Below are 71,157 nucleotides of genomic sequence, written 5' to 3' on the forward strand. Positions count from 1 at the left end.
GAAGCTCCCAAAAGGGCAGCGGCGTGCCCACCTGCCGCCACCTCGGGCGGCCGCGAACCATTCAAATCGCCCTCGCCAAGAGGTACCCGGCGCTCGCGATTGGCTGAGCCGGACCAGCGCCCCTGGGCGGGGCCGGCCCCCTCGCAGCGGCCGCGGGTCCCGCCCCCACGCAGGGGCCGCGGGTCCCGCCCCGCTGGTGCGCATGCGCGCAGTCCCCAGAGGAAAGAGTCTGCGCACACCCCCGCCCGGCCTCCGACTCGCGCCGCGGCTCCCTCCCCTGTCCGCGGAGGCTTGTCGGCTCGGCGAGACAGCAAGAGCCGCGGCCGGCAGGGGGCTGTGCGGACCCAAGGCGGCTGCGGTGGCGCCGGCCTGTGGAAAATGCCACCAGGCGGCGCTTCGGTTCGTTGCTCGTGTGACGGCCGTTCCCCGCCCCCCCATCCCTGAACCCCTTGCGACCGCCGGGGAAGAACCGGCCCGCGCAGTGAGTACCGCACCGAGACGGTTCGGCGGGAACAAGGCCGACGGCCGGCTGTGCCGGTTGCGCCCCTGAGGTGAGTACGGGCTGCGGCGGCGGCGGCGGCGGCGGCGGCAGGGCGCGGGGCGCGTGAAGGACGGGGGTTGCGGCGGCTGCCACCCCGGGTCCCCGCGGCGGAGGGAGGCCGCGCGGGCCTCTGCGGGGCGGGGAGGGCCGGCGCCGTCAGTGTTTAGTCTCAGCTATTCTGATGTCTAGTTTTGTGCCCTTTGCTATGTCCAATCCTATATGAATTTCTGTTTTTATCTGATCGCATGGGACTAGCCCAGTGGTTCTCCAATTGGCTGGACATTCAAATTGCTTGGAAAACTTTTTAAAAACATAGGGGCCTGCAGCCTTCCCCAGACAAGTTAATTCAGAATTTCTGAAGGTGGGGCTGAGGCATTAGTATTTTCTTAAGCTCCCTGTGTGATTATTATGAGTCCAACAATCACTCCCAACTCTAATAAAACGTTCTGACATTTTATAAAACTTGCCGATTGAGAACCTCAGCATGTGTTTCAAATGAGTTCAGAGGAGAGAGTTTCCAGTGTTAGGTGTTGGTGTTTGTTCTATCAGTTGCATTCACAATGTAGGCTGACAAGGGGAAAAAAAAAAAACAACAACAACAAGAAAAAAAAATTCAAAAGGAAGGTAGACAGGCCGTGCAAAGGAGAGCTCAATCACAGAAGAGCTGTCTCCAGGAGACCAAAGTCATGCTCTTTAACATTCTAAGTGATTGGTTTGTGCAGTGAACCAAATCTGAGCAGTTCCAATGTTTGAAAATGTAATGACTTACATAGAAATACTAATATACCCTTCAAGGTCATGGAACAGTTCCTTGGCCTTAGGAAACGTGTAACTACTGTGAGCTCATGTAGGTCAATTTGATGGGCCTCTTATAACCTTAAGATTCATCTTGCTCCTTATCTTTCCTCTGCATTAAAATATGTTAATACCAGCTTTGGAATCAAATCAATTCTTTTCTTTTTAAATCTGCCTTTTTAAAAGTTCCTTTGTATTTGCAGAATTACCAAGGAGTTGTTAAAAATTACCGTATTTTCTACCTCTGAATGAAATTAAGCAAAGACCGAAGTACGAAAAGGTCATCGAAACAAGAGACTATAAAAGAAACCTGAGAATAGCGGTACACTGCTAATGATAGCCTAAAATTTAATTTAAAGTCAGTCCTGAAACTGTGTAATGGTTAAGGATTGAGTTTCTATCCTCATCCACATGTTTAAAGAATCTTCTGTATTGGCTATCTCTAACCAAATTAGTGGGAATGGGAGAGGGCGGGGAACAGCTCACTAAGAATCTACTCATCTATAGTCCTTTTATCTTTTCATTTAGAAGGGTAAGCTACTGAATGTCATATATATAATGCGGTACATAAAATGTGATAAATGCTGCACCTAACACACAAAGTCTACAATAGACCATAGATCTACAAAGGACTATGATCTATGGAGCAGAACTAGAAGAGTTAACATCAACCCAGTTCCTAGCAAACGTTGCTAACTTATGGCCATAGCTATCATTTCAGACCCAATACCCCCTTTATAAAAGCAAATATTCTGTAGACCCTCTTCCCTTCCAAGCGAGGCACTCTATCTTCAACTATAATTTTTAAGTAAATTTAAATCAGTTTAGAATAATGGAATATATGTTATTGTACATTCATAACTATACTATATTCCTATTCCTACACCCTGTTTTATTATAATAAGTAAGTTAGGATCAGGGAAAGCAATATGAGAAATTATCCCACACGGGAAGTTCAGGAAAAATGAAAGAGCAAGGCAGAGATGGACTCTCAGCTACTAGCAGGCCAGTGTTCTCTGTAGACGATCACAGACAAAGGGGGAAAAATACTCAACTGGAGTATGTATAACATGCTAAGATAAATTACAATCTGTCAATGTTGACCAAGAGTGAGGAAGTTTGATATTCCTGTGAATGAGCTATTTATAAACGTACTTATAAACCAATTCAGTGTGTTATGACACGAGTTAAGAGTGCCAATGAAGTGCCCTGGAAACATTTCATCCCAGAGCCAGCCACATGTCCAAAGATGCATTCAGTCTGTGGTGGGAAAGAAAAGTGGGCCGGGGGCTCCAGATGAGGGGAGCCGTGTAGCAACTTGGGGCAAGGACGCAGATGCCAAAGCTGGGCCTGTCCGACAGGGAGCTCAGGAGGGACTCAGCTGCTGCTTTGGGAGGTGGCAGGAGGTGGGGGGAGGGGATAGCCCGACCCTGGCTCCTGACGCACCCCTCCCCTCCCTTCCTACTTGGGTCCCACACAGCGCCCCTCACTGCATCCTGCCTTGGCCTACCTGTGCCCCACATACACCCCGATGCTTCCCTCCCCGTTGCCTGACCCCGAGCCTCCCTGCCTGCTTTCGACCATCCCCAGTACCCCCATCGTGCCGTGACCTACCTGCACCTGAGGCTCCATCCTGCTTCCCTGCTGGGGACTGGCCTTCTTGGACATGTGCGTCTCCTGGCAAGCTCTGGAGCCCTGAAATACCTGAAATAACCGTAAGTTCAGGAAAAGAATAAAACTCAATGATAAAGAAAATCTCTATCATTTTATTCATTGAATCATGTTGTTTATGTTTACATATAAAATATGCATATCTGTGTGCATATGCATGGCTATATTTTGGGGTTTTATGTAATAAAATTACATATTAACATTTTATTTCTTCAAAACATTGAAGCATTGTGGCAAAACGTTAGCATTTAAAAATCTTTCTTTTAAGAAATCAAATCATATACAAATGCTTGAAGTTTCTTTTTCACCTTTCCTTTATCCCATTCCCTTCTTTGCATCCAAAGAGGTAACCGTTATCCTGAAGTCAGTGTTGTTTTACTTTCCCAGTTGTTTTTTTTTTCACCAGTCCCGCGGCCTGGGGAGGGTGGGGCTCCGGCGAAAGGACGAGGGGCGGGTTCCCCTCCCGATCTCAGAGAAGCTCCCAAAATGGCAGCGGTGTGCCCACCTGCTGCCACCTCGTGTGGCCGCGAACCATTCAAATCGCTGGCGCCAAGAGGTACCCGGCGCTCGCGATTGGCTGAGCCGGACCAGCGCCCCTGGGCGGGGCCGGCCCCCTCCCAGCGGCCGCGTGTCCCGCCCCCACGCAGGGTCCCAGACTGGGACAAGAAGCCTGCCAAGGCCTCGAGCGGCGGGGCCAAGGGCCGGGGTGGGTGGCGTCTCTAATTCTAGTCCTCACACCCCTGCCTTTGTCCATGTGGAAGACCAAGCACCCGACAGGCGATGGGGCCTGCGGCCAGCTTCTCCCGCGCAGCCCTCACCCCTGCGTGCAGTCTCAGGACAGTGGGAGGAACTGAGAGCAAGTTAGGGTTGTCGGGCGCTGTTTCCCCAGAACCCGAGTGGAAGTGGTGGCTGGCAGCCTGTGGAGCTGTGGGCCCCCTGGGCGGACCCTGAGCATCGGACTCCCTCCGAGAGCATGCTCTGGCCCTGGCTGGGGGGCTGGCAGGTGCCCGGAAGTATGAAACTCCTCAGGGGCTTCCCGGGGGCTCTGGGCTCAGAAGAGGGTGGCCTGGCTTCCACTGCTGCTCGGAGCCGGCCCTCAGCCTGGGGAGGAAGTCACCAGCTCTCGGGGTTACGTCCCCAAAGTGCCTGGATCTGAGGGGTTAAACAGGCGAGAGAACAGCTCTGTCCAGCTTTTTATTCAAAATTCTTCTACTCAGTTAAGGAGATCATAAAAATGCTAAGCATGTCCCTTTCTTCCCAGGAGCTCAATGGACCGACCCATTGTGGTTTCATATGGGGAGCCCGTGGCCTGGGGGGCTGCCGAGGCCCTGAATTGGCCTTTGTGCCAGACTGAGCTCATGGCCGGGCTGCGCTGTGGCCAGATGCCCGGTCCAATCCCCTCCCTGCTCCGTTGGCAAGAGTCCCCGTGACCGTGGCCCTCATCCTGCCCACAGACTCTGCGGAGTGCTTGTCAAGGGCCCTGTTCTGGAACGTTCTCAGCAGACCCTCCTATGGGTCTGCGTGAGCTCAGCCTGTCATCCCAGGGCGGAGGGCTGGCCTGCCCCATTTTGGACTGGCACTCAGAAGAGGCAGGTGTGGCTGGCATTTGCCTGGCGGTTCCTGCCTGGGGGGGCCTGGGGAACAGTCCTGGGCAGAGGGCACCTCCTTGCTAGCCCTGCTGGGCACACAGAGGGTGGTGGAGTTACTGTGGTCGTCATTCTGAGCCACAAATTTAAGAACATTTCTTCTGGGCCGTCCCCCCACCTCAAAATAGCTGATATGCGGCCTGGGCATTGATTTTTTCCAGCTGAACCCCAGGAGCGGAGCTTCCTCTGTTTCCTGGGTGTTTTGTATGGACCCCTACTTGTTCTGTCGGGGGTGCCACTTCTCCCGAGGGAAGAAAGCCACCAGAGGTTCTGTTGTAACCTCTGGAATGTGCCTTTTCCTGGAAAGGCTGCAGTGAAATTTCAGGGAGGTGGAGGAGGGGAAAGGCCCCGGGGCTGTTTTCAGGCACAGCTGGTCACATGACTGTGGCACTTAGGGCCTTGGCATTTTTTAAAGGTGGACATAGAACTGGCGGGAGGTCAGGGCTCTCAGCCTCTGCTCCCCATCCTTAAACGCAGCAGCTGCAGGGAGACAGGTGGTGAGGGCGTGTCTTCTGCAGCCTGGCGGTGCCCTGGTGGGTGTGAGCTCCTGTCTGCTTCAGGAAACAGTGAGTCCAGCCCAGACCTCAGGCTGCCCTCCACATGTGGCCCCCGTGTCCCAGGCGGCCTGGCCTCTGGGGAAGGGGCTGGGAGCCGGGAGCCGCCCGGAGCAGCCCCAGCTGGCCATCTCTGCCCCCCACGAGTCTGGGCTGCTTGTCTCCACCCCCGTGGGGTGGAGTCACGACTTAGAAAGGCAGAGCTAGTGAGGTTGTCACAGTGGAAAAAAATACGACTTCTGTGAGTGAGATTCCCTTACTTAAAGAATAACAGTCATACACGTTCAGCCCCAGATCTGGAAAACAGCCTGTGACCCAGACCCTGCTCCGTCCGGTCCCCAGTGCAGGTGGGAGAGGCTGCCGGTCCCTCCGCCGTGTCAGGGTCACCCCAGGCCCGGTCCCTCCGCCCCTCCCCACATGCTGTGTGCAAGCCCCCACCTGGGGGCCCCGTCCCGCCCGCGGGGCTGGGGGCAGCCCCACGGAGAAGTGCAGAAGGAACCCCGTGTCTCGCCAGGCCAGGAGGTTGGGGCTGGAGTCGGTGCGTACGGGGCTGGGACAGGGCGTTTCCCAAGATGAGACAGGCTTCCTGCTCTCCCGGGTTTGTGTCCCGGGCCCTGACCCGCTGCAGACAGGGCTGCAGGCTCCACAGAAAGGCGGTGTTACAGCTGCCGTTCTGCACTGCATTATGCTTCAGATTGCTAGTTGTCTTTCTATAAAAGGTGCAGGTCTGTGAAGGAAGCTCTGGGCTCTGCTCCTCTCTGGGCACCATCAGGGTTGCCTGAGGTTACCACCGCCCTGACCCATCGCTCTTTCTTCCTGTGTCATCAGTGGAAGGCCTGCGAGAGCCAGGCTTCAACCCAGAGGCAAGGCAGGGAGGGATGTTCTTGTTAAGTGACAGTCAGCGCTCACCTGGGGCGGGTGGAGAGCGCGGGGCCAGGCTCAGCCCTTGGCCCTGACCAACAGGTGACCGCCACACCGAAAAGGGGCTCACAGCCCCACCTAGGTGGGAACCGCTGACCAGAGCAGCCACATCTTCCCCAACCACCGGATGGAGGGCCACCCGTGGCCACATCTTTACCGTTCCCTGGGGCAGAGAGGGAAATTTGTAGTAAACATGCAGTGACTTTGGGGTAACATGCGCAGACTTGGAAAGTGCGATCAGAAACTTCTTTCCTTCTGTTGAAAGTTGACAGTGTCCTTTCTAATATCGCAAGAAATGCCAGGCCGGGAGACGGCCCAGGTGGCCTCCCTTGGTGCTGGGCGCCACTGCTTGTGGGGACATGCGGTCTGGGCGTGTGTGCCTGTTTCCTGGTGGGGGTGTCACGGGGGCTTTGCAGGTGCTGTGGGGTTGACGGGGGTCATATGTGTACTATGTGTGTGTACATGAAAGCCGCACCTCTGTCTGGTGACCCTGCAGACCCCGGCCATCACCGGGTGTGGCCGTCGGAGAGGCAGGCCATGGTCCCCGCTGCGCACACACTCACACCTCTTTCCCTCCTGCAGCCATCGCCATGCTGAAGGACAAGGAGCCCAGGGCCTTCATCGTCAGGGACAGCCACTCCTTCCGGGGCGCCTACGGGCTGGCCATGAAGGTGGCCATGCCCCCGCCCTCCGTCCTGCAGCTGAACAAGAAAGGTGGGTCCCGGACGGCTCTGCTCAGCCCCACCTGCTGCTTAACCTTCCCGCCCATGCGGCCCTGGGGACAGGAACAGCCCTCACGGGTCTTCTCAGCATTTCCTGTCTCGGCTCTGTTTTAGGAAGTGCTGCCCAGCTCAAGAACGGAGGTTAATTGTCAGCTTTATTTTTCTGATTGCTCTGAGCAGGTGACCCAGCCCATGGGTCAGATGCCGGACACGGTGCCCACTCTCAGCCTGTCTGCCTCAGTCCCTCTGACTTCCGAGCGTAAACGTCTAATAAGTTCCCCTGTCTTCTCCCTGGCTCTCTGTCCAGTGCACACAAGCACACGTGTCCTCCCCTCTTACACCAGAGGCGGCTCACCACATGCCTGGCCTTCGTTCCTCCTCCCAGCCGAGCGTTCTGGTGGATTGAACGCGAGCCGGTGCGGGCCTGGTGTCACCAGGTCACCCCTCGGGGGAGAGGACGGAGCCTTCCGCCCTCCGGGCCAGGGCTTCGGCCGGTGCCGAGGGCCAGCGGGTACCACGTGGTTCACTCGGGCCTCTTGCTCTGTAACGGGCGCTCCATGGCTTGACATCGTCAGGCCCAGGGAAGTGCGTGGTGCCTGCGCACAAGGCGAGCGTTGTCCTGCACCTGGTGGGTGTGCAGTGGACCCAGGCCGCGGGACTGTGGGGAGCCCGCCATGCCCTTCCCTCCCCGGGCATCGTAACCCAGCACCACTGTTCCTTCGGGGCCCCAGGTCCCCCGGCTCCGCCCCGCGAGGCCCGTCCAGCTGGCCCCGTGTCCTGTTGGTGGCCCCCCGGGAGCCTGCAAGCCACCAGCTCCCGGGAACAGCAGACACGCTGTGCTCGGCCTGGCCTCTTCCCAAGAACCCTGGTTCTCTGCCGGGAGCAGTGCCTAGAAACCGAGCTCCAATCACCAGGTTGCCCTTCGCTTCTGACTCTTGGCTTCCCTCCAGACCAGAGCTGGGGAAGACACCATTTTTAAAAATTCCTGAACTAAAGCTGATGCCACCAGCTCGCATACAGGGTCACGAGGTCCTTCCTCGCCTTCTCCCTCGGGGACAGGCTTGGCTTCCAGCAAATCAGTTTACGTCCTCCCTTCTCTGACCCCTAACACTTACTCTCATTTTTCTTTTTCTGTCACCCTCCTCTTTGCCTTTTTTTTTCTTATCGTTATGCTGCAAACGCTAAAGAATGGGAGTTTTTTTTTACCTCTCTTTCCCCCTAAACAGAGATTGTGGATGTCAGCACGTCACATGGCTCTTCCGGGGGGCACCTGGGCTCGCCTGGGGGCAGCGGGCATCAGAATAAGCAGGTTCTGAAGCCCCGGTGTTTAAAAAAGGTGCCGCTGCCCGCTTCCCTCAGACTCATGCCCAGCACCCAGTCCTTGGGTGAACTCTTTGCTTAAAGCTTCCTGGTGGAAAAGCGCCTGGAGTGAGTTACACCCTGCGGAATGTGAGACTCGGTGGCCCAGGGGTTATCAGGACGCAGGTGGTGGATGTGTGCACAGCAGCGGGGAGGGGCTGGGAAGGGGTGAGCCCGGGGCCGTGGTTGGAAGTGAGGGAGGGAGATGCTGTGTGCACACCAGCCAGGAGAGGGGAGCCTGGGACGGGAAGGAAGGAAGGAAGGAGGGACCACCACACACTCACTCCTGAGTGGAAACCAGGGCTTCTGGAGCTCAGGAGCTGCGTCGGCTTGACTGGGGGATGCAGGCGCTGGGCTGCAGGGAAACCCGTGGCTGACAGTTACAGCAGGAGTCTGGAGGCAGGAGTCAGAGCCCCGCAGCTGCCCAGCTCCTCTGTCTCCGCTGAGGCTTTTAAAGCGAGGCCACCTTTACCCCTCCTGCGTGCATCGCCTTTCAGGGAACACAGACGGTGGTGTGTAACTGTCCCCTCCAGGTGTGCAACCCGCCCATCTCTCAGGCTGACCTGCCTCAGCCTTGAGGCAGAGGCCACAAATAGGGGCTCTTGCAGGGGCAGACATCGGGGCTCACCGGCTTCGCCCGGCCCCTGGATGTGGCATTTGGATTTCAGAGCCCAGGGACAGATCTGAGAGGAGAGCTGGCCAAACCCGGAAAGAGGCCCACGGGTCCCCATGCCCCACTGGTTTCCCGGGGAGTGGGCAGCCATGGCCGCACGGCTGGGTTCCCGCAGTCACTTCGTGCCCTGGAACCCTTCCTGCCGGCTACCTGTCCCGTGCAGTGCCGGCACTCAGATGGCTGATGCCGTCTCTGTGTGTAACATGCGTCACGGGAGCCAGCTGGTCCTGCGTCAGAAGCATGAGTGGTCATGCAGGCTCGTCCCCACGGAGGACCAGGAGCGCCGTGCTGGTCAGCGCAGGGCGGCGGCTCCTGTCCCTTCTGCTCATCTGTGCTTTCCCTCCCTGGACCACCTGCCGTTCCCTGGCGTTTCATGCTGTGCTTTCTCTCTGGGCTCGTGGGCCGGGTGAACGCAGGTGTGCGGGGGCCCGCCCTCCGGGGGCTCCTGCAGCTGGCTCGGGGCTCAGTTACCCAGGAGACTGGCACCACCCGGCTCTTTCCCGCAATGAGTTCTGGGGCATCATGCAGGGTCTGGGTCTCCCTGGCCTCCCGCTCAGGAGGGGAAGGAGCTGGAGTCCACATCACTGGCTCTTAGCTGCTTGTCCGGGTCCCTGGGGACGGTTCTGCAGGATGTTGCAAACGGTCCCCCGGGGACTCCCCAGCTCCAGGCATGGTCACTGGAGGCGTTCTGGCCGCCCATCCAGGCCATGACCCCCCCCAGCTCAGCTGCCTCCCGCGGGGCCGAGCTCTCCTTCCCATGTCCCCACCTTCCCAGGCGCTCGGTCTGTAAAACTTCTCTTCCTTTTGAATCTCTTGCCCCAGCTGGAGACTTGGCCAACGAACTGGTCCGGCATTTCTTGATCGAGTGCACCCCGAAGGGAGTGCAGTTGAAAGGATGCCCCAACGAGCCGTATTTCGGTGAGTGGCCGAGAGCCCGTGGTCGGCGTCCTGAACCCACAAGCCCGTTCATAGTGGGAGCTGCCTCGGATCCCGCAGGCGGTGTGGCCAGTCCTTTACAGATGGGCGGGGGGTGTCTCTGCCAAGAACCAGCCGCAGTCCCCTTCCCCCGACCCTTCCCCACCTGCCACGCTCCTCAGTTATTGAGGCTTTGCCCAGAGCCCCCCAGTAACAGAGCGTGCGCGCTGCTGAAGATAGAAGGGCCCCCTTTCAGAAGGTGCAGTGTGCTAATGCCTCTTTTGTCTTCGCCCATCCGCAGGGAGCCTGACGGACTTGGTGTGCCAGCATTCCATCACGCCCCTGGCTCTGCCCTGCAAACTGCTCATTCCAGACAGAGGTACGCTGCCGGCTGCCCCAGGGCCGCTCTGGTTGGCTGGGTGGGCTCGCCCGCCCGCACAGATGCAGTGAGAACTATCAGACCGGAAGTTCCTTCTGCTCCCACGCTGGGGGTCCGCCCTGAGTAGCCCACCCCAGTCACGTAAGAGGTGGTCCCTCTGCACACACAGCCCTCGGTCGTATCTTCACATCGTGGGCTTTGGGAACAGTTTCAGTGGAGCAGAGACCCGTGGCTCAAAATTACAACATGCCTGGACTCAGGGACCTTCAGGGCCATTTACGTGTGAGTTTTATAATTCTGCACGATCACCAGCTGTTGATATTGTTGGCCAGAGGTGTGGGAAGGGCTCGGCTCTTTCCCTTGGTGTCTGTCTGAAAACACCCACAACACAGATTTAACACAAAGTGGCGTCCACTTCCCCGGACAGCCTCGAGGTCACAAATTGCATCATGGTCCAGAAAGACGATTCGTTTAAAATACAGGCAAAGCTGACTTGCTTTCTAAGATGCAGTTGTTCGTCTCCATTCACCCAGAGACGAGGAGGGTGTTTCACTGGGCTGCACCTGCCCCGGACATGGTGACGGTTTCTCCAGGCTGGGCTGTTTTCGCCTGGGGAGACCCCTCTCTCCGCGAGCTCAGTCACGGGCTTCCCCGCTGTCACGAGGGTTCTTGCCGGCGAGCCGGACCCATGTCTGTGTTTTCTTGCTCCTCCCGGCAGATCCGTTGGAGGATATAACAGAAAGCTCTCCCCAGACCATGGCCAACTCCGCGACGGAGCTGCTGAAGCAGGGGGCAGGTGGGTCCCTGCTGCGTCCCCCAAACCTCCCGGTCCTGGGCACTGCCGGGCTCCTTTCCTCCCCGTGCATCCCGGGAGGTTTCCGTTGGGAAGCTGCACTGGGGCTGGGGGGCCCAGGGGTCGGGGCGGCAGGTCCAGGACTCCGCAGGCTGATCAGGACCAAATTCCGTGGAATCAAGGTCGAGTCCTGGGTTTTGTTCGGGGGGGTGTGGTGAGGCAGGGCGTGATGACCTGCCCCTCCAGCTGCAGGCGTGCAGATGTGCACGTGACCAGTGAGTCCACAGAGGGACTCACGCTGCCCCCAGCCCAGGCTGACCCCAGGCGGCGACTCCCCGGAGCACTGTGTTCTTAGTAACAGGCTTTATTTTTCAGCACAGGTTTAGGTTCACAGCAAACCTGGCAGGAAGGTACAGGGATTTCCCATGTGGCCCTGCCCCCACACGTGCACAGCCTTCATCCCAGTCCCTGAGCCTGCAGGGGCCCGTCATCGTCACCAGCGCCCACAGTTTACACGAGGGCTCCCTCTCGGCTGTGTAAGGACACGTGTCCAGCATTGCTGTCCCACAGAGCAGTGCCTCCGCGCTCCACCCACTCGCCCCCCTCCCTCACCCTGGCCACCCCTGGTCCTTGATGGCCCCGTGGTTTTGCCCTTTCCAGAGTGCCGCATAGTTGGAATCATACAGCACGTAGCTCTTTAGACTGGCTTTCTTCCCTGGGTCATATGCATTCAGGACCCCTCCATGTCCCTTCACGGCTCTGTGGCGTGGTTCTTTTTATCACCAAATGATATCCCATCGTCGGGACGGACCACAGTGTATTTGTCCATTCGCCCGCTGAAGGACATCTTGGTTGTGTCCACGTTTTGGCAGTTGCAAATAAAGCTGCTGTAAACAGCCACATTCAGGTTACGACGTGGACATAATTTTCATCTCCTTTGGGTAAAGACTGGGGAGCCCAAATGCTGGATCGTAGGGTAGGAGTGTGTTCATTCTGTAAGGAGGCACCAAACCGTCTTCCAAAGTGGCCACACCGTTTGCATCCCCACCGGCAGTGCTGAGTGTCCTGTGGCCCCACGTCCTCCCCAGCGTGTGGTGGCGTCTGTGTGCTGGGTCGTGGTCCCTCTTGTTGTTTTGATGGCATCTCGTTGTTTTAATTTCGCATTTCCCTGGCAACATTTGACATGAAGTGTCTTCTCAGGTGCTCATTTGCCATCTGTGTGTGTGTCTTCTTCGCTGAGATGGCTCCGAAGGCTGTTTGTCCATTTTTAAATAAGGTTGTTGTTTTCCTATTGTTGAGTTCCGAGGGCTCTTCGTATGTGCTGAATACAGTTCTCTGTGCGATTTGTCTTTTGCAAATACTTTCTCCCAGGCGGTGGCTGGTCTTCCCGTTCTCTTGACAGTGTCTCTCTTGGGGCAAAAAACGTTTTGTGGGAATGAAATCCATTTTTCAGTACTTCCCTCCATGGATCGTGGCTTTTGTACTGTATCTAAAAATCATCACCAAACCAAAGTCATCGAAATTTTCTCCTTTGTTGTCTTATAAGAGTTATAGTTTTGGGTTTTACACTTAGGTCTACGTTCTATTTTGAGTTAATTTCTGTGAAGGGTGGAAGGTCTGGGTCCAGATTCATGGTTTTGGACGTGGATGTCCGGTTGTTTGAGCCACATTTGCTGAAGAGACTGTCTTTGCTCCTCTGTCAGAGATTGGTTGGCAGTGCTTATGTAGGTCTGTTTCCGGGCTGACCGTCCTGCTCCATTGATCTGTCTGTCTGTTATTTCACGAACACCACACTGTCTTGATTGCTGTAGCTTTTGAGTAAATCCTGAAGGCGGGTAGTGTCAGTCCTCCAACCAAGGTCTTCCCCTTCAGTCCCGTGCTGGCTGCCCTGGGTCTCCTGTCTCTCCGTAGATACTTCAGAACCAGTCTGTTGACGCCCACAGAGTATTGGAATTTCAGTGACTCCACAGATCAGCTTGGGGAGAAACGACACTTTGACTCTGTTGAGTCTCCCTGTCCATGAACATGGGACATCTCTCCATTTATTTAGTTCTTTGATTCCATTAGTGGGACTTTAGCCATTTTCCTCATATAGGTCTTGTACCTATTTTAGCAGATTTACACCTACCTATTTCATTTTGAGCGAGGTGCTAATATACACGGCATTGTGGACTTTTTTTTAATTGAAGTATGCTCAGTTGCAGTGTGTCAATTTCCAGTGCACGGCATCACGTTTCAGTCATACACGTACATAAGTATATTTGTTGTCATGTTTTTGTGCATGATAGGTGTTTATAATTCCACATTCCACTGTCTTCTGCTGGTGTCCAGGAAAGGGACTGACTTGTGTGTGGTCACCTTGTACCATGTTGTGTGTGGTCACCTGCAGCCTTGTGCAGTAGCTCACTCTTCTCAGGCCAGGTCACTCCTGCAGCATTGGGTGCCCAGCTAGTGACCCCAGCTTGAGAGGGTTGTGGATGAGCCAGAGACCACAGGGCTGTTGCGGGTCTGCGGCTCTGAGGGACGGACACGGCTGGAGAGGACTAGGGGCCCCATGACCTGAGATCCCCGGTTGGAGGCCTTTCCCACAAGGTGGACATTGACTCTCAGAAGTGCTGGTGAGGGAATCCCTGTGTCTGTGGGAGGCTGGACTAGGCTGCCCCCGTTCTCCACCTTTCTCTGCCTGTGGAGTTCTTCGTAGCTATGACTCCGGAAACAAAGGAATATGCAGGAAACAGGCATTTTCTTGTTGCTTCCTCTGCCCAATGTGCATCATTCTTCTGTGCCGGTTTTCTCAGCAACGCTGCTCAAGTAAAACCTCTCTGTTTTCAAAGGAGACTTTTAGTGCTGGACTCTCTGTAGACCATCCTTAAAGGATACGCTCTCCGTGGCCAGAACAAAGGTGACAGGAGTTTGCCCAAAATAGCGAACACGCTAGAACCGAGACCCCGAAAGGCAGCAGGGGTCTGTGTCAGTCCCAGTTCCGATCCAGGCCTGCCGCCCCCGCAGGACCCTTGGCCTGCAGACGTCAACATTATCGTGATAATCTCTCCCCAAGTCAGTAGCCACAAAGGCCAGATGAGCAGGTGCCGAAAAGTCCCTCAGGGACCAAAACATGGTCACATGAACCACCGTGCCCCTGCCGCTCTGCTTTTGTGTAAAAAGGCTTCTCCTGGCCCAAGAGGAATGGCCATCCTCTCTGCAGGGCCCAGTTGAAAGGGCCAGTCCTGGGTGACAGCCCGTGGCAGCTTGGAAGCTGCGTCCCCACGGCAGAGGCCATGAGCTCGCCGCCTGCGCCTTGTTGCCGGGGGTCATCCCCACCCAGGTGCCAGGGCAAATTACGCAGCAGGTGGACAGTCGTCCGGGTCTCCTTGGCCCCAGACAGGGTGACTCTCACACTGGCCTTGGGGCAGGTGTGTCTCTGGGTCGCCACTGTCCACGCCGGTGGAATTAGGAGCAAAGGGCGTTGGCCTCGGCCGCACCTCACCCGGGCCGCGGGGATGTGCGGTTCACATGCCTCCCCTCCGTGTCTTCCAGCCTGCAACGTGTGGTACCTGAACTCCGTGGAGGTGGAGTCCCTCACCGGACACCAGGCCATTCAGAAGGCCCTGAGCATCACCCTGGTCCAGGAGCCGCCCCCCTTGTGCACGGTCCTGCACTTCAAGGTGTCGGCCCAGGGCATCATGCTGACGGACAACCAGAGGAAGTGCGTGTGCAGGGCGGCAGGGGCGGGCGTGGAAGGTGTCATTTTTGCAAATGCAAACATCTTTCAAGTCGTTTCTGAGAAAGACTCAGACTGTGATAGGAGCCACTCCCCTGCCCTTCAGTGTCACTGCTCCTGGCTGGAGGTCATCCCGTCCAGGCGAGCCTGTGATCTTTACGTCCACGTAACATCAGTGATTATGTAATAACATAGTAACACAAGGATGCTTGATGCTAACAGAAAGCATTCATTTCCTAGACGTGAGAGCGCGTCAGTACCGTCTGAACGCCCAGACGGCAGGCACCACCTCCGCCCCCGGGGCTTCCCTCTGAGCAGGGCTTCCGGCGGGACACCAGGGAGGGACACCGGGGAGCCTGGCCCGAGTGTGGGGGCGCGGACAGAATGGCGGCAGACGCGTTCCTCCCCTGGGCGGGGCCTCGGACCAGGGTCAGAGGCATTTCAGAGGAAGTTGCTCTTTGTTATGCAGATGGCCTTGCTGACCAGGGGGCCATGCCATCAGCCCTAAAGGTGGTGGCAGGAGCTTCATGGGGCAGTGGTGGGTTGGGGGGGGCCGGCAAGGAGCACGGCTTCTTTCTTCAGAGCATCTCTGTTGCTCCCAGCTGCGTGCTCTTCCTGTGTCTCTGGCTTCCCTGTGTCCTGATAAATCTGCGGGGGCAGGCTGCGTCCACTGCACTCAGAGTCCTTCCTGTGGCTAGAGACGGGACTGAACTCACTGGCTGATATGGGCAGAGGGCCTGGGTCCCCGGTGACAGCCAGCCTCGGGGTCCCCAGATGCCTGGGCTCCGCCTGTGCCCTCCCTGACGCTGGCCCCTCCTCTCTTGCCTTCTCCTATGAGAGCACAGCCGCCAGCCTCTGGGGACACCACCATGCTGGACTGTGTCATGGAGCCTCATGACCCCAGGCCCATAGGAGCAGGGCAGGCTGTCAGGGAAATGGGGACCTGGGACCATGGACAGAGGGGTCCCCTGGGGAAACGGGCAGCCAGGACTGAGGACAGAGAGAGGGGTCCCCTGGGGGCTCCCCCGCAGCTGTGCGGGGCCCCTGTTAGCAGCACGTCCCTGGGATTTCCTGAGCACAGCCCTCGACAGTTTGGCCCCTGTCCTGGGGCTGCGGCTGGCTCTTCACATGCTGTTTCACAGGCCAGCATCCAGATTGGAGACCGGGGTGTTCCCCAGGGGTGAGGGCAGGAAGTCGGGCGTCACTCCCTGTGACCTGTCCCCCACACGCTCTGCAAAGAGCCCCTCACCCAGGCCCTGCCCACTTTCCTAGAGCGCCAGCTTCAGGTCTGCTCACTTCCAGTGGGTGAAAACGCAGAATACGCTTCTGCCCCGAATCTCCTCGTGGGGGCCCCAGTGCCTCACTGTCCCCGGGACACCCAGTGACGGGCTCGCCCGCCTGTCCCCCACAGGCTCTTCTTCCAAAGGCACTACCCCGTGAGCAGCGTGATCTTCTGCGTGCTGGACCCCCAGGACAGGAAGTAAGGAGTGTGTGTGTGCCAGCCCCGTGCCGCACCCGCCGGGCCAGGGGCCTGAACCTCACTCTCCCTTGCTCTCTGACTTGCCAGGTGGATCACAGATGGCCCCTCCTCAAGGTATGTCGCCAGCGGTCTCCACAGCCTCTTAGTGGATGGTTGCCTCTGAAGCTGAATTCTTTCCCAGATGCCCAAAGAGGAAATGACCCCATAACGCCAACGGGTTGGGGTCTGGCTTTAAACAGAAATGAAAGTGTTCGTAGACAGAAAGTGTCCACAAAGGGTTACCTTTTCTGCTTGCTCTTTGAGCAGTATGTACGTCCAGCCCATAAGATACAGTACAGAGAGCATGGGGCGGTTGGCACAGCATTTCCAGCCTGGCCGTGGGGCCTTGGACCCTCCAGAGCCGTCTGCATCATTCCCCCAAACATGACTGCCACGGCGTCCAACCTCGGGGGTCCCCTTCCAGGATTCCGATTTCACACTCCTCATTTGTCTGGGCATCTGATAAAGTGCCGGGCAGGTGGGGCGTGACCCCCCAGCTCTGGCCAACAGGGTGGATGGCACTCCCCGCTGCGTGGACGGGGCCGCCCCAAGGGGGCCACTTGGCACCATCGGCCAGTCCCTCCCTTGGCATGGAAGCCACTCGGCTTATACAAAAAGATTCCCCATTTCCCTGAGAAGGAGGAGAAGGACTTTTGCCAAGGATTTGGATTCAGATAATGGTAGTTACTGTGTTAAGTCAGGGCTTGAGAAACCCTGTTCAGATAAAGGCTTCAATTCTAAGGAAAATAGTTCGACCGTGCCGTTCTCTCAGTGTCCTCTCCTGTGTGTAGCCTGTAACTCAGGAGCACGCGGCCTGAGAAGGGGGCCCTGCTGTGTTTTCACCCCCCATCCGCTGGCCCGGGTGTGGGAGGAGTGTGGGCATCGGGCAGAGCCCACCGGCATCCACACCATCTCAGGACCAGAGCTGGGATGTTGTCACTCACGAGGTCTGTGAGGAGAGACCAGGTGGCCCCTTAGGAAGAGCCAGGTCCTCCCCTCCAAGACTCAGGTGAGGCGCTCAGGAGCCGTGCAGCGTCTGGAGGGCTCTGGCCAGGCCTGGGGTAGCCGCTGCAGTGCAAGTCCAAACCCTGTCCCTCGGGCTCCTCCCCTGTGACACCTGGGCTCAGCCCCACCCCCACAGGGTCTGGGAGGTGGAGGGAGGCGGGGCAGGTGGCTGGCGGGCTGGCGCCTGGGATGATGCAGTGGCCGGGAGGGGGAGCAGAGGCTGGCACCCGATGGGACGAGGCCCGCTGCTCGCTGACCCGCGTTCCTTTTGCAGGGTCTTCGGTTTCATGGCCTGGAAGCAGGGCAGCACCACGGACAACGTGTGCCACCTGTTCGCGGAGCATGACCCTTAGCAGCCCGCCAGCGCCATCGTCAACTTCGTGTCCAAGATCATGATCGGCTCCCCGAGGAAGATCTGAGCCTCGCACCGGAAGACCCCAGAGGGGCCGGCTGTGCCCCCGACCTCCCCAGCCCAGGAGGGAAGGGGCCCCTCCAACTTACACACCAGAACGAGCCACCCCACGGCCCAGTGGCCTTCCCGGAAAGACACGTTTCTGCCACCCAGGGCCCCAGCGGAGGAAGACGGGCGCCGGATGGGCTCCCAAAATTGCGTTCTTACATCTACGAGGGGAGGGGAGCCCAGCCCACTTGGCAGTGGCCCGAGTGGCCGCTGTGCCTCGGGGTAGCCGTCTCGGGGGGCTTCTGTCCAGCGGACACCCTGATGCCTCTGTCCTCTGGCGATCACCACGGAGAGGCTGATTGGTGGGCCTGAAAAGGGGTGCATGCCTAATGGAGGTTCGTGCAGGTCAGGCCCTCCGGATCACTGGGGCGTGAACAAGGGGTCGGCATGATGGGCGGCGAGGCCAGGAGGTCCCTGGGTCCCCGTGGAGGGACTGCCTCTGCCTCCGCTCGCCCAGCTCTGAATGGCACGCTGGGCCATGAGGGGAACACCGTTTCCATAAAAGTTACGTTTTACTTCTGCCAAATTATTTATGGGAACAGTTTGCCAGTGCTGTGCAGTACTGGGGTCCAGTTACTGCCGCCTCCCCAGCTGGGTTCTCGGCGGAGCGTCTGCCCCGGGGCGGGTCACCGAGATTTGGAGGCTGTGGGTCCCCACTGGCGATGCTGTGGGCCGTGGCTGCTGCCCGCAGCCTTTCCGAATTCCTGACCACCCGCGCGTCCTTTCTGGGGAGGACGGTTCCAAGGGGTGGGACGCGCTTAGTTGTAGCCTCAGTCCCCACGCCGCACCGTCGTCTTGGGGTGGAGACTGCCCTGAGGACACTGCCCCGGGGACCTCTCGGTTGTCTTGTCCATGCCTGTTGGCTCCTGCCCGGGTCCTGCGTTCCGGCAGGAGGATGAGACCGGACGAGTCTCGGTCCTTCCAGGGAGCTCTGACTCAGCTCTGCTGCGTGTCCGCGGCCCAGATCAGGTGCGCTGTCTGCGCGGATGTGCGCACTGCAGTGCCGTGGTCCGTCCGCCCATCGGGTGGTGGTCCAAGGTCCCGCGGATGCCACGGAGCGAGAGACGGAGCTGGGCACCACCGTCTCCTTCCCCGTCACCTGGGCGCTCGCCCCCAGGCTCTCCCTCAAACAAGGGCCTCCCGGGCGCCTCCACATCCCCAGTCAAGCACCAGCCCTCAGGTCACCAGGAATCACCGCAGCCAGCGGTCACCGCACAGGGCTTTGGAAATGTGCTTTGTGGACTGTTTCAAAGTGGGCAGAGACAGACTCGGCCGCGGCAGAGGTGGGATGGGCCGAACCGCAGTGGGCATCGAGCGTGTGCGCCTGCACGCGTGGGTGTGCGTGCCTGTGTGACTGTGTGCGCGCGAGTGTGTGAGAGCAGGCACTGAGTCCACTGTGTAGCTCCTATTAATGCACCAAACGCAAGTGCCTCATTTCTGTGCCAAATGTTTGCCTTGGTCTTCGTGGACCACCTTCCCTGCCACGTGGCTGCGTGGCCGGTAAGAAGATTGTACCGGCATCTTCGGAGGCCCGACGCCTTGGTCCTCAGCAGTGGCCTGTCTGGCATTTCCGTTTTCCATTCTCAGCAGGAATTCAGCCCAGGGGGCAGCAGTGTGCGCTGCCCCCAAGACCTGCCCCCCTCCCGAGATGCTCGAGCCCAAAGTCTGACCTAAGGGCCCCAGGCAGGTGCCTCGTCCTTCTGACAAAGCAGGAGCGGGGAGGATTGAGAAGCACGAACCCCGAGTCAGAGAGAGCTGGGCCTCCCTGGCCGAGCTTGTCCAGAGCATGCAAGCCACAGCATTTGCTTTATAGACTGACCAGCCGCTGAGACGCGTGCTCTCAGCACCCAAGGGTGTCGGAACGCTCCCCGCCAGCAAACGGCTCCCTCGGAGGTGACGGACCGAAGGGAGCCAATCCCTGGTTCCCGAGGAGCTGGTACGACAGTGTTACATATGCAGCCGCGAACTCTGCGCTCAGGCCTCGGGGAGCCCCACCCCGGGGCCCACGGGGAGGGAACGGCCCCCAGCATCCAGCCTCCAGGTGCCGGCGGGCACAGGGGCACTGTCCTGGGGCGCGCACAAGGCCCGCGCCCCGCAAGTGTCATAGCCAGGGTCCCTTAACCCACCCATTGACCTGTGCTGTGTCCCTCCAATGTTAACCTGTAATCTCCTTGAGTCACACCGCACCTGAGGGCCCCCCACCCGCGCATCCTCTGTGTCTGACCTCACCGCGCCCCCTTATCTGCCCTGCCAAGTAGTGGGTGTTTCTACTTCCGCCTTGTAAAGAGTGTACCCAGTATGTAAATGAACGTTCCACGATAACCCTCTGTATAGCGCTCTGCTCTGCTCTTTAAATATCGCTTCTATTCAGAGTGTGATAAAGTTATAAACTTGGTAAGCCTCGGGGAGGCAGGTGCTTGTTTGTGCTGTCGGATGGAAGCTTCCGGAAGGGTGTCTTGGGGTGTGGACGTGTGTGTGCACGCCTGGGTGTGCCTGCGTGTGTGTTTATTTGGGAGTTTTATTTGGGACTGTTTATGGGTCAGTAAATTCAGTTATACATTCGTGTGTGTTTTGCCTCCAGGATTATAGTCTGAGATTTCTGCCCAGCGACTTCAGAAAATTGTATTTGTAGGTTTTAAGTAGTGAATGATAGTAACTGGTTTTGATCATGGGTTCTGCTATGTTTTAGGGTTTTTTTTTTTCTTTTCTTTTCTTTTCTTTTCTTTTCTTTTTTTTTTTTTTTTTTTTTTTGCTGCTACATTTTTCATGTTGGTATAAAGCTCGCTGTTCCAATGGCTGTGGGAGAAAGGTCCCTGCTTAGACCAGTGTCTGATGGGACTTCCCAGATGTCTGCTGAGTTTGTTGGTGACCCAGAATAGGAAAAGCCTGGTGGGTTCACCTAATCTTTCAACGGATGCTGGTGACAGTCTCAGCCAGCTCTCCTGGGTTAGCAAGGTTCACCCCACAGCGAGGCGGGGGCCCACTGTGCTGGCTTTCTGCCCGCTGGGGTCTGGAGCCGTCCTGAGCTTGACCTGCCTCCCCTGTTTGGTGAGGGCACGGGACCCTGCTGCCTGCCCTCCCTCTGTGTTCTGGAGCCTGGAGCTGCTCTGTCCCCGCAGGAGGCCAGGTGACCCCTGGGTGTGCCTGGACCTGGTCTGTGAGGGTGGGCAGTCACTGGGTGGCCCAGGCCCACCTGCCTCTCCTGGTGCAAGCTCTACCACGGAGTGGGCGCCGTCCTCACCAGGTTCGGGCTGGGGGTGACCCTTCATATGGCTTAGAGCGGGCTGCTTCTGCTCCCACTCAGGAGAGAAACTGCCTGGCCCATGGCAGCCGTGGACAGATGGCAGCTGACCCCACCCGCAAACCTCAGGTCTCCACCCACACTGCATGACTGTGCTGGCATGGCCCTCTGGGCGCAGGCTCCGAGGACACTGTACTGGGGAGGGTGCCCTGCAGTGGTCCCCATGTCAATGCCAAGCATGGAAGGGAGGGCAGGTGGGGAAGGGGGGCTGAGTCTTGTCCACAGGAGGGTTCCACTGGGTCCTGGACCCTGGACCAGTGTCACAGCAGGGCTCTGGGCCTACTGTCTTTATGGGCACACTTTCAAGGACACAGTCTGGATTTGTCACAGTGGCTCCAGGCTGCACAGAGGACCATCGGAGACCCAGTGACCACGAGGCCTTGTGGAAGGACCCCTGCCTCGTGCCAGAGTGTCATGCTCCCTGTTCATCACTGAGCCATCCACCCGTGATGCCCCCGGCCCCGCCCACTCGGGTCTGGATCTCTCAGGGACGGCCGGTCGCTGGCGGGTAAACGTTGGGTTGGACCCTTTATCATGTTTTTTTGTCTGCTAGAGGTTTGTGTGTGGTCTCGTGTCCTGGGATGAGGGGCCCATGGACCTGGGGGTCACATTTCAGAGCAGGGGCGATGGAGCTGGGCTCAGAGCTGAACCGAAGTGTCCAGGTGGACCTGGGCTTCAAGGAAGGGACATTTCATGACGTATCTGAACACACTGGAGCCTCAGGGCTATTGAACAGATAACAAGAAAAATGATTCAAGAGCAAATGTCTTTAAAGTTCCCCAGGAATCAGAGGCCACGGTCCCAGCCTGGGCAGGGGCAGCAGTTCAGGTGGGGTGGACTGTCCCTTGTGGGGATTCTGCCAACTGACCGAGCCCCTGCAGCTTGTCCCCAAGGACCTAAGACACCAGGGTGGTGCTGGGGACTGCCACTCTCTCCCCTACCGAGACCCTGTCTGCCTCTCAGGCAGCCCCACAGGGGCCAGTGGGAGACACAGCCCCAAACTGTGGAAAGACCAGGGCAGCCGACCCGTGTGGGAGCACAGCCCACGGCTGCCTGGATCCTGGGGCTACACCTGCCCAGGGCAAGCCCTGTGGACACCTGACACTTAACTGGGACCCAGAGTCTTCTAACACAACAGCCAGATCCCCAGGATACAACAGAAAAGGACCTGCTGAACCAGGAGTCAGGGAGTTCACAGCCCAAATGAGAAAAGACGGGAGCTGAGGAAGCGGGTGCTGGGATTGCGTGGCCAGGGAGGGGGGCGTTTAAAGCAACCGCAGAATCCATGCTTTAGTGAGCAAGTCTGAATGGAAAAGCAAAAACAGAACCCCAGCACAGTCACGAAGTCACGGAAAAACCGAAGTACGGAACTAAAATGCAGAAAACAAACTAAAAACCCACTGGGAACTCCGTAGCAGAGTGGAGATGCCGGATGAACAAATCCGTGACCTTGAGGACCGATGGATAAAATCCCTGATCTGAACAACAGAGGCTTAAAAAAAAGTGAGGGGACCTGGGGACAATCATGTGAGTCACTGAGTTCCAGGAGGTGGGGAGAAGGGAGGGTTGAGGAGTATCTGAAGAAATGGCCCCAAACTCTCCAAATTCAGCCAAAGACACAAACCTGTAGATTCAAGGAGCTGAGTGAACCCCAAACAGGGGAAACCTCAAAATCCATGCAAGATTCACCGGAATCAAACTTCTGACAAGTAGAGATGAAGGAAGAATCTGGGAAGTAGCCAGAAAGAAGCGATGGTTTCCATGCACTGAGTGAAGGTGGGTTTCTCACATCAAAGCACAGAGGCCAGAAGGAAATGACACATTTTTCGAGGCTGAAAGTAAAAGAAATGCCAGCTGTGAGGTCTCTGTCCAGTGAAACCGCCGTCAGGAATGAAGGGGCCATAAGGGGCCATTCTCAGGTGAAGGGAACCTGCAAGAATCGTCTTCAGCTGGCCTGCTCTTAACAATCTGCCTAAAAGACGTTCTTCAAGCAGAAATGAAACGGTGACGGGGAAACCTGGAGGGTCAGGAAGGAAGGAGGAAGGAGGGGGTACAGTGGACGCTGCTTTTCCTGGCGGGGATTACAAATAAGGCATGGCTGGCGATGGCAGCAAGAATTCCAGCTCCAGCCAGCACTCAAGCCTGGGACGTCTCAAAGTGAAGGAGGCAAAGGGACCTCAGTGGAGGTGGCACCTCCACACGTCAGCCCCAGTGCTGAAACCTGCTGACAAGGACAAATGGCATTTGTGTATGTTGTGAAATTCCACTAAATGATTGAATTAGCAATTCATCCCAGCTGGCCGTTCCAGGGCCTGTGTCCTCCCGGTGGCCCTGAGAAGCCGTCCCTGTGCACTGCCCCCCAGGGAGCCATCTCCTGTGAATTGGTCCCCTCCCCCTGCACTGTGACCTCCAATGGGACAGGAAGGCTGTGGCGGAACTGATGCCCGGGTCTCCCAGGACTTGTGCGGGAGGCGGTGGGTGAGCGCTCGCGGGCAGCCCCGCCCCCTGGTGGTCAGTGTGGCTTCACCGCAGCAGGCGGAACGCCGCGGACCCGGCGGAGCGGGAAATAGAGACAGCTGCCTTCATGCTGGAGCGTGGATGCTGCAGCCCAGCTGCGTTCACCTGCAAATCTCGGCTCGCGGGCGTAGTCACCCTGTGCCTTTGACAAGCTACGCGACCAGGCCAGTCTTCTCCTTTATCAGATGGGAACACTGCTTATGTGCTGTATCTTGAGGTCCTCTGTGCTCCCAGGAGCAGGCCGTGTGCGGGGCAGACACCGTATCCTCCTGGCTCTGCGGGAGCAGCCTCTGCCCCAGGAGAGGACTGTGCCCCAGGCTCAGAGGGCTGCTGCCCCGCCCGTATTTCTACCCCCTTGGCCACCAGTGGGCTCAGTCTGCTCTGCAGGGTACCCGTGAATGTGCTGTGCACAAATGTGTATGTGTGCGTGTGTGTGTGTGTGCATCTGAGGCCTTGCACCCTCAAACCCCTGCTGGGTAGTGACTATGTGGGTCCCCAGCGACAGGCACCACGAAGTGTAAGGGCCTCCTGCTCCTCAGCGGCCCGCAGGCTCACCAGGGACCCCAGGGGTTCCCTGCTACTGGGCTGGGGTTTGGCGGGGTGTCAGGAAGGTTCGCAGAGCCCGCACCTCGCAACGACCAGGGGGCTGCAAGGTGAAGCCACATTAGCTTCGCCTTAGAGAAAGTGGGCAGTGCCTTTGCAGAAGCGGGTTGGAAACTGCAAACTCACATCAGCTCCTGGGGTAGGCACGCTGCTGCCCTGCCCGCGGGCCCGTTCCTGTGATGCCGTCGCCAAGTGGGAGCGAAAGATCGTGGAAGGAAGGCTTGAGGGAGGAACACAAAATGGGAACTGTGGTTGTGCCAGAGTGGATTTCCTTTTTTCTCCCTTTTTTCGTAATTTTCAGAATTGGCCATGATGCTAAGATCTTTTATATGAAGGGAAATGTCTGCTGGTAGGTGCCTCGCGGCCGGGTCTGTGCAGGGACCGGGTGGCCAGCAGGGGGAGCGCGCCATCCGGGACTCGTAAGGGGCGGAGGAGGTGGGGGGAGGGAATCTCTGCGCAGGAGGCGGGGCCGGGGGCGGGGGTGAATGCGGGGAGGGGCGGGGGTCCTCAGACAGCCAGGAGGGGTGACCGTGGGGTGGGCGGGGTCTGCACAGGAGGCGGGGCCTAGAGGCAAGGGCAAGGGGGACACAGCGGAGAGGGGCGGGGTCCCGGCGCAGGAAGTGGGGCCTGGAGAGGGAGTCTGCGTGTTGGACACGGGGGTCGGTGGGGGAAAACCGCGGGGAGGGCGGGGGTCTGCAGACCGCCCTTGGGGCCTGGGGGCGGGGGTCTGTGCGTGGGATACGAGTCAGGCGCGGAGGAAGCCGCCCGGCCCTGCAGGGTCTGTTGGCCCGGGCCAGGGGCTCCCGCAGGGTCCCCAGGGCTGGGGAGGTGGGATGCGCTGGGGAGGGAGAGGTGTGTATCCGGGATAGAGGGGGCCCCAGGGGCTAGCCCGAACCCCGCGGGAACCCACCCGAGGCGGGGAGGGGGCAGGGTCCTCCGGGGGGGCGTCCTCGGGCCGGACACGTGGCAGTGCTTTGCATGACCGCCCGGTAAGGATACCACCCCGCGCGGTCCTGGGGGGCGCGGACCCCTCCTGCCGGGCTCCTCCCCAGCGCTGGGAAGAAGAGGGACCGGGGTTTAAGAAGAGAACTGTGAGGGAGCGCCCTGAGCGCGGGGGCCGCGTGGCTGTGACGCTGTAGGGCGCTCGCTGCGCCGGGAGACTTCCTCTTTGGCGGAGGTCGTTTGTTGGGACCCACAGCTGAGCTTTCTGGGCACAGAGGCCGGATGCGGGTTGAATGTCAAACAACCAGCAGACTTCCTGGCATTTCTGAGCATCGGGATGGAGGGGAAAAAGGAGGGGAGGGGGGAGGGGGAGGGCCCACCTGCCCTTTCAGAGCATCCAGGGTCGCAGGTTCCAGATGTCCTGAGACAGTGGCCTTTTCCACGCTAAGGACGGGCCACCATGGATTTGCAAGTTTTGTATCAGGCACCACCAAGTCCCCGAAAGGTTGAAACAAGCAGCCTTCCCACGGGTCTCAGAGCTGCGAGTCTGCGATCAGGGTGTCGGCAGGGCTGGTTTCTCCCCAGGCTTCCTCCCGAGGCTTGCGGAGGGCTGCCCTCTCTGTATGCATCTCTGCTGTCGCCCTTCTTATAAGGGTGCCAGCCCCACCCGTGCGATCTCACGTAACCTTAATCACCTCCTTAGAGGCCCTGTATCCAAGTACAGTCCCACTGGGGGCTCGGATTTCTCCCTATGAATTTAGGGGGCATCCAGCAGTGGGGTGCCTGCTGACCTGAGAAAAGCCCAGTGTCCTTGCAGTGGGAGGGAGGGGCTTCCGAGTGGAAGGAAGCTGGAGAGGTGGGACAGCCCAGAGCCCACCTGCAGAGCATGGGGACTCCCCAGGGCGTGGTACCCAATGGCTGGTAACCATCAGCCGGGGGCCCCAGGGTCTCTCTGGGGCCAGAGCACCGTGTGCACCTGCCAGGCAACGGCCAGAGGCAGCCTGTGCTGTGTCTTCACGTGGCTGCAGGAACCACCTCCTCACCATTGTCAACTGGAGCAGGGACCGTGGTTCCCCAGCAGCTTTTCAAGGACTTTGCCCAATGTCCTGAGGCCTTGTGGGAAACCAGGCCTCTCCTCCCTTCCTTTTTTGTAAACAAAGAAATTGCCAGCATGGAAACTGCATCTCCCTTGTTCTTCCTTCAAAGGGCGATGATAACCTGGGTCATCCATCATTTTTATTTCTGAAGGATGGACGTGCCTGCTCCACTGGCCCTGGAACTTTCCTCCCCCTCAGCCGTTGGCTCTGGCCTCTCCCGATGTTTATTTCAACCTCACGATTAAAGAAAAATGTTAAGTGTGCAACAGCTCTTTTCCAAATGCTGGAAAGATCTGGAACCAGGCAGTCCCTTGGGAGAAGCTTCAAAAAGGGGAAAAAAAAACCCACGTTTACAAATAACACACTTGGAAATAACAGATCATCTCGGTTTGGGACACATGCAACTTTCCTAGACTTTTTTTTTTTTTTTTAACGAGGATCTTCTGAAAATCAACAGAAAGAGGTCAACCGTAATAACAATTTCAGAATAACCATTAGAAACCAAACAAAGAAAAACATCTGGAGATGATAAATAGGAAGCTGTGACAATCTGTATAAGGGTCATTTCCTAAAAGTGACTGAGCAGGTACAGAAGTGCAACCGCAGAGCTCTCCCGTGTCCTCACAGGTGCCCAATTAACAGAATTTTAGTGCAGGATTTTAGAGGGAGATTTGTTGCCTGTTATGGCTGCATCGTTTCATTAAACTGCGACAGCCCAGGAAGACCGGGTGTTCTAGCCTTGCTGATAGGGAAGTGCAGGAATTCCCCCGAATTGCAGGGGTGGTGGGTCTGAGACGGGAAGGGGGCAGGGCACAGCTATTCAAGGACCGCTACTGCAATTAACGTCAAACTGATGGAAGATTCAACCCCCAGGAGGCATTGGGGCTCAAGGTGGTGGGAGATTTGCCCTCTAGGAGACCTTGAGCTTCATTATACGCCCACTGTAATATATCAGCATGGTGAATAACACGCCCACAGGCACCATGGAGGACCCGAGGCTATCCACAGAAGGTCAAAGTGTGGGAAAAGGCCGACTTCCTGGGAATCCCAGCCCCTGCCCCAAGCTAGTTACACTGGTCCTTCTACTTCTTTGCATATGAAGCCACCAAGCCCATAAAAATGGGCAACACTGCCCCTCACGGCCTCTGTCTCTGTTTGGAGACGGCCGGCACTCTGTCTATGGAGTGTGCACCTACTTTTACTCTAACCTGAGCCCCCAACCCCCACACCTCATGGCCTTTCTCTTGCCTTTCGATGTATCTCTCTGAATAAATCTACCTTTACTCAATGGTGGCTCACTCCTGAGTTCTTTCCTGCACGAAGCCAAGGACCCACACTTGGCGGGGCATGTCCCAGGGGCTCCACCGAGACCAGGGACATGGCCCCCCTCACACCCCACGTCTGTTTTTCCTGCATCAGGTCCACAGCTCTTTGGAATCCGTCTCTCTTGGCTGCCAAGCAGGTGTCTCCCAGCTGTGCTGCTCTGGCGGGCCAGGCCCTACCAAGCAGGTCACATGCTGAGGGGGTACCTTTGGGCTCTGTGACTCATGAAAGGGGGCACTTGGGGGCTGGTGACGCTCCTCCCTGGGGACCTGGGAGGCGGGCTGTTGTGACGGGGAACATGTAAATGAGACACAGGCAAGGAGGCTGAGCCGTTTCCCACAGTCCACCACGCATCCCTCTGTCTCTTCTATCCCAGGGTATTAGCTTTTCCAGGGGAGAGGGCAAAGGAGCGGTAACTCAACCCTTCACCATCAAAGTGCCCACATGCACGTCCCCAGCCCAGCTGGGAAAGACTGCTCAGATGCCTTCAGTCTGACAAACCCAAGACAGACCCTGGTGGCCCTGTAACCAGAGCACCCCTCCGGAATTGCTGTGGGCGGGACGGCCCTCACGTGGTCAGACACCAGCATCCCCGTGGCAGCTCACTCAGGTCTCCTCCAAGCGGCCACTCCCTTGGGGAAACCTGTGTCTCAAGAAATGGCTTCGTGCTGATGGCTGTCGTGGAACCAAAGGGTGTGAGGTGCCGGGGGCAGAGCAGAGGACGCCAGGGATAGCGTGTCCTTAGGGTGTCCCCAGGTCCGTCAGCAGATGGGGGAAGGAGGGGTGGTGGGGGCACGGGGCCCTGAGCGATTTTCATTTCAGCGCTCAAGGAATGTGACCTCACAGGGTTGGGGATTTGGAGAAACACAATAACTGACGCCGGGGGGTTAGAAATAAGAAAGAAAGACGGACATCTTATCTTCTGTGTGCACAATTCTGACTCAGAAGCCTCAGCCTCATTGCGCCCCAGGGGACAATTTTTTGTGGGGAGAGAGCAGCCCTTGTAATCAAAGCCAATGGCATCAGAGCTGCAGCAAAAGCACAGGGCAGAGCACAGAAAGCTGTCTGCAACACGTCCCAGCGGGAGCTCTCCCGGGCTCCCCCCTCCGGCCTGCGGTTTTGCCCTCTTGCACCATCTGTCTCTCCGAGGCCTCTGCACCTCTCCCCAGCAACACTTACAGGCCGTTCGATCTTAGCAGCAGCCACTTTGCTTGGCCACAAATATACCTCGATGCTTTCAGAGTCCCATGAGAAAAGTGGCTGACCTGGGGGTTCCAGGGATGACTCACCCTGGGGTGTGGATAAGCACCGAGGACCAGTGAAATCACAGGGGTTGAGGAGAGCCACGGGGTGGGGGAGAAGAGGGAGGGACGGGAATGGAAGACAATGCCCACTGGTCCAGAAATACAAAACTTCTGAAAGTATGCATTAATAATGAACTTAAAATTTTTTTTTTAACTTTGGTTTTTAAATTTTTTTGAGGGGGTTGTTTTTGAGGGAGAAGTAATTAAGTTTATTTCTTTATTTTAATAGAGGCAGGGGGGATTGACCCAGGACCTCATGCATGCTAGGCCTGTGCCCAACCCACCTCGAATTTCTGAAATGCCAGCATATCTCCTGGTCTCCTTAGAAAAGGCTGGAAGGGGTGACTTCCCAAACACCATGAACAGGAACGTCTCGGGATCGTCTGCTGGGGGTGACGCGTCCCTCACCCGCCCACGGAACCTGACGCCGGGCTTGGAGACTGCTGCGAATTTAGCCCTGTGCTCACAGAATTGCCATCAGACAGAGTCCGCAGAGCGTGTCCTCCGTGACCTTGCCTTTGGCAGTTGTTCTGGGCAGAGTCTTGTCCACCCCTCCTCCAAGTTCATACGTCCAAGTCGTAACCTCCTGGACCTCAGCATGTGACTGTATTTGGAGGCAGGATCCTTAAAGAGGTAACTAAGGGGAAGTGGACCCTGAATCCCACGGGACTGGTGTCCTTGTAAGCACAGGAGCTCAGGATAGAAGGAGACCCTGTGAGGACGCGGGGAGGAGTCGGCATCTGCAGCCAAGGAGAGAGGCCGCGGGAGACACCGGCCCTGCCATGCCAGCACCTCTCGGACTGCAGCCTCCCAGGCACTAAGGCACACAGCCCTCTGTGGCGTTTCTTACAGCAGCCCAGCAAACTCACACAGCAACATAAGGTTGTTAAGAGCCCTTGGCAAGAGGTCTGCTTTTGAAAGCGAGTGCCCCTAAAACCCAGTCCCTCTGCCGAGTCTATGATTAAGCCCTCTGCCCAAACCTCACACCCTTTCTTTCCCTGAACCCATTCCCCAAAAGACTGAGGGGTATCAAAGAAAAGGGCGTGGAAACTACATACAGGGCCCTGGGACCCTGCCCTTTGATGTGAGAGGCTTCTGCTTCAGTTTTCCAGGCCCCCCCTGAGTCTCAAAAGGCTGCTCAGCAGTGAATGACTAGGAAGCGAGAAGATGCAGAAACAAGGACTATTTGTTGGGAAGGAAACTGGTAACAATCCAGACTATAAACTGGCCACACAGCCGAGTCACCAAACTCCCAGTTCCCTGAAGATACAGATAAAGGTCTGGCCCACAGCCCCAAGGTGTTTTTGCAGGAAACAGACCCCCGACCAGAGGAAAACTGCTGGCAACAGGCACGTGCAGCCCGGACCACCTGAGGCCAGAAGGCTGGCTGGTGATGCTTGAGACTGGACCTCGGTGCCAACCTGAGAACTGCGCCCAAGATGATCACGCCCCCTCGGGCCCTCCTAACCCCTTCCCTGAACCCCGTCGGGAAGTCGGGGTGCCCCTCCCCGCTGGGCGTCTGCGGCACACGCTGCCTTTTCCTGCACCACAACCCGGGTCAGGAGACAGGCTTCCCTGCGCGCAGGCATGGTGATGCTTGGATGGGGCTGGGGGTGATGAGAGGTCACGGGGAATCAAGGGGATTCCTCGCCTCGTGGCTGTTTATACAGGTTGGAAGAGGAGGGAGGGGACCTAATCCTGGAGCTTGGCCCCACCTGCTCTCTCTCTCTTTCACCAAATAGGATATTCTTGGTACGTCTTTTGTACCCTCAGCTCCTCGTGAGGGGCCCAGTCTAGGTCCTGACCAGGCGTCTTGACGGTTCCAGGAAGTGGCCTCGATGTCGGTCCAGGGGCCTCTGTGTCTGGTGCTCACAGGCTCAGCAAGCTCTTCAGGGCTGGGGAGGGCCTCGGGTCAATCACGTCTGCACGAGTCCTGGGGTCATCGTGGCCACAGCCTCACTCGCCCAGTTGCCCGCCCAGGACTGGATGAGAGGACACATCTCGCGGTGAGGCCGCCCCCAGGAACCTCCTGCAGGCTCCCCGCCTCCCCTGTGGGGCCTGCCACGCCCTGCCCCCCACCCCGGGCCATGAACATGGATGGATGGGAGTTCAGGTCTCAGCTCCTTCCTCGGGGACTCAGACCAGAGGACACCCGTGTCAGCAAGAATGCAATCTTGCTGGTTCAGGATCCCCTCTGCGTGGCCAAGATCTGGAACGTTCTGGAAAAAAGATGCCCATGCTGAGGGCTCTGGAAGGGCCAACACGAGAGGGGCCGAGTGGGGCAGGTAACTTGCAGGAGACGGTGGGGCAGGCAGGACTTTCAAGCAGGGACCTCGGATCCAAAGGGCTCAGGGTTTCTGGGCAGGCACGTTATCCAGGCAAGTGCTGTGGAGGTGCTGGTGCAGGAACAGCCGAGTTTGGCATCCTCCCGGAACCCCCCTGAGAAACGCTGCCTCAGCCAGGCCACCTCCATCGTGGTCTCTTAGCCGGCGGGTTTCAAAGCTACGCTTTGCCTATTCCCAGGGGATGTAAATCTGTGACTTTAGAAGAGCACAAAGTATAAAAGACAGAGCAAATTTAAGGTGAAAAAACATAGAAAACACAAAGGCACCTCCTGCCACCGCTCGCACCCTGCCGAGGGTCCGAGTGGAGACCCAGCTGCACGGGAAAGAGGCGGACGGCTGGCCTGTGAGAATAAAGGGAAGAAATAAATGCTAAGAGAGGAACGAAAGCATTGTTGAAGTGAGAAGGCTTTAAAAATTGAGTCCCTGAAAAGAAGACTAAAACACACGATAAAAAGGAAGAAGTGTTTGAACAACAAATTAAAATAAGAATCAGCTATGCAAACAGGTCCACAGAAGAAGGAAATAGCGAAACAGAAAATGGGCCCAGGAAGACATCATGAAGGGGAACATCGACCAGGAGGCTGCGGAGAAGGGAAGACCCCCATGGGGGCTTGAAAAGGAGCTAAATGGGCAGAAAACAAGTATGAACAGAGGCGGGTGAACACGGACAGACCACGGGTCTGCGACTCTCTTCTTTCACAGTCAAAGAAAAACGGGGCAAAGAGGAAACCCAGCAGACTTGAAGGTTGGGACGGTGGGTGGTGGGAAGGCAGAAGGAGAGCCCTGAAAACCAGCATGAGCAGAGGCGTGGGATCTCCAGGACAAGGCAGGGTCACGAGGGCGTCAGCGTTTTGCAAACAGAGTAAATATATCCTCCAAGATCAGGAAACAAAAACAAACAAATTGGAAGGAAAAAAACCCCCCAGAGTTGAAAGCCAGCAAGTGTGGGTGGTGGGGCTGTCCTGGGCTTGTCCCTGAGCGGGGACGGCAGGGCGTGGGGCTCGGAGCAGGGCTGGACCTGCTGAACGAGGCTTGCCCGGGGCTCTCCTGGCCCCTGACACTCGGTGAGTGCCGGTGCTTGTCGGGGAGGGACATCTAGAGCAGAGGAACACTTTCCACCGTGTTGCTCTGTCCTCCGAGTCTGGGAGCAGTGACGGTGACGTCTCCGCATCAGCCTGCCCAGGCCGGCGGGCTCAGTTACTGGCTCAGGCTCCCGTCTAGGTGTTGCTGGAAAGGGCTTTCTCCACGTGATAGACATCGCCAATCAACTGAAGTTGACATAAAACAAATGACCCTTCGTAATGCGGGGGGCGGGGAGTGCTTCATCCATTCAGTTTGACAGGCAACAAGGAGAGGTGCACCCAGTGAAACTGAGGCAGCAGAGGGCGCCCCCAGAACAGGCTGAAGAGGACACGGGAGGAAACCCACAAGCTTTCCTGGGCAGCCACCGTCCCCCTCTGCCGCCCTCACTGTGGCTGCCCCGCCCCCGCTCCTTTCACCGCCCACTGAATGCAGCCGCACCCGCCTCCAGGGAGACAGCCAACAAGGAGATGTGCACCCAGTGAACCTCCAGTAGCAGATGGCGCCCTCAGGGAAGGCTGAGGGGAACAGGGCAAGAAATCCAAAGGCTTTCCTCGGCAGCCACCGCACCCCGCTTCCCCCCTCTATAGAGCCGCCCAGCCCCTGCCCCTTCCACTGCCTCCAGGGCGCACCGACTCCGCCTCTCAGGAGGAAGCCAACAATGAGATGTGCACCCAGGGATTCTGGTGTACCACAGGGTGTCCCCAGAGTAGGCTGAGGGAGACACGGGAGGAAATCCACTTGCTTGCCTGCGCAGACACCCCGCCCCCCACGGTACCGCCCTCTCTACAGCCGCCCCACCCACTCACTCGTCCCCGCCCCCTGGGGATACCTCGCTAGCATCCCGGTAGCCGGCCTACACCGGGAAGTGCACCCAGTGAACCTGGGGTAGCATAGGGCGCCCGCAGAGCAGGCTGAGGGTGACACTGGAGGAAATCCAAAGCTTAACTGCGCCGCCCCCGCCCCGCTACCGCACTCTCTGTAGCCGCCCAGCCCCCGTGCCATACACGGACCCTTGAGCACACCGAGCCCTCTTCCAGGGAGCCAGCCAACAAGGAGATATTCACCAAATGAACCTGGGGTAGCAGTGGGAGCCCCAAAGTAGGCTGAGTTGGACAAGGGAAGAAATCATCAGGGTTGCCTGGCCAGCCCCCATCCTTCGGTGCTGCCCTGTCTGCAAGCGCCACGCCCCCTCCCCAGACCCCGCCCCCTGGCAATACCGCGCCGGAATCCTGGGAGCCTGCTACACGGGGAAGTGTAGCATGTGAACCTGCAGAAGCAGGGGGCACCCGCAGATCAGGCTGAGGGGGACAAGTCTGGAAACACCCAGGCTTCCGTGCACAGCCCCCATCCATCCCTGCTGCCCTGTCTTCTACCGCCCCGACCCCTTCCCTGACCCCGCCATTGGACATACTGCACCAGCATCCCGGGAACCAGCCAACACGGGGAAGTTCACCCAGTGAATCTGGGGTAGCAGAGGGCACCTCCAGAGCAGGCTGAGGGAGAAACGGCAGGAATCCGAATCTTACTTGCGCTGACCCCGCCCCTCGCTGCCGCACTCTCTGCAGCCGCCCCTCCCCAGCCCCATAGAGGGACACCTGAGTGCACCGCGCCTGCCTCCAGGGAGCCAGCCAACAACGAGATGTGCACTCAGTGCACCTCAGGCAGCAGAGGGCGCCCTCAGAGCAGGCTGAAGGGGACACGGGAGGAAACCCAAAAGCTTTCCTGGGCAGCCTTCGCCCCCAGCTGGCGCCCTCTCTGTAACAGCCCCGTCCAAAGCATTTCACCGCCCTCTGAGCGCAGCCAACCCTCCTGCCGGGAGTCAGCCAACAAGGAGATATTCAGAAAATGAACCTGGGGTAGCACTGGGCGCCCCAGAGCAGGCTGAGTTGGACATTGAAAGAAATCATCACGGTTGCCTGGGAAGCCCCCATCCTTCGGAGCTGCCCTGTCTGCATCCGCCCTGCCCCCTCCCGCGAACCCGCCCCCTGGGCGAACCGCGCTGGCATCCAGATAGCCAGCCAATACGGGGAATTGTATCCAGTGATCCTGGGGCAGCAGTGGGCGCCCCCACAGCAGGCTGAGGGGAACAGCGTAACAAATATACAGGCTTCCGTTTGCATACCCCATCATTCGCTGATGCCATGTGTGCAAGCGCCACGCCCCCTCCCTGGACCCCGCCCCCTGGCAATACCGCGCCGGAATCCCGGGAGCCGGATACACGGGGAAGTGTAGCATGTGAACCTGCAGAAGCAGGGGGCACCCGCAGATCAGGCTGAGGGGGACAAGTCTGGAAATACCCAGGCTTCTGTGGGCAGCCCCCACCCATCCCTGCTGCCCTGTCTTCTGCCGCCCCGCCCCCTTCCGCGACCCCGCCCATTGGCCATACTGCGCCGGCATCCCGGGAGCCAGCCAACACGAGGAAGTTCACCCAGTGAATCTGTGGTAGCAGAGGTCACCACTAGAGCAGGTTGAGGGAGACACGGAAGAAATCCGAATCTTACCTGCGCTGACCCCGCCCCTCGCTGCCGCACTCTCTGCAGCCACCCCTCCCCCGCCCCATAGACGGACACCTGAGTGCACCGCACCTTCCTCCAGGGAGCCAGCGAATAAGGATATGTGCAGAGAACCTCAGGCAGCAGAGGGCGCCCTCAGAGCAGGCTGAAGGGGACACGGGAGGAAACCCAAAGACTTTCCTGGGCAGCCTTCGCCCCCAGCTGGCGCCCTCTCAGTAACAGCCCTGTCCAAAGCATTTCACCGCCCCCTGAGCGCAGCCGACCCTCCTGCCGGGAGCCAGCCAACAAGGAAATGTTCACAAAACGAACCTGTGGTAGCACTGGGCGCCCTAGAGCAGGCTGAGTAGGACAAGTGAAGAAACCATCAGGGTTGCCTGGGAAGCCCCTATCCTTCTGTGCTACCCTGTCTGCATCCGCCCTGCCCCCTCCCAAGAACCCGCCCCCTGGGCAAACCGTGCCAGCATGCTGGTAGCCAGCCAATACCGGGAAGTGTACACAGTGAACCTGGGGTAGCAGTGGGAGCCCCTACAGTATGCTGAGGGGGACAGTGGAAGAAATATACAGGCTTCCGTTGGCATCCCCCATCCTTCGCTGATGCCATGTCTGCAAGCGCCACGCCCCCTCACCGGACCCCGCCCCCTGGCAATACCGCGCCGGAATCCTGGGAGCCAGATACACGGGGAAGTGTAGCACGTGAACCTGCGGTAGCATGGGGCACCCGTATAGCAGGCTGAGGGGGACACGTTTGGAAATACCCGGGTTTCCGTGGGCAGCCCCCATCCATCCCTGCTGCCATGTCTACTGCTGCCTTGCCCTCTTCCCCGACCCCGCCCATTGGCCATACTGCGCCAGCATCCCAGGAGCCAGCCAACACGGGGAACTTCACCCAGTGAATCTGGGGTAGCAGAGCGCGCCTCCAGAGCAGGCTGAGGGAGACACGGCAGGAATCCGAATCTCACCTGCGCTGACCCCGCCCCTCGCTGCCGCACTCTCTGCAGCCGCCCCTCCCCAGCCCCATAGAGGGACACCTGAGTGCACCGCGCCTGCCTCCAGGGAGCCAGCTCACAAGGAGTTGTGCACCCAGTGAAGCTCAGGCAGCCGAGGGCGCCCTCAGAGCAGGCTGAAGGGGACACGGGAGAAAACCCAAAGGCTTTCCTGGGCAGCCTTCGCCCCCAGCTGTCGCCCTCTCTGTAACAGCCCCGTCCAAAGAATTTCACCGCCCCCTCAGCGCAGCCGACCCTCCTGCCGGAATCCAGCCAACAAGAGATATTCACAAACTGAAGTTGGGATAGCACTGGGTGCCCCATTGCAGACTGAGTTGCACAAGGGAAGAAACCATCAGGGTTGCCTGGGAAGCCCCCATCCTTCGGAGCTGCCCTGTCTGCTTCCGCCCTGCCCCATCCCGCGAACCCGTCCCCTTGGGCGAACCGCGCTTGTATCCTGGAAGCCAGCCAATACGGGGAATTGTACCCAGTGTACCTGGGGTAGCACTGGGCACCCCCACAGCAGGCTTAGGAGGATAGTGAAAGAAATATACAGGCTTCAGTATGCATCCCCCATCCTTCGCTAATGCCCTGTCTGCAACTTCCACGCCCTCTCCCCGGACCCCGCCCCCTGGCAATACCGCGCCGGAATCCCGGGTTCCGGCTACACGGGGAAGTGTACCACGTGAATCTGCGGTAGCAGAGGGCACCCGCAGAGCAGGCTGAGGGGGACAAGTTTGGAAATACGCAGGCTTCCGTGGGCAGCCCCCATTCATCCCTGCTGCCCTGTCTTCTGCCGCCCCGCCCCCTTCCCCGACCCGGCCCATGGGCCATACTGCTCCAGCATCCCGGGATCCAGCCAACACGGGGAAGTTCACCCAGTGAATCTGGCGTAGCAGAGGGCGCCTCCAGAGCAGGCTGACGGAGACACAGGGGGAATCCGAATCTTACTTGCGCTGAACCTGCCCATCGCTGCCGCCCTCTCTGCAGCCGCCCCTCCCCCACCCCATAGACGGACACAAGAGCGCACCCCGCCTGCCTCCAGGGAGCCAGCCAAATAGGAGATGTGCACCCAGTGAACCTTAGGTAGCAGAGAGTGCCCTCAGAGCAGGCTGAAGGGGACACGGGAGGAAACCCAAAGGCTTTCCTGGTTAGTCTTCGCCCCCAGCTGGGGCCGTCTCTGTAACAGCCCCGTCCAAAGCATGTCACCGCCCTCTGAGCGCAGCCGACCCTCCTGCCCGGAGCCAGCTAACAAGGAGATATTCACCAAATGAACCTGGGGTAGCACTGGACGTCCCAGAGCAGGCTGAGTTGGTCAAGGGAAGAAACCATCAGGGTTGCCTAGGAAGCCCCCATGCTTCGGTGCTGCCCTGTCTGCATCCGCCCTGCCCCCTCCCGCGTACCCGCCCCCTGGGCGAATCACGCTAGCATCCTGGTTACAGGTCATTATGGGGAATTGTACCCAGTGAATCGGGGGTAGCAGAGGGCGCCCGCAAAGCAGGCTGAGGGGGACAGTGGAAGAAATATACAGGCTTCCGATTGCATCCCCCATCCTTCGCTGATGCCCTGTCTGCAACCGCCCCGCGCCCTCCCCGGACCCCGCCCCCTGGCAATAAGGCGCCGTAATCCCAGGAGCCGGCTACACGGGGAAGTGTAGCACGTGAACCTGCGGTAGCAGAGGGCACCCGGAGAGCAGGCTGAGGGGGACAAATTTGTAAATACGCAGGATTCCGTGGGCAGCCCCCATCCATCCCTGCTGCCATGTCTACTGCCGCCTTGCCCCCTTCCCCGACCCCGCCCATTGGCCATACTGCACCAGCATCCCGGGAGCCAGCCAACACGGGGAACTTCACCCAGTGAATCTGGTGTAGCAGAGCGCGCCTCCAGAGCAGGCTGAGGGAGACACGGCAGGAATCCGAATCTTACCTGCGCTGACCCCGCCCCTCGCTGCCGCACTCTCTGCAGCCTCCCCGCCCTCGCTAGCGCCACCGCCCTTCAGGGCACAGCGCCCGCCTAGAGGGAGCCAGCCAGCACTTGGATGTGCAGCCAGTGAACCTGGGGTATCAGACGCAGACCCCAGGTCAGGCCAAGGGTGACATGGGAGCAAAGATTCAGGTTTAGTGGTTAGCCCCGCCTTTCCACTGCAGCCCCTGATGGAACCTCGGCAGCCTCCCATGACTTGGCTGACAAGGAGACTTCAATCCCGCAAACCCGGGGTTGCAGAGGCCGTCCCAAGGGCAGGAGAGGGGGAGATCGGAGGAAAATTGCCAACTCGCCAGTGCAGCCCCCTTAGCTGCAGTGCCTCCGCACCCTCCACCGCTATCCTCTTTGACTGAGAGCACCACGCCCGCTCCCAAGAGCAGGCTGATTAAAGGGTTTGAGTCTGGCGAACGTGGGTGAGCGGAGGTCGCCCCCAGGCCAGTCCGTTGAGGACATGGGAGAAAAACCTCTGGCTCTCAAGGGGCACCCCAGTCCCCTCACGCTGTCCCTGACACCGTCCCCTGGCGGCACTCCGCCTCTATTGTGTCTGTCTGTCTGTCTGCCTGCTTGCCTGACAGTCTATCTATCTATTATAGGAGGGGAGAGGATAGTCTTTGTCTGCGTGTTTCTGTGTGTCTATCTAATGGACGAGGAGGAGGCTAGAATGTCGGTCTATCTCTCTGCCTACCTATATCTCTGTCAATCTATCTATGCAAAGAAGGAGGCAGAGGAGGCAAGTGTGTTTCTCTATCTGCATAATTGAGGAGGAGAAGGAGGGTAGTGTGTGTGTGTGTGTATGTATGTGTGTGTGTGTGTGTGTGTGTGTGTCTGTCCATGACTATACTTTCTATCTAATGGAGGAGGAGGTGGAGGAAGCTAGCGTGACTTTCTGTCTGTCTGTCTGCAGATGCATCTAATGAAGTAGGAGGACGCTAGTGAGTTCGTCTGTCTGTCTATTGGAGGAGTTGAGTGTGTCTGTCTCTCAGTCTGTCTAATTGTTTCTTTATCTACTAGAGGAGGAGGCTAGTGTGCCTATCTATTTAAGCTATTGTAGTAGGAGGTGGAGGGTAGTCTGTCTGTCGCTATTATCTATCTACCTATCTACCTACCTATCAAGTGGAGGCATACGAGCAGGGTAGTGTGTCTTTTCATCTATCTGTGTGTTGGAGGAGGAAGTTAGCGTGTCTATCTACTTACCTACCTTATTGAGGAGGAACAGGAGGCTGGTGTGTGTGTGTATCTGTCTGACAATCTATCTAATGGAGGAGGAGATCAGTGTGTCGATCTACCTACCTAATTGAGGAGTAGAAAGAGGCTTCTCTGTGTGAGTGTGTGTGTGTGTGTTTGTGTGTGTGAGTCTGTCTTTCTATCTATGTATGGGTGTACCTACATAATATAGGAGGGCGAGGAGTTTAGTATAACTATTTGTTAATAAACGAATGAAGAGACTAGTGTGTCTGCCTCTCTATTTATATGTGTGTCTCTCTGTGTATTGGAGGAAGCCTCCCAGGACTCGACTGACCTGAAGGGATGTCAAATGCCACCCTGAAGCAGTAGAAGGACCCCAGAGAGCAGGCTGAGGGGGACTCGGGAGGAAATCCTCAGGTTTTCCTGGGAGGCCCAGTCCTTCGCTGCTGCCCGGTCTGCAGCTGTCCTGCCCCCTGGGCATAGCACGCCATCATCCCTGGAGCAGGCAACCACAGGGAAGGGCACCCAGTGAACCTGGGGTAGCAGATGGCGCCCGCAGAGAAGGCTGAGGGGAACAGGGGAAGAAATTCAAAGTCTTTCCTGGGCAGCCACCGCACCCCGCTGCCACCCTCCGTGTAGCCGTCCAGCCCCTGCCCCTTCCACTGCCTCGAGGGCGCACCGAGCCCACCTCTAGGGAGGAAGACAACAAGGAGATGTGCACCCAGTGAATCTGGTGTAGCAGAGGGCGTCCCCAGAGAAGGCTGAGGGGGACATGGGAGGAAATCCACAGGCTTGCCTGCGCAGACCTCCCCCCCACCGCCCTCTCTGCAACCGCCCCACCCACTCCCCCGCTCCCTGGGCATAACTCGCTAGCATCCTGGGAGACTGCCAACATCGGGAAGTGCACCCAGTGAACCTGGGGTAGCAGAGGGCGCCGCCAGACCAGGCTGAGGGTGACAGTGGAGGAAATCCAAAGCTTACCTGTGCAGCCTCCGTCCCCCGCTGCCGCACTCTCTATAGCCGCCCCGCCCCCGCGCCATAGAAGGACCCTGAGCGCACCGCGCCTTCCTCTGGGGAGCCAGCCATCAAGGAGATGTGCACCCACTGAACCTCAGGCTGCATATGGCGCCCACAGAGCAGGCTGAAGGGGAAACGGGAGGAAACCCACAGGCTTTCCTGGGCAGCCTTGGCCCCCAGCTGGCGCCCTCTCTCTAACAGCCCCTTCCCAAGCATTTCACCGCCCACTGAGCGCAACCGCACCCGCTTACAGGGAGCCAGCCAACAAGGAGATGTTCACCAAGTGAACCTGGGGTAGCAGTGGGCGCCCCAGAGCAGGCTGACGTGCACAAGGCTAGAAACCCACAGTCATGCCTGGGCTGCCCCTATCCATCGCTGCTGCCCTGTCTGCAGACGCCCCGCCCCCTCCCCCGACCCCGCCCCCTGGCCTTACCGCGCCAGTATCCTAGGAGCCAGCCAACACGGGGAATTGCACCCAGTGAAGCTGGGGTAGCAGAGGGCGCCCCCGGAACAGGCTGAGGGGGACAGTGGAAGAAATGCACAGGCTTCCGTGGGCAGCCCCCATCCTTTGCTGCTGCCCTGTCTGCAGACGCCCCGCCCCCTCCCCGACCCCGCCCCCTGTGAATACCACGCCGGCATCTCAGGAGCCGGCCAACACGGTGAAGGGCACCCCGTGAACCTGGGGTAGAAGAGGGCGCCCATGGAGCAGACTGAGGGGAACACAGGAGGAATCCAAAGCTTACCTGCGCAGCCCCCCCCTCGCTGCCTCATTCTCTGCAGACACCCCGCCTCCGCCCCACAGAAGGACCCCTGAGCGCACCGTGCCCGCCTCCAGGGAGCCAGAAAATAAGGTGATGTGCACCCACTGAACTTCAGGCAGCAGAGGGCGCTCTCAGTGCAGGTTGAAGGGGACACGGGAGGAAACCCACAGGATTCCCTGGGCAGTCCCGCCCCCCGATGCCGCACTCTCTGCAGCCTCCCCGCCTTCGCTAACGCCACCACCCTTGAGGGCACAGCGCCCGCCTAGAGGGAGCCAGCCAGCACTTGGATGTGCAGAAGGTGAACCTGGGGTATCAAACGCAGAACCCAGGTCAGGCCAAGGGGGACATGGGAGCAAAGATTCAGGTTTAGTGGGGAGCCCCGCCTTTCCACTGCAGCCCCTGACAGAAACTCTGAACCACGAAACCATCACGACACTCTTACTCTCTATGCTTATTCCTGAAAAAGTGAGCTCTCTACTGGAGTAAAGATGGTTCCCGTCAGAGATGTATGGCTCCCTGTCCCAAGGTCCAGAAGAAGAGAAAAGGAAAGATTCCTGGTTCCGACGGTTCCATTTTGTCACCTTAGAGATCTAGTTCTCCGTGTGGCTGTGGTGGAATCTGCAATATCTTGCCTCAGAGTTCCCTTTTTTTGGCTTACTAGGGGAGCCGCATTAGCTGAGGTCGCCGCGCTCTGGCTCTTGTCAGGATCCCGGTGCTGAGGCAGCCCCTTCCCCCCACCCCCACTCCTTGTTATTTTGATCGTGCAAACTGGGTGCCAGCTGCGTGAACCGTGCACCTGGCGGCCAGGATTGCCCCGCCCCCACGCGATGTGTCCCCAGTCCCTCGGCGTCCCTCACTGCTACCAGCTAGCTCCAGGAAGGGTGCGAGCTGGCTTCCACTGCCGTCCTTCCTCCTTCCTGTCCAGGCGGGCCCTCCTTTGACGCTAGTGGGCCCGAAACCTTCTCTCCTGCGCTGCATACAATGAAGAAATTCCTCAGCGTTTCCAGCCGCTAGAGGGCGCTCTTCTCCTCTCTTTGGTCCCCTTCAGCGCTTACAGTGGAAATGTAGGAGGTGGGAAGGGCTTGGGGGTTCTCCGTATCTAGGGGCTCCGGATCCAGCAGATTCAACTAACTGTGGGTTGAAAATAATCGGGAAAAAAACAAAAAGTTTCAGAAAGCGACACTTGAATTTGCCACACACCGGCAACTGCTTACATAGCATTCACGTTGCCTTCCATACCACGCGTCATCTAGAGATGACTTAAAATACACAGGAGGACACAGCGAAAGAGAATGTGACAATCAACGTATGCGTATGTTCATTTAGAACTGAAAAATTGTGCCCTACATTGGAATTCGACACAACATTGTGAAATGACTATCACTTGGAGAAAAAAAAAATGTTTGTATGTAAAAAGTAAAGTACACGGGAGGATGCTTGTAATTCCACATAAGTCCTATGTCATTGTATACAAGAGGCGTCAGCATCATGGATGTTGGAATCCGTGGGGAGTCCTGGAACCAGTGCCCCATGGTTACCAAGGGATGGCTGGAAGCCCAGGCTCCTTATCCTAGCCTGTCATGTCCCCACGTGGTCTGAATCCTGCCTGAACCACACTCCCCTGGTCACTCTCCTCCAGCCCTGCCTCCAGACTGCCCTCTTCGTCTGGAACAGCCCAAGCTCACTGCACTTCACGTCTGAACTCTAGAAATACCAGTTACTTTCTGAGCACGGCTCTGTTTCAAAAACACGGGCTGCATTGCCACTAGAGAAGGCAGGATGGAGGTTCCTTAAAAAACTAAAAATAGACTTACCTTATGATCCAGCCTTCCCATGCCTGGGGATACGTCAGGAGAAAACTCTAATTCAAAAATTCACATGCACCTCAATGCTCACAGCAGCCCTATTTGTAATAGCCAGGACATGGAACCAACACAAACGTCCATCGCCTGGTGACTTGAGAAAGAAGCAGTGGTTATTTATAAAGCGGAATACTATACAGCCATGAAATCGATAAAACGATGCCATTTGCAGCAACACGGATGGACACAGAGCTAGTCATTCTGAGTGAAGTAAGCCAGAAGAGAGAAAAATGCTATATGATACCACTTCCATGCAGAATCTAAAAAAAAAAAAAAGGCACAAATGAACTTAACGACAAAAGAGGAAGAGACCCACAGACATAGAGAAAAAAACTTATGGTTACCCGGGAGGGAAGGGGGTGGGAAGGGGTAAATCTGGGAATTGGAAAAATACCCCTCTTGGGGAGGGATGGAAATGGTAGCTATCATGAGTGTGGTGATGGTTTTCTGGGTGTAGACATCTATGGAAATTCACCAAATACTACATGAGAGAAGTGTCTAATTTACGGAACAGAAATCGTACCACAATAAAAGTGTTAAAAAAAAAAAAAGAGATGGGCTGCGTTGTGTCCTCTGTTTGCATGTGTCTTCAGGGAGGCCTCAAGGGGGCGGTGCTGGCCTTCCTGCCAACAGGATGACATGAAGCCCGAACAACCCATCGATGGGAAGAAGAAAAGAGCCACGGTCACATGTGGACCCCAAACTTAGACAGGGTGCACGGGTGATATTTGTCGACAATCCAGCGAGGTTCCGGAAAGAGCTAGAGGCCGGGGCAGCAAACCGGGAGTGGCACTAAGGAGCATCGTGGCGCAGAGGCTGGACTGGGGGCCCGCAGGCTCCTCCCAGGAGGAGCTTCAGGGTTTGGGAGGTGGCTAACGTGCCTGCTTCGTGTCACCAGCAAGTGAAGCCACCTGTGGAAAATCAGCTGGAATCCTGAGCCAGGTCAGTCCTGGGTGATGCGGTAAAGGCTCCTAGCAGAGGGAGCGCCAGACGGTCAGTGAACCAAGCAACAGGCTGCTGAGATTCCGGCCTGTGTTTATCGTGCTTTCCGTGTCTCACTGCATTTCAGTGTCACCCGGAGGAATTGGGGCGGTGTTTGGAGGCTGATGGCCTCTCGGTTCCTCATCAGCCTCCAAGCCCCCAAGCCCTCTCTGGGCAGATCTCGGGCGAGCGCCTTCCCTTGTTCAAACAAAAGCCTTCCCACCCTCGCCTGTGGTGAGCTTTTGTTTGTTTAATTGATGGGAATGAGGATACCTTACAGCCCCCTCAGGCCCTTCCTTAGGGCTTCTGCCCTTACACCCCGGCAAGGGCCCCCCACCCCCACCCCACAGCTGCCCTGGGTCCTGCACTACACAGGGTCCCTCTGGCCCTGACGCTCCCTCTGGACAAGCCCTACACGGGGTGGAGTCCGCCAGGCCAAGGGGACACGCCAATTGGCTCACTCCGGGCTCTGGAATCCCAGGACCCCGAATGCCCAGCCCCAGCAGCCCCTGACCCACTTCTGGTGTCCGCACCGGCTCTCCCCGGAGTTGAGCTTCCCAGGACTCACAGAGAGGCCAACGGGCAGCTGTAGGCATGGAGGGTATGGACAGAGCCTGGATGTGAGGTCCGAGTGTCCCCCTGTGCACATCCAAGGCCCCTTGGGGCAAGGGATGGACCCAGCATTGGGAAGAAAAGGGTCAGGCTAGTGGTCCGAGACTGGGAATCGGCTCTCCCCACACTGTCACTTTCTTGGCGGGACTCCCCTGAGTCTGGGAATTGTAAAGTTGAGCCTGGCCTTCCCCCTTCTAATAAATGTGTATTTGTAAAGGCAGGAGTTTAGAACCTACTGCACTTAAAATGTTTACATATATTAAGGATGGGAACTCCCAGGGATGCTCTGGCCCTGCACTTCCAAAGGTCCAGAGCAGTTATGTTTGCTCTGTTGAGACTGCAAGAGGAAAAGACCACCTCCAGAGAGGAGGGGCTCCTGATTCACGCCCCGAAGGGAGGAGCTTCTGAGCGGATGAAACAATGGACACTGAGACCCTCGAGTGCATGTTGGTTTCGAATGACGTCAAAGGTGTGTGTGACGTGTGTGTGTGTGTGTGTGTGCACACGCGTGCCCCTGGGGACGTGTGTGGTACGTGAGAGTGACTTCACGTGTGTGTGCGCGCCTGAGGACGTGTGTGGTTGTGTGTATGTTGTGGGTGTGTGTGGGGTGCATGAGTCCAAGTGTGTGTGAGCGTGGGGATGTATGTGGAGCAGAGTCAGTGTGTCCGCACGTGCGCTTGTGTGTACGTTCATGCGTTCGTTTTAAGAATAGTAGAAGTTGTCCTTTAGAAGGCTAAAGTAGTAAAAGTTGTATTGTGTCCCTCACTGTACAATTCAAAATGAAAATAATCTTCAACCACCAAGAGGTACCCGGCGCTCGCGATTGGCTGAGCCGGACCAGCGCCCCTGGGCGAGGCCAGCCCACACGCAGCGGACGCGGGTCCCGCCCACACGTAGCGGCCGCGGGTCCCGCCCGGCTGGTGCGCATGCGCGCAGTCCCAAGAGGACAGAGTCTGCGCACACCCCCAACCGGCCTCCGTCTCACGCCGCGGCTCACTCCCGTGTCCGCGGAGGCTTGTCGGCTCGGAGAGACAGCAAGAGCTGCGGCCGGCAGGGGGCTGTGCGGACCCCAGGCGGCTGCGGTGGCGCCGGCCTGTGGAAAATGCCACCAGGCGGCGCTTCGGTTCGTTGCTCAAGTGACGGCCGTTCCCCACCCCCCCCACCCCTGAACACCCTGCGACCGCCGAGGAAGAACCGGCCCGCGCAGTGAGTACCGCACCGAGACGCTTCGGCGGGAACGAGGCCAACGGCCGGCTGTGCCGGTTGCGCCCCTGAGGTGAGTGCGGGCGGCGGCGGCGGCGGCGGCCGCGGCGGCGGCGGCGGCGGCGGCGGCGGCGGCGGCAGGGCGCGGGACGCGGGAAGGAGGGGGTTGCGGCGGCTGCCACCCCGGGTCCCTGCGGCGGAGGGAGGCCTCGCGGGCCTCTGCGGGGCGGGGAGGGCCGGCGCCGTCAGTGTTTAGTCTCAGCTATTCTGATGTCTAGTTTTGTGCCCTTTGCTATGTCCAATCCTATATGAATTTCTGTTTTTATCTGATCGCATGGGACTAGCCCAGTGGTTCTCCAATTGGCTGGACATTCAAATTGCTTGGAAAACTTTTTAAAAACATAGGGGCCTGCAGCCTTCCCCAGACAAGTTAATTCAGAATTTCTGAAGGTGGGGCTGAGGCATTAGTATTTTCTTAAGCTCCCTGTGTGATTATAATGAGTCCAACAATCACTCCCAATTCTAATAAAACGTTCTGACATTTTATAAAACTTGCCGATTGAGAACCTCAGCATGTGTTTCAAATGAGTTCAGAGGAGAGAGTTTCCAGTGTTAGGTGTTGGTGTTTGTTCTATCAGTTGCATTCACAATGTAGGCTGACAAGGGGAAAAAAAAAAAAAAAACAAAAAAAAAAAACAAGGAAAAAAAAAATTAACAGGGAAGGTAGACACGCCGTGCAAACGAGAGCTCAATCACAGAAGAGCTGTCTCCAGGAGACCAAAGTCATGCTCTTTAACATTCTAAGTGATAGGTTTGTGCAGTGAACCAAATCTGAGCAGTTCCAATGTTTGAAAATGTAATGACTTACATAGAAATACTAATATACCCTTCAAGGTCATGAAACAGTTCCTTGGCCTTAGGAAACGTGTAACTTCTGTGAGCTCATGTAGGTCAATTTGATGGGCCTCTTATAACCTTAAGATTCATCTTGCTCCTTATCTTTCCTCTGCATTAAAATATGTTAATACCAGCTTTGGAATCAAATCAATTCTTTTCTTTTTAAATCTGCCTTTTTAAAAGTTCCTTTATATTTCCAGAATTACCAAGGAGTTGTTAAAAATTACCGTATTTTCTACCTCTGAATGAAATTAAGCAAAGACCGAAGTACGAAAAGGTCATCGAAACAAGAGACTATAAAAGAAACCTGAGAATAGCGGTACACTGCTAATGATAGCCTAAAATTTAATTTAAAGTCAGTCCTGAAACTGTGTAATGGTTAAGGATTGAGTTTCTATCCTCATCCACATGTTTAAAGAATCTTCTGTATTGGCTATCTCTAACCAAATTAGTGGGAATGGGAGAGGGCGGGGAACAGCTCACTAAGAATCTACTCATCTATAGTCCTTTTATCTTTTCATTTAGAAGGGTAAGCTACTGAATGTCATATATATAATGCGGTACATAAAATGTGATAAATGCTGCACCTAACACACAAAGTCTACAATAGACCATAGATCTACAAAGGACTATGATCTATGGAGCAGAACTAGCAGAGTTAACATCAACCCAGTTCCTAGCAAACGTTGCTAACTTATGGCCATAGCTATCATTTCAGACCCAATACCCCCGTTATAAAAGCAAATATTCTGTAGACCCCCTTCCCTTCCAAATGAGGCACTCTATCTTCAACTGTAATTTTTAAGTAAATTTAAATCAATTTAGAATAATGGAATATATGTTATTGTACATTCATAACTATACTATATTCCTATTCCTACACCCCTCTTAATTATAATAAGTAAGTTAGGATCAGGGAAAGCAATATGAGAAATTATCCCACACGGGAAGTTCAGGAAAAATGAAAGAGCAAAGGCAGAGATGGACTCTCAGCTACTAGCAGGCCAGTTTTATCTGTAGACGATCACAGACAAAGGGGGAAAAATACTTAACTGGAGTATGTATAACATGCTAAGATAAATTACAATCTGTCAATGTTGACCAAGAGTGAGGAAGTTTGATATTCCTGTGAATGAGCTATTTATAAACGTACTTATAAACCAATTCAGTGTGTTATGACACGAGTTAAGAGTGCCAATGAAGTGCCCTGGAAACATTTCATCCCAGAGCCAGCCACATGTCCAAAGATGCATTCAGTCTGTGGTGGGAAAGAAAAGTGGGCCGGGGGCTCCAGATGAGGGGAGCCGTGTAGCAACTTGGGGCAAGGACGCAGATGCCAAAGCTGGGCCTGTCCGACAGGGAGCTCAGGAGGGACTCAGCTGCTGCTTTGGGAGGTGGCAGGAGGTGGGGGGAGGGGATAGCCCGACCCTGGCTCCTGAAGCACCCCTCCCCTCCCTTCCTACTTGGGTCCCACACAGCGCCCCTCACTGCATCCTGCCTTGGCCTACCTGTGCCCCACATACACCCCGATGCTTCCCTCCCCGTTGCCTGAGCCCGAGCCTCCCTGCCTGCCTTCGACCATCCCCAGTACCCCCATCGTGCCGTGACCTACCTGCACCTGGGGCTCCATCCTGCTTCCCTGCTGGGGACTGGCCTTCTTGGACATGTGCGTCTCCTGGCAAGCTCTGGAGCCCTGAAGTACCTGAAATAACCGTAAGTTCAGGAAAAGAATAAAGCTCAATGATAAAGAAAATCTCTATCATTTTATTCATTGAATCATGTTGTTTATGTTTACATATAAAGTATGCATATCTGTGTGCATATGCATGGCTATATTTTGGGTTTTTATGTAATAAAATTACATATTAACATTTTATTTCTTTAAAACATTGACGCATTGTGGCAAAACGTTAGCATTTAAAAATCTTTCTTTTCAGAAATCAGATCGTATACAAATGCTTGAAGTTTCTTTTTCACCTTTCCTTTATCCCATTCCCTTCTTTGCATCCAAAGAGGTAACCGTTATCCTGAAGTCAGTGTTGTTTTACTTTCCCAGCTGTTTTGTTTTTTCGCCAGTCCCGCGGCCTGGGGAGGGTGGGGCTCCGGCGAAAGGACGAGGGGCGGGTTCCCCTCCCGATCTCAGAGAAGCTCCCAAAAGGGCAGCGGCGTGCCCACCTGCCGCCACCTCGGGCGGCCGCGAACCATTCAAATCGCCCTCGCCAAGAGGTACCCGGCGCTCGCGATTGGCTGAGCCGGACCAGCGCCCCTGGGCGGGGCCGGCCCCCTCGCAGCGGCCGCGGGTCCCGCCCCCACGCAGGGGCCGCGGGTCCCGCCCCGCTGGTGCGCATGCGCGCAGTCCCCAGAGGACAGAGTCTGCGCACACCCCCGCCCGGCCTCCGACTCGCGCCGTGGCTCCCTCCCCTGTCCCCGGAGCCTTGTCGGCTCGGCGAGACAGCAAGAGCTGTGGCCGGCAGGGGGCTGTGCGGACCCAAGGCGGCTGCGGTGGCGCCGGCCTGTGGAAAATGCCACCAGGCGGCGCTTCGGTTCGTTGCTCAAGTGACGGCCGTTCCCCGCCCCCCCATCCCTGAACCCCCTGCCGCCGCCGGGGAAGAACCGGACCGCGCAGTGAGTACCGCACCGAGACGCTTCGGCGGGAACGAGGCCGACGGCCGGCTGTGCCGGTTGCGCCCCTGAGGTGAGTGGGGGCGGCGGCGGCGGCGGCGGCGGCGGCAGGGCGCGGGGCGCGGGAAGGATGGGGGTTGTGGCGGCTGCCACCCCGGGTCCCCTCGGCGGAGGGAGGCGGCGCCAGCGTCTGCGGGGCTGGGAGAGCCAGCGCCGTCAGTGTTTAGTCTCAGCTATTCTGATGTCTAGTTTTGTGCCCTTTGCTATGTCAAATCCTATATGAATTTCTGTTTTTATCTGATCGAATGGGACTAGCCCAGTGGTTCTCCAATTGGCTGGACATTCAAATTGCTTGGAAAACTTTTTAAAAACATAGGGGCCTGCAGCCTTCCCCAGACAAGTTAATTCAGAATTTCTGAAGGTGGGGCTGAGGCATTAGTATTTTCTTAAGCTCCCTGTGTGATTATAATGAGTCCAACAATCACTCCCAACTCTAAAACGTTCTGACATTTTATAAAACTTGCCGATTGAGAACCTCAGCATGTGTTTCAAATGAGTCCAGAGGAGAGAATTTCCAGTGTTAGGTGTTGGTGTTTGTTCTATCAGTTGCATTCACAATGTAGGCTGACAAGGGGAAAAAACAAACAAACAAAAAAAAAAAAAAAAGAAAGAAAAAAAAATTAACAGGGAAGGTAGACAGGCCGTGCAAAGGAGAGCTCAATCACAGAAGAGCTGTCTCCAGGAGACCAAAGTCATGCTCTTTAACATTCTAAGTGATTGGTTTGTGCAGTGAACCAAATCTGAGCAGTTCCAATGTTTGAAAATGTAATGACTTAAGAAGAAATACTAATATACCCTTCAAGGTCATGAAACAGTTCCTTGGCCTTAGGAAACGTGTAACTTCTGTGAGCTCATGTAGGTCAATTTGATGGGCCTCTTATAACCTTAAGATTCATCTTGCTCCTTATCTTTCCTCTGCATTAAAATACGTTAATACCAGCTTTGGAATCAAATCAATTCTTTTCTTTTTAAATCTGCCTTTTTAAAACTTCCTTTTTATTTGCAGAATTACCAAGGAGTTGTTAAAAATTACCATGTTTTCTAGCTCTGAATGAAATTAAGCAAAGACCGAAGTACGAAAAGGTCATCAAAACAAGAGACTATAAAAGAAATGTGAGAATAGCGGTACATTGCTAATGATAGCCTAAAATTTAATTTAAAGTCAGTCCTGAAAATGTGTAATGGTTAAGGATTGAGTTTCTATCCTCATCCACATGTTTAAAGAATCGTCTCTATTGGCTATCTCTAAGCAAATTAGTGGGAATGGGAGAGGGCGGGGAACAACTCACTAAGAATCTACTCATCTATAGTCCTTTTATCTTTTCATTTACAAGGGTAAGCTACTGAATATCATATGTATAATGCGGTACATAAAATGTGATGAATGCTGCACCTAACACACAAAGTCTACAATAGAACATAGATCTACAAAGGACTGTGATCTATGGATCAGAACTAGCAGAGTTAACATCAACCCAGTTCCTAGCAAACGTTGCTAACTTATGGCCATAGCTATCATTTCAGACCCAATACCCCCTTTATAAAAGCAAATATTGTGTAGACCCCCTTCCCTTCCGAACGAGGCACTCTATCTTCAACTATAATTTTTAAGTACATTTAAATCAATTTAGAATACTGGAATATATGTTATTGTACATTCATAACTATACTATATTCCTATTCCTACACCCCGCTTAATTATAATAAGTAAGTTAGGATCAGGGAAAGCAATATGAGAAATTATCCCACACGGGAAGTTCAGGAAAAATGAAAGAGCAAAGGCAGAGATGGACTCTAAGCTAATAGCAGACCAGTGTTATCTGTAGACGATCACAGACAAAGGGGGAAAAATACTTAACTGGAGTATGTATAACATGCTAAGATAAATGACAATCTGTCAATGTTGACCAAGAATGAGGAAGTTTGATATTCTTGTGAATAAGCTATTTCTAAACGTACTTATAAAACAATTCAGTGTGTTATGACACGAGTTAAGAGTGCCAATGAAGTGCCCTGGAAACATTTCATCCCAGAGCCAGCCACATGTCCAAAGATGCATTCGGTCTGTGGTGGGAAAGATAAGCGGGCCGGGGGCTCCAGATGAGGGGAGCCGTGTAGCAAGTTGGGGCAAGGACACAGATGCCAAAGCTGGGCCTGTCCCACAGGGAGCTCAGGAGGGACTCAGCTGCTGCTTTGGGAGGTGGCAGGAGGTGGGGGGAGGGGATAGCCCGACCCTGGCTCCTGAAGCACCCCTCCCCTCCCTTCCTACTTGGGTCCCACACAGCGCCCCTCACTCCATCCTGCCTTGGCCTACCTGTGCCCCACATACACCCCGGTGCTTCCCTCCCCGTTGCCTGACCCCGAGCCTCCCTGCCTGCCTTCGACCATCCCCAGTACCCCCATCCTGCCGTGACCTACCTGCACCTGGGGCTCCATCCTGCTTCCCTGCTGGGGACTGGCCTTCTTGGACATGTGCGTCTCCTGGCAAGCTCTGGAGCCCTGAAGTACCTGAAATAACCGTAAGTTCAGGAAAAGAATAAAGCTCAATGATAAAGAAAATCTCTATCATTTTATTCATTGAATCATGTTGTTTATGTTTACATATAAAATATGCATATCTGTGTGCATATGCATGACTAAATTTTGGGTTTTTATGTAATAAAATTACATATTAACATTTTATTTCTTCAAAACATTGAAGCATTGTGGCAAAATGTTAGCATTTAAAAATCTTTCTTTTAAGAAATCAAATCATATACAAATGCTTGAAGTTTCTTTTTCTCCTTTCCTTTATCCCATTCCCTTCTTTCCATCCAAAGACGTAACCGTTATCCTGAAGTCAGTGTTGTTTTAATTTCCCAGCTGGGTTTGTTTTTTTTTTTTTTTGCCAGTCCCGCGGCCTGGGGAGGGTGGGGCTCCGGCGAAAGGATGAGGGGCGGGTTCCCCCACCCCCGATCTCAGAGAAGCTCCCAAAAGGGCAGCGGCGTGCCCACCTGCCGCCCCCTCAGGCGGCCGCGAACCATTCAAATCGCCCGCGCCAAGAGGTACCCGGCGCTCGCGATTGGCTGAGCCGGACCAGTGCCCCTGGGCGGGGCCGGCCCCCACGAAGCGGCCGCGGGTCCCGCCCCCACGCAGCGGCCGCGGGTCCCGCCCCGCTGGTGCGCATGCGCGCAGTCCCCAGAGGACAGAGTCTGCGCACACCCCCGCCCGGCCTCCGACCCGCGCCGTGGCTCCCTCCCCTGTCCGCGGAGGCTTGTCGGCTCGGCGAGACAGCAAGAGCTGCGGCCGGCAGGGGGCTGTGCGGACCCAAGGCGGCTGCGGTGGCGCCGGCCTGTGGAAAATGCCACCAGGCGGCGCTTCGGTTCGTTGCTCAAGTGACGGCCGTTCCCCGCCCCCCCACCCCTGAACCCCCTGCGGCCGCCGGGGAAGAACCGGCCCGCGCAGGGAGTACCGCACCGAGACGCTTCGGCGGGAACGAGGCCGACGGCCGGCTGTGCCGGTTGCGCCCCTGAGGTGAGTGGGGGCGGCGGCGGCGGCGGCAGGGCGCGGGGCGCGGGAAGGACGGGGGTTGTGGCGGCTGCCACCCCGGGTCCCCTCGGCGGAGGGAGGCGGCGCGGGCGTCTGCGGGGCTGGGAGGGCCGGCGCCGTCAGTGTTTAGTCTCAGCTATACTGATGTCTAGTTTTGTGCCCTTTGCTATGTGAAATCCTATATGAATTTCTGTTTTTATCTGATCGCATGGGGCTAGCCCAGTGGTTCTCCAATTGGCTGGACATTCAAATTGCTTGGAAAACTTTTTAAAAACATAGGGGCCTGCAGCCTTCCCCAGACAAGTTAATTCAGAATTTCTGAAGGTGGGGCTGAGGCATTAGTATTTTCTTAAGCTCCCTGTGTGATTATAATGAGTCCAACAATCACTCCCAACTCTAAAACGTTCTGACATTTTATAAAACTTGCCGATTGAGAACCTCAGCATGTGTTTCAAATGAGTCCAGAGGAGAGAATTTCCAGTGTTAGGTGTTGGTGTTTGTTCTATCAGTTGCATTCACAATGTAGGCTGACAAGGGGAAAAAACAAACAAACAAAAAAAAAAAAAAGAAAGAAAAAAAAATTAACAGGGAAGGTAGACAGGCCGTGCAAAGGAGAGCTCAATCACAGAAGAGCTGTCTCCAGGAGACCAAAGTCATGCTCTTTAACATTCTAAGTGATTGGTTTGTGCAGTGAACCAAATCTGAGCAGTTCCAATGTTTGAAAATGTAATGACTTAAGAAGAAATACTAATATACCCTTCAAGGTCATGAAACAGTTCCTTGGCCTTAGGAAACGTGTAACTTCTGTGAGCTCATGTAGGTCAATTTGATGGGCCTCTTATAACCTTAAGATTCATCTTGCTCCTTATCTTTCCTCTGCATTAAAATACGTTAATACCAGCTTTGGAATCAAATCAATTCTTTTCTTTTTAAATCTGCCTTTTTAAAACTTCCTTTTTATTTGCAGAATTACCAAGGAGTTGTTAAAAATTACCATGTTTTCTAGCTCTGAATGAAATTAAGCAAAGACCGAAGTACGAAAAGGTCATCAAAACAAGAGACTATAAAAGAAACGTGAGAATAGCGGTACACTGCTAATGATAGCCTAAAATTTAATTTAAAGTCAGTCCTGAAAATGTGTAATGGTTAAGGATTGAGTTTCTATCCTCATCCACATGTTTAAAGAATCGTCTCTATTGGCTATCTCTAAGCAAATTAGTGGGAATGGGAGAGGGCGGGGAACAACTCACTAAGAATCTACTCATCTATAGTCCTTTTATCTTTTCATTTACAAGGGTAAGCTACTGAATATCATATGTATAATGCGGTACATAAAATGTGATGAATGCTGCACCTAACACACAAAGTCTACAATAGAACATAGATCTACAAAGGACTGTGATCTATGGATCAGAACTAGCAGAGTTAACATCAACCCAGTTCCTAGCAAACGTTGCTAACTTATGGCCATAGCTATCATTTCAGACCCAATACCCCCTTTATAAAAGCAAATATTGTGTAGACCCCCTTCCCTTCCGAACGAGGCACTCTATCTTCAACTATAATTTTTAAGTACATTTAAATCAATTTAGAATACTGGAATATATGTTATTGTACATTCATAACTATACTATATTCCTATTCCTACACCCCGCTTAATTATAATAAGTAAGTTAGGATCAGGGAAAGCAATATGAGAAATTATCCCACACGGGAAGTTCAGGAAAAATGAAAGAGCAAAGGCAGAGATGGACTCTAAGCTAATAGCAGACCAGTGTTATCTGTAGACGATCACAGACAAAGGGGGAAAAATACTTAACTGGAGTATGTATAACATGCTAAGATAAATGACAATCTGTCAATGTTGACCAAGAATGAGGAAGTTTGATATTCTTGTGAATAAGCTATTTCTAAACGTACTTATAAAACAATTCAGTGTGTTATGACACGAGTTAAGAGTGCCAATGAAGTGCCCTGGAAACATTTCATCCCAGAGCCAGCCACATGTCCAAAGATGCATTCGGTCTGTGGTGGGAAAGATAAGCGGGCCGGGGGCTCCAGATGAGGGGAGCCGTGTAGCAAGTTGGGGCAAGGACACAGATGCCAAAGCTGGGCCTGTCCCACAGGGAGCTCAGGAGGGACTCAGCTGCTGCTTTGGGAGGTGGCAGGAGGTGGGGGGAGGGGATAGCCCGACCCTGGCTCCTGAAGCACCCCTCCCCTCCCTTCCTACTTGGGTCCCACACAGCGCCCCTCACTCCATCCTGCCTTGGCCTACCTGTGCCCCACATACACCCCGGTGCTTCCCTCCCCGTTGCCTGACCCCGAGCCTCCCTGCCTGCCTTCGACCATCCCCAGTACCCCCATCGTGCCGTGACCTACCTGCACCTGGGGCTCCATCCTGCTTCCCTGCTGGGGACTGGCCTTCTTGGACATGTGCGTCTCCTGGCAAGCTCTGGAGCCCTGAAGTACCTGAAATAACCGTAAGTTCAGGAAAAGAATAAAGCTCAATGATAAAGAAAATCTCTATCATTTTATTCATTGAATCATGTTTTTTATGTTTACATATAAAATATGCATATCTGTGTGCATATGCATGACTAAATTTTGGGTTTTTATGTAATAAAATTACATATTAACATTTTATTTCTTCAAAACATTGAAGCATTGTGGCAAAATGTTAGCATTTAAAAATCTTTCTTTTAAGAAATCAAATCATATACAAATGCTTGAAGTTTCTTTTTCTCCTTTCCTTTATCCCATTCCCTTCTTTCCATCCAAAGACGTAACCGTTATCCTGAAGTCAGTGTTGTTTTAATTTGCCAGCTGGGTTTTTTTTTTTTTTCTTTTTGTTTTATTTGCCAGTCCCGAGGCCTGGGGAGGGTGGGGCTCCGGCGAAAGGATGAGGGGCGGGTTCCCCCACCCCCGATCTCAGAGAAGCTCCCAAAAGGGCAGCTGCGTGCCCACCTGCCGCCACCTCAGGCGGCCGCGAACCATTCAAATGGCCCGCGCCAAGAGGTACCCGGCGCTCGCGATTGGCTGAGCCGGACCAGTGCCCCTGGGCGGGGCCGGCCCCCACGAAGCGGCCGCGGGTCCCGCCCCCACGCAGCGGCCGCGAGTCCCGCCCCGCTGGTGCGCATGCGCGCAGTCCCCAGAGGACAGAGTCTGCGCACACCCCCGCCCGGCCTCCGACTCGCGCCGTGGCTCCCTCCCCTGTCCCCGGAGCCTTGTCGGCTCGGCGAGACAGCAAGAGCTGCGGCCGGCAGGGGGCTGTGCGGACCCAAGGCGGCTGCGGTGGCGCCGGCCTGTGGAAAATGCCACCAGGCGGCGCTTCGGTTCGTTGCTCAAGTGACGGCCGTTCCCCGCCCCCCCATCCCTGAACCCCCTGCCGCCGCCGGGGAAGAACCGGACCGCGCAGGGAGTACCGCACCGAGACGCTTCGGCGGGAACGAGGCCGACGGCCGGCTGTGCCAGTTGCGCCCCTGAGGTGAGTGGGGGCGGCGGCGGCGGCGGCGGCGGCGGCGGCAGCGGCAGGGCGCGGGGCGCGGGAAGGATGGGGGTTGTGGCGGCTGCCACCCCGGGTCCCCTCGGCGGAGGGAGGCGGCGCCAGCGTCTGCGGGGCTGGGAGAGCCAGCGCCGTCAGTGTTTAGTCTCAGCTATTCTGATGTCTAGTTTTGTGCCCTTTGCTATGTCAAATCCTATATGAATTTCTGTTTTTATCTGATCGAATGGGACTAGCCCAGTGGTTCTCCAATTGGCTGGACATTCAAATTGCTTGAAAAACTTTTTAAAAACATAGGGGCCTGCAGCCTTCCCCAGACAAGTTAATTCATAATTTCAGAAGGTGGGGCTGAGGCATTAGTATTTTCTTAAGCTCCCTGTGTGATTATAATGAGTCCAACAATCACTCCCAACTCTAAAACGTTCTGACATTTTATAAAACTTGCCGATTGAGAACCTCAGCATGTGTTTCAAATGAGTCCAGAGGAGAGAATTTCCAGTGTTAGGTGTTGGTGTTTGTTCTATCAGTTGCATTCACAATGTAGGCTGACAAGGGGAAAAAACAAACAAACAAAAAAAAAAAAAAAAGAAAGAAAAAAAAATTAACAGGGAAGGTAGACAGGCCGTGCAAAGGAGAGCTCAATCACAGAAGAGCTGTCTCCAGGAGACCAAAGTCATGCTCTTTAACATTCTAAGTGATTGGTTTGTGCAGTGAACCAAATCTGAGCTGTTCCAATGTTTGAAAATGTAATGACTTAAGAAGAAATACTAATATACCCTTCAAGGTCATGAAACAGTTCCTTGGCCTTAGGAAACGTGTAACTTCTGTGAGCTCATGTAGGTCAATTTGATGGGCCTCTTATAACCTTAAGATTCATCTTGCTCCTTATCTTTCCTCTGCATTAAAATACGTTAATACCAGCTTTGGAATCAAATCAATTCTTTTCTTTTTAAATCTGCCTTTTTAAAACTTCCTTTTTATTTGCAGAATTACCAAGGAGTTGTTAAAAATTACCATGTTTTCTAGCTCTGAATGAAATTAAGCAAAGACCGAAGTACGAAAAGGTCATCGAAACAAGAGACTATAAAAGAAACCTGAGAATAGCGGTACACTGCTAATGATAGCCTAAAATTTAATTTAAAGTCAGTCCTGAAACTGTGTAATGGTTAAGGATTGAGTTTCTATCCTCATCCACATGTTTAAAGAATCGTCTCTATTGGCTATCTCTAAGCAAATTAGTGGGAATGGGAGAGGGCGGGGAACAACTCACTAAGAATCTACTCATCTATAGTCCTTTTATCTTTTCATTTACAAGGGTAAGCTACTGAATATCATATGTATAATGCGGTACATAAAATGTGATGAATGCTGCACCTAACACACAAAGTCTACAATAGAACATAGATCTACAAAGGACTGTGATCTATGGATCAGAACTAGCAGAGTTAACATCAACCCAGTTCCTAGCAAACGTTGCTAACTTATGGCCATAGCTATCATTTCAGACCCAATACCCCCTTTATAAAAGCAAATATTGTGTAGACCCCCTTCCCTTCGAAACGAGGCACTCTATCTTCAACTATAATTTTTAAGTACATTTAAATCAATTTAGAATAATGGAATATATGTTATTGTACATTCATAACTATACTATATTCCTATTCCTTCACCCCGCTTAATTATAATAAGTAAGTTAGGATCAGGGAAAGCAATATGAGAAATTATCCCACACGGGAAGTTCAGGAAAAATGAAAGAGCAAAGGCAGAGATGGACTCTAAGCTAATAGCAGACCAGTGTTATCTGTAGACGATCACAGACAAAGGGGGAAAAATACTTAACTGGAGTATGTATAACATGCTAAGATAAATGACAATCTGTCAATGTTGACCAAGAATGAGGAAGTTTGATATTCTTGTGAATAAGCTATTTCTAAACGTACTTATAAAACAATTCAGTGTGTTATGACACGAGTTAAGAGTGCCAATGAAGTGCCCTGGAAACATTTCATCCCAGAGCCAGCCACATGTCCAAAGATGCATTCGGTCTGTGGTGGGAAAGATAAGCGGGCCGGGGGCTCCAGATGAGGGGAGCCGTGTAGCAAGTTGGGGCAAGGACGCAGATGCCAAAGCTGGGCCTGTCCCACAGGGAGCTCAGGAGGGACTCAGCTGCTGCTTTGGGAGGTGGCAGGAGGTGGGGGGAGGGGATAGCCCGACCCTGGCTCCTGAAGCACCCCTCCCCTCCCTTCCTACTTGGGTCCCACACAGCGCCCCTCACTCCATCCTGCCTTGGCCTACCTGTGCCCCACATACACCCCGGTGCTTCCCTCCCCGTTGCCTGACCCCGAGCCTCCCTGCCTGCCTTCGACCATCCCCAGTACCCCCATCGTGCCGTGACCTACCTGCACCTGGGGCTCCATCCTGCTTCCCTGCTGGGGACTGGCCTTCTTGGACATGTGCGTCTCCTGGCAAGCTCTGGAGCCCTGAAGTACCTGAAATAACCGTAAGTTCAGGAAAAGAATAAAGCTCAATGATAAAGAAAATCTCTATCATTTTATTCATTGAATCATGTTTTTTATGTTTACATATAAAATATGCATATCTGTGTGCATATGCATGACTAAATTTTGGGTTTTTATGTAATAAAATTACATATTAACATTTTATTTCTTCAAAACATTGAAGCATTGTGGCAAAATGTTAGCATTTAAAAATCTTTCTTTTAAGAAATCAAATCATATACAAATGCTTGAAGTTTCTTTTTCTCCTTTCCTTTATCCCATTCCCTTCTTTCCATCCAAAGACGTAACCGTTATCCTGAAGTCAGTGTTGTTTTAATTTGCCAGCTGGGTTTTTTTTTTTTCTTTTTGTTTTATTTGCCAGTCCCGAGGCCTGGGGAGGGTGGGGCTCCGGCGAAAGGATGAGGGGCGGGTTCCCCCACCCCCGATCTCAGAGAAGCTCCCAAAAGGGCAGCTGCGTGCCCACCTGCCGCCACCTCAGGCGGCCGCGAACCATTCAAATGGCCCGCGCCAAGAGGTACCCGGCGCTCGCGATTGGCTGAGCCGGACCAGTGCCCCTGGGCGGGGCCGGCCCCCACGAAGCGGCCGCGGGTCCCGCCCCCACGCAGCGGCCGCGAGTCCCGCCCCGCTGGTGCGCATGCGCGCAGTCCCCAGAGGACAGAGTCTGCGCACATCCCGCCCGGCCTCCGACTCGCGCCGTGGCTCCCTCCCCTGTCCCCGGAGCCTTGTCGGCTCGGCGAGACAGCAAGAGCTGTGGCCGGCAGGGGGCTGTGCGGACCCAAGGCGGCTGCGGTGGCGCCGGCCTGTGGAAAATGCCACCAGGCGGCGCTTCGGTTCGTTGCTCAAGTGACGGCCGTTCCCCGCCCCCCCATCCCTGAACCCCCTGCCGCCGCCGGGGAAGAACCGGACCGCGCAGGGAGTACCGCACCGAGACGCTTCGGCGGGAACGAGGCCGACGGCCGGCTGTGCCGGTTGCGCCCCTGAGGTGAGTGGGGGCGGCGGCGGCGGCGGCGGCGGCGGCAGGGCGCGGGGCGCGGGAAGGATGGGGGTTGTGGCGGCTGCCACCCCGGGTCCCCTCGGCGGAGGGAGGCGGCGCCAGCGTCTGCGGGGCTGGGAGAGCCAGCGCCGTCAGTGTTTAGTCTCAGCTATTCTGATGTCTAGTTTTGTGCCCTTTGCTATGTCAAATCCTATATGAATTTCTGTTTTTATCTGATCGAATGGGACTAGCCCAGTGGTTCTCCAATTGGCTGGACATTCAAATTGCTTGGAAAACTTTTTAAAAACATAGGGGCCTGCAGCCTTCCCCAGACAAGTTAATTCAGAATTTCTGAAGGTGGGGCTGAGGCATTAGTATTTTCTTAAGCTCCCTGTGTGATTATAATGAGTCCAACAATCACTCCCAACTCTAAAACGTTCTGACATTTTATAAAACTTGCCGATTGAGAACCTCAGCATGTGTTTCAAATGAGTCCAGAGGAGAGAATTTCCAGTGTTAGGTGTTGGTGTTTGTTCTATCAGTTGCATTCACAATGTAGGCTGACAAGGGGAAAAAACAAACAAACAAAAAAAAAAAAAAAAGAAAGAAAAAAAAATTAACAGGGAAGGTAGACAGGCCGTGCAAAGGAGAGCTCAATCACAGAAGAGCTGTCTCCAGGAGACCAAAGTCATGCTCTTTAACATTCTAAGTGATTGGTTTGTGCAGTGAACCAAATCTGAGCAGTTCCAATGTTTGAAAATGTAATGACTTAAGAAGAAATACTAATATACCCTTCAAGGTCATGAAACAGTTCCTTGGCCTTAGGAAACGTGTAACTTCTGTGAGCTCATGTAGGTCAATTTGATGGGCCTCTTATAACCTTAAGATTCATCTTGCTCCTTATCTTTCCTCTGCATTAAAATACGTTAATACCAGCTTTGGAATCAAATCAATTCTTTTCTTTTTAAATCTGCCTTTTTAAAACTTCCTTTTTATTTGCAGAATTACCAAGGAGTTGTTAAAAATTACCATGTTTTCTAGCTCTGAATGAAATTAAGCAAAGACCGAAGTACGAAAAGGTCATCAAAACAAGAGACTATAAAAGAAATGTGAGAATAGCGGTACATTGCTAATGATAGCCTAAAATTTAATTTAAAGTCAGTCCTGAAAATGTGTAATGGTTAAGGATTGAGTTTCTATCCTCATCCACATGTTTAAAGAATCGTCTCTATTGGCTATCTCTAAGCAAATTAGTGGGAATGGGAGAGGGCGGGGAACAACTCACTAAGAATCTACTCATCTATAGTCCTTTTATCTTTTCATTTACAAGGGTAAGCTACTGAATATCATATGTATAATGCGGTACATAAAATGTGATGAATGCTGCACCTAACACACAAAGTCTACAATAGAACATAGATCTACAAAGGACTGTGATCTATGGATCAGAACTAGCAGAGTTAACATCAACCCAGTTCCTAGCAAACGTTGCTAACTTATGGCCATAGCTATCATTTCAGACCCAATACCCCCTTTATAAAAGCAAATATTGTGTAGACCCCCTTCCCTTCCGAACGAGGCACTCTATCTTCAACTATAATTTTTAAGTACATTTAAATCAATTTAGAATACTGGAATATATGTTATTGTACATTCATAACTATACTATATTCCTATTCCTACACCCCGCTTAATTATAATAAGTAAGTTAGGATCAGGGAAAGCAATATGAGAAATTATCCCACACGGGAAGTTCAGGAAAAATGAAAGAGCAAAGGCAGAGATGGACTCTAAGCTAATAGCAGACCAGTGTTATCTGTAGACGATCACAGACAAAGGGGGAAAAATACTTAACTGGAGTATGTATAACATGCTAAGATAAATGACAATCTGTCAATGTTGACCAAGAATGAGGAAGTTTGATATTCTTGTGAATAAGCTATTTCTAAACGTACTTATAAAACAATTCAGTGTGTTATGACACGAGTTAAGAGTGCCAATGAAGTGCCCTGGAAACATTTCATCCCAGAGCCAGCCACATGTCCAAAGATGCATTCGGTCTGTGGTGGGAAAGATAAGCGGGCCGGGGGCTCCAGATGAGGGGAGCCGTGTAGCAAGTTGGGGCAAGGACACAGATGCCAAAGCTGGGCCTGTCCCACAGGGAGCTCAGGAGGGACTCAGCTGCTGCTTTGGGAGGTGGCAGGAGGTGGGGGGAGGGGATAGCCCGACCCTGGCTCCTGAAGCACCCCTCCCCTCCCTTCCTACTTGGGTCCCACACAGCGCCCCTCACTCCATCCTGCCTTGGCCTACCTGTGCCCCACATACACCCCAGTGCTTCCCTCCCCGTTGCCTGACCCCGAGCCTCCCTGCCTGCCTTCGACCATCCCCAGTACCCCCATCCTGCCGTGACCTACCTGCACCTGGGGCTCCATCCTGCTTCCCTGCTGGGGACTGGCCTTCTTGGACATGTGCGTCTCCTGGCAAGCTCTGGAGCCCTGAAGTACCTGAAATAACCGTAAGTTCAGGAAAAGAATAAAGCTCAATGATAAAGAAAATCTCTATCATTTTATTCATTGAATCATGTTGTTTATGTTTACATATAAAATATGCATATCTGTGTGCATATGCATGACTAAATTTTGGGTTTTTATGTAATAAAATTACATATTAACATTTTATTTCTTCAAAACATTGAAGCATTGTGGCAAAATGTTAGCATTTAAAAATCTTTCTTTTAAGAAATCAAATCATATACAAATGCTTGAAGTTTCTTTTTCTCCTTTCCTTTATCCCATTCCCTTCTTTCCATCCAAAGACGTAACCGTTATCCTGAAGTCAGTGTTGTTTTAATTTCCCAGCTGGGTTTGTTTTTTTTTTTTTTTGCCAGTCCCGCGGCCTGGGGAGGGTGGGGCTCCGGCGAAAGGATGAGGGGCGGGTTCCCCCACCCCCGATCTCAGAGAAGCTCCCAAAAGGGCAGCGGCGTGCCCACCTGCCGCCCCCTCAGGCGGCCGCGAACCATTCAAATGGCCCGCGCCAAGAGGTACCCGGCGCTCGCGATTGGCTGAGCCGGACCAGTGCCCCTGGGCGGGGCCGGCCCCCACGAAGCGGCCGCGGGTCCCGCCCCACGCAGCGGCCGCGGGTCCCGCCCCGCTGGTGCGCATGCGCGCAGTCCCCAGAGGACAGAGTCTGCGCACACCCCCGCCCGGCCTCCGACTCGCGCCGTGGCTCCCTCCCCTGTCCGCGGAGGCTTGTCGGCTCGGCGAGACAGCAAGAGCTGCGGCCGGCAGGGGGCTGTGCGGACCCAAGGCGGCTGCGGTGGCGCCGGCCTGTGGAAAATGCCACCAGGCGGCGCTTCGGTTCGTTGCTCAAGTGACGGCCGTTCCCCGCCCCCCCACCCCTGAACCCCCTGCGGCCGCCGGGGAAGAACCGGCCCGCGCAGGGAGTACCGCACCGAGACGCTTCGGCGGGAACGAGGCCGACGGCCGGCTGTGCCGGTTGCGCCCCTGAGGTGAGTGGGGGCGGCGGCGGCGGCGGCAGGGCGCGGGGCGCGGGAAGGACGGGGGTTGTGGCGGCTGCCACCCCGGGTCCCCTCGGCGGAGGGAGGCGGCGCGGGCGTCTGCGGGGCTGGGAGGGCCGGCGCCGTCAGTGTTTAGTCTCAGCTATACTGATGTCTAGTTTTGTGCCCTTTGCTATGTGAAATCCTATATGAATTTCTGTTTTTATCTGATCGCATGGGACTAGCCCAGTGGTTCTCCAATTGGCTGGACATTCAAATTGCTTGGAAAACTTTTTAAAAACATAGGGGCCTGCAGCCTTCCCCAGACAAGTTAATTCAGAATTTCTGAAGGTGGGGCTGAGGCATTAGTATTTTCTTAAGCTCCCTGTGTGATTATAATGAGTCCAACAATCACTCCCAACTCTAAAACGTTCTGACATTTTATAAAACTTGCCGATTGAGAACCTCAGCATGTGTTTCAAATGAGTCCAGAGGAGAGAATTTCCAGTGTTAGGTGTTGGTGTTTGTTCTATCAGTTGCATTCACAATGTAGGCTGACAAGGGGAAAAAACAAACAAACAAAAAAAAAAAAAAGAAAGAAAAAAAAATTAACAGGGAAGGTAGACAGGCCGTGCAAAGGAGAGCTCAATCACAGAAGAGCTGTCTCCAGGAGACCAAAGTCATGCTCTTTAACATTCTAAGTGATTGGTTTGTGCAGTGAACCAAATCTGAGCAGTTCCAATGTTTGAAAATGTAATGACTTAAGAAGAAATACTAATATACCCTTCAAGGTCATGAAACAGTTCCTTGGCCTTAGGAAACGTGTAACTTCTGTGAGCTCATGTAGGTCAATTTGATGGGCCTCTTATAACCTTAAGATTCATCTTGCTCCTTATCTTTCCTCTGCATTAAAATACGTTAATACCAGCTTTGGAATCAAATCAATTCTTTTCTTTTTAAATCTGCCTTTTTAAAACTTCCTTTTTATTTGCAGAATTACCAAGGAGTTGTTAAAAATTACCATGTTTTCTAGCTCTGAATGAAATTAAGCAAAGACCGAAGTACGAAAAGGTCATCAAAACAAGAGACTATAAAAGAAATGTGAGAATAGCGGTACATTGCTAATGATAGCCTAAAATTTAATTTAAAGTCAGTCCTGAAAATGTGTAATGGTTAAGGATTGAGTTTCTATCCTCATCCACATGTTTAAAGAATCGTCTCTATTGGCTATCTCTAAGCAAATTAGTGGGAATGGGAGAGGGCGGGGAACAACTCACTAAGAATCTACTCATCTATAGTCCTTTTATCTTTTCATTTACAAGGGTAAGCTACTGAATATCATATGTATAATGCGGTACATAAAATGTGATGAATGCTGCACCTAACACACAAAGTCTACAATAGAACATAGATCTACAAAGGACTGTGATCTATGGATCAGAACTAGCAGAGTTAACATCAACCCAGTTCCTAGCAAACGTTGCTAACTTATGGCCATAGCTATCATTTCAGACCCAATACCCCCTTTATAAAAGCAAATATTGTGTAGACCCCCTTCCCTTCCGAACGAGGCACTCTATCTTCAACTATAATTTTTAAGTACATTTAAATCAATTTAGAATACTGGAATATATGTTATTGTACATTCATAACTATACTATATTCCTATTCCTACACCCCGCTTAATTATAATAAGTAAGTTAGGATCAGGGAAAGCAATATGAGAAATTATCCCACACGGGAAGTTCAGGAAAAATGAAAGAGCAAAGGCAGAGATGGACTCTAAGCTAATAGCAGACCAGTGTTATCTGTAGACGATCACAGACAAAGGGGGAAAAATACTTAACTGGAGTATGTATAACATGCTAAGATAAATGACAATCTGTCAATGTTGACCAAGAATGAGGAAGTTTGATATTCTTGTGAATAAGCTATTTCTAAACGTACTTATAAAACAATTCAGTGTGTTATGACACGAGTTAAGAGTGCCAATGAAGTGCCCTGGAAACATTTCATCCCAGAGCCAGCCACATGTCCAAAGATGCATTCGGTCTGTGGTGGGAAAGATAAGCGGGCCGGGGGCTCCAGATGAGGGGAGCCGTGTAGCAAGTTGGGGCAAGGACGCAGATGCCAAAGCTGGGCCTGTCCCACAGGGAGCTCAGGAGGGACTCAGCTGCTGCTTTGGGAGGTGGCAGGAGGTGGGGGGAGGGGATAGCCCGACCCTGGCTCCTGAAGCACCCCTCCCCTCCCTTCCTACTTGGGTCCCACACAGCGCCCCTCACTCCATCCTGCCTTGGCCTACCTGTGCCCCACATACACCCCGGTGCTTCCCTCCCCGTTGCCTGACCCCGAGCCTCCCTGCCTGCCTTCGACCATCCCCAGTACCCCCATCGTGCCGTGACCTACCTGCACCTGGGGCTCCATCCTGCTTCCCTGCTGGGGACTGGCCTTCTTGGACATGTGCGTCTCCTGGCAAGCTCTGGAGCCCTGAAGTACCTGAAATAACCGTAAGTTCAGGAAAAGAATAAAGCTCAATGATAAAGAAAATCTCTATCATTTTATTCATTGAAGCATGTTTTTTATGTTTACATATAAAATATGCATATCTGTGTGCATATGCATGACTAAATTTTGGGTTTTTATGTAATAAAATTACATATTAACATTTTATTTCTTCAAAACATTGAAGCATTGTGGCAAAATGTTAGCATTTAAAAATCTTTCTTTTAAGAAATCAAATCATATACAAATGCTTGAAGTTTCTTTTTCTCCTTTCCTTTATCCCATTCCCTTCTTTCCATCCAAAGACGTAACCGTTATCCTGAAGTCAGTGTTGTTTTAATTTGCCAGCTGGGTTTTTTTTTTTTTTCTTTTTGTTTTATTTGCCAGTCCCGAGGCCTGGGGAGGGTGGGGCTCCGGCGAAAGGATGAGGGGCGGGTTCCCCCACCCCCGATCTCAGAGAAGCTCCCAAAAGGGCAGCTGCGTGCCCACCTGCCGCCACCTCAGGCGGCCGCGAACCATTCAAATGGCCCGCGCCAAGAGGTACCCGGCGCTCGCGATTGGCTGAGCCGGACCAGTGCCCCTGGGCGGGGCCGGCCCCCACGAAGCGGCCGCGGGTCCCGCCCCCACGCAGCGGCCGCGAGTCCCGCCCCGCTGGTGCGCATGCGCGCAGTCCCCAGAGGACAGAGTCTGCGCACACCCCCGCCCGGCCTCCGACTCGCGCCGTGGCTCCCTCCCCTGTCCGCGGAGGCTTGTCGGCTCGGCGAGACAGCAAGAGCTGCGGCCGGCAGGGGCTGTGCGGACCCAAGGCGGCTGCGGTGGCGCCGGCCTGTGGAAAATGCCACCAGGCGGCGCTTCGGTTCGTTGCTCAAGTGACGGCCGTTCGCCGCCCCCCCACCCCTGAACCCCCTGCGGCCGCCGGGGAAGAACCGGCCCGCGCAGGGAGTACCGCACCGAGACGCTTCGGCGGGAACGAGGCCGACGGCCGGCTGTGCCGGTTGCGCCCCTGAGGTGAGTGGGGGCGGCGGCGACGGCGGCGGCGGGGGCGGCGGCGGGGCGCGGGAAGGACGGGGGTTGTGGCGGCTGCCACCCCGGGTCCCCTCGGCGGAGGGAGGCGGCGCGGGCGTCTGCGGGGCTGGGAGTGCCGGCGCCGTCAGTGTTTAGTCTCAGCTATTCTGATGTCTAGTTTTGTGCCCTTTGCTATGTCAAATCCTATATGAATTTCTGTTTTTATCTGATCGAATGGGACTAGCCCAGTGGTTCTCCAATTGGCTGGACATTCAAATTGCTTGGAAAACGTTTTAAAAACATAGGGGCCTGCAGCCTTGCCCAGACAAGTTAATTCAGAATTTCTGAAGGTGGGGCTGAGGCATTAGTATTTTCTTAAGCTCCCTGTGTGATTATAATGAGTCCAACAATCACTCCCAACTCTAAAACGTTCTGACATTTTATAAAACTTGCCGATTGAGAACCTCAGCATGTGTTTCAAATGAGTCCAGAGGAGAGAATTTCCAGTGTTAGGTGTTGGTGTTTGTTCTATCAGTTGCATTCACAATGTAGGCTGACAAGGGGAAAAAACAAACAAAGAAAAAAAAAAAAAAAGAAAGAAAAAAAAATTAACAGGGAAGGTAGACAGGCCGTGCAAAGGAGAGCTCAATCACAGAAGAGCTGTCTCCAGGAGACCAAAGTCATGCTCTTTAACATTCTAAGTGATTGGTTTGTGCAGTGAACCAAATCTGAGCTGTTCCAATGTTTGAAAATGTAATGACTTAAGAAGAAATACTAATATACCCTTCAAGGTCATGAAACAGTTCCTTGGCCTTAGGAAACGTGTAACTTCTGTGAGCTCATGTAGGTCAATTTGATGGGCCTCTTATAACCTTAAGATTCATCTTGCTCCTTATCTTTCCTCTGCATTAAAATACGTTAATACCAGCTTTGGAATCAAATCAATTCTTTTCTTTTTAAATCTGCCTTTTTAAAACTTCCTTTTTATTTGCAGAATTACCAAGGAGTTGTTAAAAATTACCATGTTTTCTAGCTCTGAATGAAATTAAGCAAAGACCGAAGTACGAAAAGGTCATCGAAACAAGAGACTATAAAAGAAACCTGAGAATAGCGGTACACTGCTAATGATAGCCTAAAATTTAATTTAAAGTCAGTCCTGAAACTGTGTAATGGTTAAGGATTGAGTTTCTATCCTCATCCACATGTTTAAAGAATCGTCTCTATTGGCTATCTCTAAGCAAATTAGTGGGAATGGGAGAGGGCGGGGAACAACTCACTAAGAATCTACTCATCTATAGTCCTTTTATCTTTTCATTTACAAGGGTAAGCTACTGAATATCATATGTATAATGCGGTACATAAAATGTGATGAATGCTGCACCTAACACACAAAGTCTACAATAGAACATAGATCTACAAAGGACTGTGATCTATGGATCAGAACTAGCAGAGTTAACATCAACCCAGTTCCTAGCAAACGTTGCTAACTTATGGCCATAGCTATCATTTCAGACCCAATACCCCCTTTATAAAAGCAAATATTGTGTAGACCCCCTTCCCTTCGAAACGAGGCACTCTATCTTCAACTATAATTTTTAAGTACATTTAAATCAATTTAGAATAATGGAATATATGTTATTGTACATTCATAACTATACTATATTCCTATTCCTACACCCCGCTTAATTATAATAAGTAAGTTAGGATCAGGGAAAGCAATATGAGAAATTATCCCACACGGGAAGTTCAGGAAAAATGAAAGAGCAAAGGCAGAGTTGGACTCTAAGCTAATAGCAGACCAGTGTTATCTGTAGACGATCACAGACAAAGGGGGAAAAATACTTAACTGGAGTATGTATAACATGCTAAGATAAATGACAATCTGTCAATGTTGACCAAGAATGAGGAAGTTTGATATTCTTGTGAATAAGCTATTTCTAAACGTACTTATAAAACAATTCAGTGTGTTATGACACGAGTTAAGAGTGCCAATGAAGTGCCCTGGAAACATTTCATCCCAGAGCCAGCCACATGTCCAAAGATGCATTCGGTCTGTGGTGGGAAAGATAAGCGGGCCGGGGGCTCCAGATGAGGGGAGCCGTGTAGCAAGTTGGGGCAAGGACGCAGATGCCAAAGCTGGGCCTGTCCCACAGGGAGCTCAGGAGGGACTCAGCTGCTGCTTTGGGAGGTGGCAGGAGGTGGGGGGAGGGGATAGCCCGACCCTGGCTCCTGAAGCACCCCTCCCCTCCCTTCCTACTTGGGTCCCACACAGCGCCCCTCACTCCATCCTGCCTTGGCCTACCTGTGCCCCACATACACCCCGGTGCTTCCCTCCCCGTTGCCTGACCCCGAGCCTCCCTGCCTGCCTTCGACCATCCCCAGTACCCCCATCCTGCCATGACCTACCTGCACCTGGGGCTCCATCCTGCTTCCCTGCTGGGGACTGGCCTTCTTGGACATGTGCGTCTCCTGGCAAGCTCTGGAGCCCTGAAGTACCTGAAATAACCGTAAGTTCAGGAAAAGAATAAAGCTCAATGATAAAGAAAATCTCTATCATTTTATTCATTGAATCATGTTTTTTATGTTTACATATAAAATATGCATATCTGTGTGCATATGCATGACTAAATTTTGGGTTTTTATGTAATAAAATTACATATTAACATTTTATTTCTTCAAAACATTGAAGCATTGTGGCAAAATGTTAGCATTTAAAAATCTTTCTTTTAAGAAATCAAATCATATACAAATGATTGAAGTTTCTTTTTCTCCTTTCCTTTATCCCATTCCCTTCTTTCCATCCAAAGACGTAACCGTTATCCTGAAGTCAGTGTTGTTTTAATTTGCCAGCTGGGTTTTTTTTTTTTTTCTTTTTGTTTTATTTGCCAGTCCCGAGGCCTGGGGAGGGTGGGGCTCCGGCGAAAGGATGAGGGGCGGGTTCCCCCACCCCCGATCTCAGAGAAGCTCCCAAAAGGGCAGCTGCGTGCCCACCTGCCGCCACCTCAGGCGGCCGCGAACCACTCAAATGGCCCGCGCCAAGAGGTACCCGGCGCTCGCGATTGGCTGAGCCGGACCAGTGCCCCTGGGCGGGGCCGGCCCCCACGAAGCGGCCGCGGGTCCCGCCCCCACGCAGCGGCCGCGAGTCCCGCCCCGCTGGTGCGCATGCGCGCAGTCCCCAGAGGACAGAGTCTGCGCACACCCCCGCCCGGCCTCCGACTCGCGCCGTGGCTCCCTCCCCTGTCCGCGGAGGCTTGTCGGCTCGGCGAGACAGCAAGAGCTGCGGCCGGCAGGGGCTGTGCGGACCCAAGGCGGCTGCGGTGGCGCCGGCCTGTGGAAAATGCCACCAGGCGGCGCTTCGGTTCGTTGCTCAAGTGACGGCCGTTCGCCGCCCCCCCACCCCTGAACCCCCTGCGGCCGCCGGGGAAGAACCGGCCCGCGCAGGGAGTACCGCACCGAGACGCTTCGGCGGGAACGAGGCCGACGGCCGGCTGTGCCGGTTGCGCCCCTGAGGTGAGTGGGGGCGGCGGCGACGGCGGCGGCGGGGGCGGCGGCGGCGCGCGGGAAGGACGGGGGTTGTGGCGGCTGCCACCCCGGGTCCCCTCGGCGGAGGGAGGCGGCGCGGGCGTCTGCGGGGCTGGGAGTGCCGGCGCCGTCAGTGTTTAGTCTCAGCTATTCTGATGTCTAGTTTTGTGCCCTTTGCTATGTCAAATCCTATATGAATTTCTGTTTTTATCTGATCGAATGGGACTAGCCCAGTGGTTCTCCAATTGGCTGGACATTCAAATTGCTTGGAAAACGTTTTAAAAACATAGGGGCCTGCAGCCTTGCCCAGACAAGTTAATTCAGAATTTCTGAAGGTGGGGCTGAGGCATTAGTATTTTCTTAAGCTCCCTGTGTGATTATAATGAGTCCAACAATCACTCCCAACTCTAAAACGTTCTGACATTTTATAAAACTTGCCGATTGAGAACCTCAGCATGTGTTTCAAATGAGTCCAGAGGAGAGAATTTCCAGTGTTAGGTGTTGGTGTTTGTTCTATCAGTTGCATTCACAATGTAGGCTGACAAGGGGAAAAAACAAACAAAGAAAAAAAAAAAAAAAGAAAGAAAAAAAAATTAACAGGGAAGGTAGACAGGCCGTGCAAAGGAGAGCTCAATCACAGAAGAGCTGTCTCCAGGAGACCAAAGTCATGCTCTTTAACATTCTAAGTGATTGGTTTGTGCAGTGAACCAAATCTGAGCTGTTCCAATGTTTGAAAATGTAATGACTTAAGAAGAAATACTAATATACCCTTCAAGGTCATGAAACAGTTCCTTGGCCTTAGGAAACGTGTAACTTCTGTGAGCTCATGTAGGTCAATTTGATGGGCCTCTTATAACCTTAAGATTCATCTTGCTCCTTATCTTTCCTCTGCATTAAAATACGTTAATACCAGCTTTGGAATCAAATCAATTCTTTTCTTTTTAAATCTGCCTTTTTAAAACTTCCTTTTTATTTGCAGAATTACCAAGGAGTTGTTAAAAATTACCATGTTTTCTAGCTCTGAATGAAATTAAGCAAAGACCGAAGTACGAAAAGGTCATCGAAACAAGAGACTATAAAAGAAACCTGAGAATAGCGGTACACTGCTAATGATAGCCTAAAATTTAATTTAAAGTCAGTCCTGAAACTGTGTAATGGTTAAGGATTGAGTTTCTATCCTCATCCACATGTTTAAAGAATCGTCTCTATTGGCTATCTCTAAGCAAATTAGTGGGAATGGGAGAG

The sequence above is a fragment of the Camelus bactrianus genome, chromosome 24, assembly GCF_048773025.1.
Source record: "Camelus bactrianus isolate YW-2024 breed Bactrian camel chromosome 24, ASM4877302v1, whole genome shotgun sequence".
NCBI classification, from domain to species: Eukaryota; Metazoa; Chordata; class Mammalia; order Artiodactyla; family Camelidae; genus Camelus; species Camelus bactrianus.